Source organism: Enhydra lutris, unplaced genomic scaffold (assembly GCF_002288905.1).
Source record: "Enhydra lutris kenyoni isolate GAN:26980312 unplaced genomic scaffold, ASM228890v2 scaffoldscaffold9, whole genome shotgun sequence".
Taxonomy (NCBI): Eukaryota; Metazoa; Chordata; class Mammalia; order Carnivora; family Mustelidae; genus Enhydra; species Enhydra lutris.
Genome location: NW_019154093.1, coordinates 16546677 through 16616075, shown reverse-complemented (window position 1 = coordinate 16616075; position 69399 = coordinate 16546677). Strand labels below are relative to the sequence as shown.

General features: G+C 50.6%; 3 protein-coding genes across 9 annotated transcripts in view; all 3 read left to right on the top strand.

Moving 5' to 3' along the window:
• LOC111143091 (MOB kinase activator 3C) overlaps positions 1-1413 on the top strand; it is an 8546-nt gene extending 7133 nt beyond the window's left edge. For all 3 annotated transcript variants that reach the window (XM_022496558.1, XM_022496560.1, XM_022496559.1), the window contains exon 4: positions 1-1413. This exon is cut by the window's left edge and continues 465 nt beyond it. The gene's annotated coding sequence lies outside the window, so the exon portion shown is untranslated.
• A 13427-nt stretch (positions 1414-14840) lies between these two features.
• On the top strand, positions 14841-47035 carry LOC111142997 (MAP kinase interacting serine/threonine kinase 1). Of its 5 annotated transcripts, none has more exons than XM_022496385.1 (13): positions 14923-15008; positions 20499-20553; positions 23821-23922; positions 26034-26131; positions 29084-29163; positions 30719-30792; positions 33548-33652; positions 36820-36875; positions 40616-40711; positions 42415-42609; positions 43286-43450; positions 44429-44472; positions 45706-47035. In XM_022496385.1, the coding sequence occupies exons 3-13, from the start codon at positions 23823-23825 to the stop codon at positions 45938-45940; spliced, it is 1248 nt and encodes a 415-aa protein (XP_022352093.1). In that variant the 5' UTR covers positions 14923-15008; positions 20499-20553; positions 23821-23822; the 3' UTR covers positions 45941-47035. The 5 variants fall into 5 exon arrangements, with proteins under 5 accessions (XP_022352092.1, XP_022352093.1, XP_022352089.1 ...); XM_022496381.1 differs by lacking the exon at positions 14923-15008 and adding an exon at positions 21544-21650 and having other exon boundaries at positions 20502-20553; XM_022496384.1 differs by lacking the exon at positions 20499-20553 and having other exon boundaries at positions 14841-15008.
• Positions 47036-53198: 6163 nt separating this feature from the next.
• Positions 53199-56161, top strand: LOC111142793 (kinocilin). Its single transcript, XM_022496102.1, has 3 exons — positions 53199-53349; positions 55189-55263; positions 56082-56161. Exons 1-3 carry the CDS (start codon positions 53199-53201, stop codon positions 56159-56161), a joined length of 306 nt encoding a protein of 101 aa, XP_022351810.1.
• Positions 56162-69399: the final 13238 nt, after the last annotated feature.

The following is a 69399-nucleotide window of genomic DNA, read 5'->3' as shown; positions in this document are numbered from 1 at the left end:
TAAGAGCCAGCTGCCTTAGACCTTCCCTGGCACATACTAGACCTTCCATAAATGTGAGGTAAGTAGAAGAATGGAGGGAAGGAGGGGTTAGGACCACCAGACAGTGACCACTATGCAAGTGATGGCAGGTCAGTGGTCTGACCATGTGTGTGAGTGCACAAAATATGACTGTAGATGTAGCTCTTTATTTGAACCTTCAGGCTACCAGCTTCCATAAGCATGAGTTCTGGGGAGCTGTGGGGATATAAGAAAGGAGTTCTGCCCTGAGTACCTAAACCCTTGGCCCACCACAGACACAGGTTCTGATCTGCTTAGCCAGAGATGCCCAGGAACTGTCATTTTACTCATCCCTTTACCTCCAGGAAAGCCTGATTATAGACAGCCTCCAGAGGGCTGGGGATGATCCCTTATGCCTACATAGGTCCTCTGGTCCTTAAATTGGGAACCATACACTCCATTCTAGCTCCCAGAATCTGTAGACTTGGCTCTCGGAATCTGAAGCCCAGTGCAAGATAATCCCCTAGCCCAAGGAGCTAGAGGAACTTGAATTCGGAAACCCTGGAGACTTGTATCCCATCCTTGGACAGGGAAGATGTATTGCTAGCGAATGGACTCCTCCAGGCTTGGAAAGCCCCCTATCCTGCAAGGACCTGCCTCCTGCCTGAGCCATCCCTGAGACATTCCAGCTGGTTGGACAGCTTTCCACAGAGAACATGGGATGTTCATTTGACACTCCATTACTCCATACCGCTGTGCCCAGCCCTGTGCCCAGACCCACCAGACTCTACTACACTGGGAGGCCAGCATGGAGAGCCAGAAAGGGCCTGGGGATCATCCAATCTCACAGAATCATCTCTTTACATAGGAGGAAGCTGAAACCAGGAGGAAGGGAGAGAGAAACTATCCAAGACCTCCCTGTGAGGCTTTTGTGGAGCTGGAGTAGAAACCCCAGGTCCTGACTCCCACCCCAGGGCTTGCAGATTGCTACATAGGGAAATGAACTGCATGTGGAAAGAGAGTTTGACAGCCCTCTCTAGAGCACAACTGTTCCTGCTTTGAGCAAGGATTTCTAGTGATGTCAGAGTGCCCCACTGCCCGTTGGGTCTGCTGGGGCTGTATGCTGAGCCAAGCCTCCAAAATTAACCCCTCTCTGTGGCCCAGCAGCTGCCTGATCTCTGAGGAAGCAGATGGGGCTCCTGGGCCGGCCAGCTGACCCCACACTGCTGCCTCTGGAGAAGTTCCAGAGGCAAACACCGACCCAGCAACTTCACCAGAGGCTCTGGGGTAGGGTGGGGTCCAGGGATCAGAGATTCCCTTGGGGAGGACTGTGGATTGGAATATGGGTTCCAGGCTGTGGCCAGTGCTGACTGCAGAGGGGGTGGGGAGACGGGAAATCTATTTTTGTGAAACAGAGGGAAGAGTTTATTATTGTTATTTTTGGTAAAATAAAGGAGGCAAACTAAAGCGGCCCTGGTGGGAAGCTGTGTGGTCTGGATGCCACATGGCTCCTGGGCAGGCTGAGAAGGGAACTGGGCCAGAATGGAGAAGGGAGGGTTTTTGTTTGTTTGTTTGTTTGTTTTTAAATTTTTTTTTTATTTTCAGCATAACAGTATTCCTTGTTTTTGCACCACACCCAGTGCTCCATGCAATCCGTGCCCTCTCTAATACCCACCACCTCGTTCCCCCAACCTCCCACCCCCCACCCCTTCAAAACCCTCAGATTGTTTTTCAGAGTCCATAGTCTCTCATGGTTCACCTCCCCTTCCAATTTCCCCCAACTCCCCAACTCTGAGAAGGGAGGGTTTTTTGTCCTGACATCCCAGGCCATGGGGAGGGCTGGCTGGTGTGGTCATGTCTGGCCTAGCTCTCTAGGGTGGAGATACAAATGTTTTCCCAGGACTCTGGGAATTCTGGACCCAGAATTTCTGGCCTCGTTTAGGAGTAGGGAGGGCTGGCCCTTGCTTCGTGGAATTCAGTCTCTTGGGAGTCTTTCCTTGTTTTAGCTCAGGTTCCCTGGCATGGCTGTTCTCACACTGAGTCCTTAGTCTGTGTGGTTTATTGGAGCAAATGGGTCAAGGGACAGAGCAGAAATACAGTCCTAACCCTAATCACAGCAAGGGAAGCCTTTCTCAAGAAAAGGCTGTTTGTTGGGTGCTGGTTAGAGCTCAAAGTGAGGGTGGTAAGACATGGGCTGACTTCTGAGCTTATTCCTCAGGAGACTTCTGAGCCCCTTAGCACAGGTCTTGCTGTGATTCCACTGTCCCTCACCCACCAGCTGCCCAGACAAGAGTCAGCAATGGGCCACCTAGAGCTCTTTCCTCTCCCTATGAGGGAAATAGGCTGGCTGTGTGCAGTGGCTCTCCTGGGAAGTAGAGTCCAGTCCCAGTCTGTTTCATGACCAGGTGTGGAAGTGAGGGACTGATTGACCTCTGAGCTCCTTCATTACTCACAGTCTGTGGATCATTCACAGTCATAAGAGTAATAGCTAACACTCCTTATGTATCGGGCACAGCTCTAAATGCTTGACGTGTCATAGCTTACCAAATCAGGTCTGTCTTTGGCTAGCTGCCTGGTTCCCTTCCTGGTGCCCAGTATCCGTGCTTTCACTGCTTTAGAATCTGGAAAGTCCTCCACTCTGCCCTTCTTTATTCTGGCTTACCAGAGGAGGCCCCGCCTACCATCCTAAAAGGCGGCCCTGCTTGCACACCTCCTGTGCCAGGTCACCATTACCTCCTGAATGGCTGGACAGCTCAGACTCAAAGTTCAGGCTCTGCATTCATAGTTGTTTTGGAATATACTGTGGCAGGGAAGGTAAATTTATCTCAGAAGCATGTGACCAAGTCCTGCACTTAAGGTGGGAATGTCTGACTACATCAGGAAGACATCACAAAATTGCTTTGAGAAATTCAGAGCAAGATGCTCGGAGAAGACTAGACAGAGGTGGAGAAAAAGGAGGATACACGAATAGAGAGTTGGGCTTCAGTAAGCCAGAGGAAAGCAGGCATTTCCCCTACCCCATAGGGCAAAACTTAGCAGGAGAGGGTCCTGTGAGAGGCAGTGTGTTGGAGGGAGAGGGCCAGTTTGGTTGGGCAGCCACAGCAGAAGGCTTTGTTTTCCTGTTTGTTCAAGATCCATAAACGTATTTAGAGCAGGGAATGAGGTGGAAGCAAGGCACTCTTCCCATTTTGGGGTAGAGCATCTACCTTTGAGTAAAGGATCTGCCATCCTTGGCCCTGATGAACACTGTAGCTGCTTTGAGGTTTCCTGCTGCCATTCCCACTGTCCCACCCCCAGAAGCTGTATGCAGTGCATGGTGAAAGGAGCCACTGAATCAGTGGAGGTCCACCTGCTTTGGGGGAGCCCTCCTGGAGCCCTTCCTTCTCTGAATCCTCCAGAGCCCTCATCTAGTATTAACTGAACTATGTACTTAGAGACATAGCAGTTTGAAGAACCTGGACTGAAACATAGGCCTGAGAGACTCAGGACCAGCTGGCTATTTCGATATTCAGGGAACAGAGAGAAATAGGCCAGCATAGCCACCGAAGACATGAAGCTTGAGTGTGCCTAGAAGGTGATGGGTGGGAGAGGTCAGGATATACAGGGGCCTTTGGATTGGACTGAGGGATTCTCTAAGTGATCAGCACAGAAGCTTGGGAGAAGGCCCCCTCTCCAACCTTCACCCAGACTGAGAAATGTAGCAAATTCCTGAATGTTCTCTCAGGTTCCAGACTCCCTTCCATCACACAGATGAGACTACTGAGGAAAGGAACAAAGCTTTATCAGGATGGTGGAATGGAAGTCAGGGGCTCTATCAGCAGTGCTCACCAAACCCACATAACAATCCTGAGACAGACAGGGAAGGGATATTTACTTCCATTTCACCAAGGAGAAAACACTCTCAAGAGTCAGCACCTGAATTAAACCCAAGTCAGCACTCTCATTCCCTCATTACACTTGCAGCCTGGGGGAGCGGTGGGGGTGCTGATTGAAATACTAATTTAAAAGCAGTTGGTTTTCTCCAAGAAATTAACTTTTAAGTGTTCGATTTTGAACTACTGGGGGTAACGCTTTGCTCAAGAAAACTCTTACGGTGAAATGACAGGTACACAAACATCTGAGGAAATTTTACAGAATTAGCCCCCGTTTTAGAAAAGACTGGCAGCATTTCCCCATATGCAAAAGGCACTTTAAAACTTCCATCCTGGCACACGGAAGCTCTCGGAAGCTCTCGGTAAATGGTAATTACACCTGCCGCTGCTTGGCTGCCCCCAGCCCGGCGCTTCCCCGACCTCCCGACCTTCACTAGAAAAAAAAAAATAACAACGTCAAGAGGAGCTAAGTCCCACCCCCCGCCCCAGCAATCTTCCCGCCCCTCTCTAGCACTTCTTCCCAGTTTACTTAGCTCGCCCCCACCCTTTGGCGGGGCGTAGCCATTAGGGCGCATGCGCAGCTCCTCCCCTCTCTGGTCGGGCCCGCTCCTTGGGTCTAGTACCGCCTCTTCCGCGTTCTCGGAGCGACCTGCAGATGGGTGCGCGCGACCGGTCCCGCGGCTGAGGTAAAGGCGACACAGCGAGGTATCCCTCCGAGCGAAATGGGGCGGGGGTCTGTGAACGAGTCCGTGTGCCCGGGACAGGGCAGTTAGGGCCTTCAGAGTGGCCCGAGGTCACGATCCGAGCGTGCTGCGGAGGGACCATGGAAGGGGACGCTTCTTTAGGGCTCTCCTCAGGGACCCCGTCTGTGACCTGGCGAGGTTCCGTCCGTGGCGAGCTCAGGGGCTCAGCTGGTGCCTGGGGTGAGGATTAGGTCGTGACAGGTGTCCGACGTCGGAGCTCCGTCGGTGGCCAGTTTGAAATCAGTCCCTAACACACCGTATGGCTGGCTCAAGGCTCAAGAGTCCAACATCACGAATAGATTTTCACGTGAGGAGTTTACATCTGTGTACACTGCCTTATTTTAAAGTTAACTGTTTTCATCCCAAAGCTCTTGACATGTGTGGGTTCGCTGTACAGTGAGGAGAGATGATGCCTGGTGTATTCTCTTTTTAGGGAGTTTCCAGGCTACCCGTCAGATGGTCAGTGGCAGATGAGAGGCCAGCTCAGGTGACACGAATGAAATGTTGGAAGTGCTTGACTTTGGGGTAGGTAGTCCTGGGTTCAGATCTCACCTCTGCCACTTCCTAATTGTGTGTCCTTAGTCATTTCCCCTCTCAGAGCTTTGGTTTGTCTTGGATAAAAGGGACACAGTAAGGTCATTGTAAAGGTTGACTAGGATTACATGTGTCACCTAGTATGGCACCCATCACAGAATGGGTGCTGAAGACATGGCAGCTGTGATTTCTTCGAACTAGGTCATTTTGGTTAGGAGTACTTTAGAGAGGTCCCTGGGGAAGAGTTGAGGTGACCTAAGTCCTGAAGCCTCCTTGGGCTTTATAGGTGGAACTGACCTTGCAGGATGGGAAGGGAACTAATGCTTGTTGAACATGGCTCATGTGCCAAGCCCTGCACTGGGCCATGGATGTGTATTGTTGCACTGGATCCTCAGCCCTCGGCCTGGTGCTTTCAGTCTTACTACCCTTTGCTTTAGCCTTTCTAAAAAGGACGAGGCTGGAAGTGATGTAAAGAGGAGACCAAGGGATTGGGTTTTCATATGGAGCTGAACCAGCTGGAGACTTTGGTGTCCTCTTCCCCAGTTTCTCCCATCTCAGCTCTTCCCTTTTTGTGACCCCAGAGTTAATTGGGTTCTTGACTTTGGGAAACCTGTTACTCTAGTATCTAGCAGACTTTGGTGGTTTGAAGGCCTGGTAAGAGAGCACCTCTCAACCTTAGACTGCATGAAGCTGAACCTTGGCAGAGAGAAGCTCTGTGAACAGGACCTGTGGATTCCAGACCATGCTTAGAAGTATAGGTGGTCTCCTGCTATGTGGTCCCATAGTAATCTGGCCCCTTTTGCATCCTTTTCATGGGTGCCCATGTGATCTTCCTCAAACAATGGTCTTCATCATGTTTTGTCTCTGCTCAGAAGCCTTGGCAGGCTTTCTTGCCTACTGTATAGAGTCTGGACTCCTCAGCCACATAGAGGAGTTCCCCCATAATCTGTTCCCAAACATCAATCCTGCCTTGCTTCCCTTTGTTCTCCCAAATCTACACCCTGTGCCTCAGTCAAAATAGCTAGTTTTTGTTCCTTAAACACTCCCTACATGTTCCTTTGCTTGCACTCTCTTCCTTACATTCCCTCTTCCTCCTAGTCTTTCAAGGTCAGTGTCTCATGTGACCTTCTCAGGGAAGCTTCTCTGATCTTGCGTGGATTAGTTGCCCTCCTTCCCATCTTCGGTAGCAGGGGCTGAACTTCAAATATAGCTCTGATTACTATCTACTTTGGGGTATGTCTCCCCATGTGTATTCTGAGTACACTGGTAGTAAGGGACCATGTCTATTTCATCCCTCCTCTTCCTGGCACATAGTAGGCCTTTGCAGTGTTTGTGGTTGAATGAGTCATTAACATTTTTTATTTACTCACTTTGGTCTTTGTTTTATGAGCTTTCAAGTTCAGAGTGGGCCTTTGTGTTTTTCCTTCTCTTTGTGCCTAAGGAGAGCCCTAGTTTAGGTTGATGATGCCCTGATTTCCGGCATCAAAGGCAAGAAAGTGCAGGAATTCTGTACAAGGCAAGATTTTTCATTGCTATTATTGTTCTCTTGGCTTTGCTGTGAGTTTTGTTAGAAGGAAGGCAGTGCTCTGTTCAAAGACCTGAACTGAGTGTGATACAGTTCATGCAGGGGAAAACTCACAGGTGGTTTATTAATCTATTGTTCTGCCTTTGGCCTTGGCCTTGGGGCTGGTCCTTCTCATTTGGGAACCTGCAACTACAAATTCACATTTTTCCTTGCCTTTCCGTTCCACAGCTTCTGTGGAACAGAAGGCTCTTTGATGATCATAGGAAAATACACATTGTTGATAGTAGAAGGAGCTTGGGAACCATCTGGTTCTACCTCTGATTTTACAGATGGGGAGAGGTCCCAAGAGAGGAGGAACTTGATTAAGACTGCACAAGGAATCAGTCAGTGGTGGAGATAGTACTAGAATAAAAGTGAGATAGTACTACAAGTGAAAGTCCTGACTCTTTTTTTCGGTTCACTACCTTTTATTTATTTATTTATTTAAAGATTTTATTTATTTATTTGACAGACAGAGATCACAAGGAGGCAGAGAGGCAGGCAGAGAGAGAGGGGGAAGCAGACTCCCTGCGGAGCAGAGAGCCCAATGCGGGGCTCAATCCCAGGACCCTGAGATCATGACCTGAGCTGAAGGCAGAGGCTTAACCCACTGAGCCACCCAGGCGCCCCAATCCACCACCTTCTAAATATCATATCTAACATTGATTGAGCACTTATTATATGGCAGATACTGTTTCCGTGCTTTATATCTAACACCTTAAAACTCTGTTTATAGACTTGGAAACTGAGGCAGATAGAAATCATTCAGATTTACTTTCTGATTCCATAATTCTGATTTTTAATATGGTGGAAATGGCAGCCATCTCCTCACCAGTGGATGGAACAGTTCTCCAAAGAGCTTGCTCCCAGATTGTGCTACCTCTGTGAATGAGAGCTGTCCTCCTGGCGATGTTCCCCCTGTAACCTGGGGACATGTCTTGAGAGGAATCCAGAGTGCTTTGAAAGAACTGACAAAAAAAATGAAGGAAGCCTATGAGTATTCGTTTATCATGTTTATCAAGTCAGTTATACTGTATAGTAAATACAGTTTTAGAATAAACGTAGTCCAGGATCTTTCTGTAAAGATTCCCAGTCAAGGGTGGCGAGACTGAATTCAATAAACACATACTGAGCTCTTGTTAAGTACAAAACCCTGGTATTGAGAAATATACACAGAGGAAAATAACACATTTCCTGCGCTCCAATAAGTAATTGTCTTCTCAGAGCCTTCTCCCTCCAGTGTAGTTGGAAAGATAGAGAATCACATAAATAACTGAAATCAGACTGACTGTGGTAAATGTAGTAAGGAATGTAAACAAAGTGGGAGTTTGGGAAAAGGAGAAATCAATCCCAACATGACCAAAGGGAGTCTAGAAAAGGATTCCTGAAGGTGGAAATTTATGCTGGGCTTTGGAAGAAGTTCATTCCTATGCGAAGCTGCAATTTGAGCAGTAGTTTAGAAGTGGAAAGGAGCAGGTGTTTTGTGTGTGTGTGTGTGTGTGTGTGTGTGTGTGTGTGTGTGTGTGTGTGTGTATAGGAGAGGAATGGACTTGGTAAGGAGAGGAAATAAGCTGAAATGGTAGATTGTGGCCAAAATGTCGAGGGGAGTTGGGAAGAAAACATTAACATTTATTGAGGGTCTGCTCTGCACTGTGGCTTGCAATATGTTAAATGCTTTACACATTATGATTTATTTAATCTTCACAATCCTACAATATGGGGATATTTATCCCTGATTTAAAGATGAAGAAGCCAGACCTCAGCAAGATTAAAGTGACTTACCCAAGGTCAGGTAGCGAGTAAATGGCAGAACTTGGTCCAAACTTAGAAGTGTTGGATTTCAAAGACCTGTGTTCTTTGCATTATGCTGCAAGCCTCCTAATACCATCACTAGGGCTCTGTTTACTCTGGCTGCATAATGGAGGCTAGTCTGGAGCAAAGAAGGTCCCAGAAGGAGGACATCAGCGAGGAGGCTGTTGGAATAGTCCAGTTCAGGCTTAAACTATGAATCACCAGCCTAACATGGAAGCTGCTTGGTCCAGGTCTGCTTGATTGATTTAATGTGTGAGTATTTCTGGCAGCTGCTATAGCACCATCAACCAAGTGCATTGGCATCCTTTGCTATTAGAATCTCAGAATCAGTTTACAGAGGCTGCTGGCATCCTTGTGTTTCAGCCATAGGTTCTAATGTGAGATTAGCAGCTCATCACAGAAATGTCTGGGGAGGGAACCCACTTGGCAGATACCATTCCTTCATTTTCTCACCCTCAGATTCAGCAAGAATCTATAATGGAGGAAAGAGGTCCCCACTCAAGACTTACAGGCTTACTAGGCTGCTTCATTCAAGTCCTCATTCTGCTCATTATCATCTGTGAGTTCTTGATCTCAGCTTCTTTGTCTGTAATATTGGGTCTATATGGGTTCACTTCTGAGATCTCTTCTCTTGCTAATGTCATGTGGTGCTTTGCTCTTCCTGGCTTGGGGTGGTGTAAGGAAGTGGCCAGGAATATGCACCTGGATTCTGAGAGATTAGGCTTTAAATTCCAGCCTCTCATTCTTCTGGATTCACAGTAGCTAGGTTATATAAAGATCCAGAATTGGACTGGCTAGGTTTGTGTCCTGGCTCTATCACTTGCTAGCTGTGTGGCTGGGGCAAGTTATTTAACCTTCCTGGTTTTCAGTTTCTTCATCTATAAAATGGGGATACAGGTATTACCTACTGCATAGCATTGTTATGAGGATTGAGATAACTTAACGTCAAATACTTAGCACAGTGCCCACCACATAGTAGGTGCTTAATGAATGTTAGCTTTAATAGTAATCATATTAACAATTATTATTAATGTCCCATTAGCTATTGTTTCTATCGAAGGTATATTTATTTGGGTGGTTTTCCCTACTGTCTTACTCTGACATCGCTGCCTTCTCTTGCCTTCCATTGCTTCATCAGGAAACTTTGAAATAATACATTGTTCTATCACAGAACTGCAAAGTGTAACGTGACAGAAAGTGCCTACAGGAGAAGGGTCAGTTAAAAGTCAGTGGCTCATTAGAAAATCTTACCTGACTTGTGTTTTCACCCACCTCTCTCCACAGTAAACAGGAACAGAGCAGCATACTTACTCCCTTTTGCACAGCCTTCAACAAAAGTGCTAAGTGAGCTTCAATTCACTTGCCAAAAAGTACGATAACAGTATCTCTGGAAAAGTGGTACCTAATTTGGTTCTTCTTTCTCTCCAGCTTAAAACCCTCTGACCTTAACTTAAGCCATTTCTTCTTGTTCCATTTTCCTTGAATATGGAAAATTTCCTTCTGATTATAAAGGCAGGATGAGATCAAGATTTTCTCATGAGAACCTTTTGTGTACTTAAAGCCAGAATCGAGTTAGGCCTCCTCTTCTCTTCTCCAGACTAAGCAGCCTTAGTTTCTTTTACCTCACTCTTAAAACCTATTCTCCGTGGCTTGGATCACATTGGTCATGCTTCTTTTCTTTCTTTTCAGTTTTCCTACTTCCTGGCAGTGACCCAGACTGCTTAGTCTGCTCGTAAGAGTCCAGCTAAAACAATATAAGGGAAGAATAACTTCAGGTGTTTTCATTCATGCATTAACATTTATTGAGTATTTGCCTCATGCCAGGCTCTGTGCTAGGTGTAAGTACCCAGAGAGGAATCAGACATAGTCTTCACCCTGTCCCCAGATCACAGGCTAAGGGGAGATGTGCAATCACATGTGACAGATGCTGTGATTGGACTATGCACAAGTGTGGAGAGCTGGGAATTGTTGAAGGCAATTAGGTAGAAACAGATCATCCATTCTGCCTGGACTGTAGGTCGGGATTTCTGTAGAGGAATGGCAGGACCTAATGCAGGAGGGGTAATCTGGGGCAAGGTTGTGAGCCCCTGAGTGACAGCACAGAGGCCTGGTTATTCCAGTGGAGTGGACCACCATTAGAAGTGTTGGAGCAGGGAAGTGACAGGCTCAAATTTGACTTGTGAACCAAGGACAGATACCACAAGCCTGAATCTTATCTGCCCTTCATGGATGTTTTCATATTACTTAAAAATAATATGACGGATTCCTTGTTTTTTAATAGGCCTTTTTTCTCTAAGACTTCTATAGAGAAACTAGTTCTTGAACTCTGGGAAAATTTCATTCCATATATACGTAGTAAGTTTAGAAGAAATGAGGGAATTGGTTGCCCCATCCATCTTAGACCCAGTGGCACGCCACTGTGTGTAGGTGTGGTCTGGCCTCATTCATCCTTTCCCAGCCCTATCCCAGGAAGACCTCCAGGAGGGAAGGGGGGGCTCCAGGGCTTATTGGGGTATTTGGTAAGCAATGCTGAGAAGATGCAGGCAGTGTGAGAGTCAGAAGTTCTTTCTGAGGAGGAAAAGAGACCCAGGAATTTGAAATGGTGCCAGAAGGAATCAGGGCCAACCAGGCACTTAGAATCCTGGGTCATGAATCTGAAAATCTTCATATTCTCTCTCTCTGCCTTTGTACTTTGCTGTCAGTTTATTCCTTCTGGCTGCCCAGAAGTTGTGGTTTACAGAGCATGTTCTAGGGCCTTAGCTGATCTGGGGAAGCCATATCTCAAGCTAGAGTCATAATTGCTATTTATTGAGTGCCTACTCTATGCCAGCCATTGTGCCCTGAACTTGAAATACATTAGCTCACTTAATTCTCACAACAACCTTACAGCATCGGTGTTCTTGCCTCCATTTTATAGATGATGACAGTAAAGCAGAGAAGTTAAGTATTATGTCCAAGACAACTTATTAGTGAATGGGAAGCCTGGAACCTGATTCTAGGCCCTCATGGCTCAAAAGCCCGTGTACTTTGTACCTCCGCAGCTCTTGAGTAGTTCTAAACAGCAGAATAACACAAAATCCATAAATAAATTCTGAAGGTTGTTTTTACCGTAGACTTGCTAGAGGTGGGAGCAAACGGAGGTGTGTTTGTGTGCATGTGTGCCTTGTGGGGAGGGAAGGAATGGAGTTGGTGAAGAGGGGAAATAAGCTGGGTTGACAAACATGGCCTATAGGCTGTATCTGACTCATCATCTGTTTTGTATGGACTGCAAGCTAAGAATACGTATTACATTTCTAAATGGGTGGGGGAAAAATTCAAGAGAAGATTAATATCTGTGATGGGAGGATTATCTAAAACCCAAATGCTAGCAGTGCCTGGGTGGCTCATTTGGTTAAGTGTCCAAGTCTTGGTTTCAGCTGAGGTCATGATCTCAGGGTCCTGAGACTGAGCCCCTCATTGAGCTGCATGCTCACCAGGGAGTCTGCTTGAGATCCTCTCCCTCTCTGTCTGCCACTCCCCCACCCCCTGCTCCTGTGTTTACTCTCTTTTTTCTCTCAAATAAATAAATAAATAGATTGAATAAAGGGGCACCTGTGTGGCTCAGTCTGTTAAGCATCCGACTCTTGATTTTGGCTCAGGTCATGATCTCAGGGTTGTGGGATCAAGCCCTGTGGTTGGGCTCTGTACTCAGTGCGGAGTCTGCTTGTCCCTCTCCCTCTGTTCCTCACCCCACTCACACTCGCTCTCTCTCTTTGTCTCTCTGCCTCTAAAGCAAATAAATAAAATATTTAAAAAGAAAGACAAAGAAAGAAAATCCAAATTAGCCTTTATAGAAACATAGTCACAATCATTTATTTACATATTGTCTATGGCTGCTTTCATTCTACAAAATTAAGGCAAAATTAAGTAGTCACAATAGAGATCATGCAACATAGAGAAAGCCTGAAATATTTACGATCAGGCTATTTGTGGAAAAAAAAAATTGGCCAACTCTTACTATAGGCAATAAGATGGAACCTCTGGCAAGACTAAAGGCAGAGTTGTAGTTCAAAGGTGTTCCAGGTAGTCCCTGGAAATGTGGCCTTAAGGAGAGGGAGTGTAACTTGAGTTTCTCTGCGCCCTAGAAATAGTTTCATTGGGCCACAGAGATTTGTTGGGGAATAAAAAGCACGATAGGAAGAATAGTTATGTATGCTAACATTCTCTATTGAACAATAAAGAAATATTTTATGGATGAAATAATGTAGTCAGATATTTCCTAGAGCCCTTCTTGAGCTAGATACTATGTTAGATACTAGACAAACATGAAAAAGATCCATCCCTGCCTTTGAGGATCTTATGGCCTAGTGGGCGAGCCATGTATGTGTGTGAATACCCAGCTCTGTGTATTATCATAGCGTGCCATGGATGTGATGAAATGCTGGGTGAAATAGAAAAAGGTTAGAGACTGCTGTAATTTGTGGGATCACTTTCAGTAATTCCTGAGGAACCCGGAAGGATGAAATAGGTGTTCTTTTCAAGAGGCAGCATACCAGGCTGAGGGAAAACCTGAGCATGTGAGCATTTGGGATGACGAGGTTAGAGGAGAAAGAGATAGTGGAAATGATTCAAATGATCTGTGGCTGGGCAGCTGGCAGGGTGGCAGAATCTGATAGAGAAGAAGGGAAAGGAGGAAGGATGGGGGTTGGGATAAGTCAAGTTTGGGACACATGATTTGAGATCCTGGTGAAACATATCCGGCTTCCAGTTAGAAGACCATTTTAGAAATGTTAGCACAATTATGTTAGCACATAATTCAGATTTTTTTTTCAAGATTTTATTCATTCATTTGAGAGAGAGAGCACGAGAGGGAGGAGAGGCAGGGGGAGAGAGACAAGCAGATTGCCCACTGAGCATGGAGCCCCCACACACAACACAGGGCTCCATCCCAGGACCCTGAAATCATGACCTGACCTGATCTGCAGTTAGACGCTTAACTGATTGAGCCACCCAGGTGCCCCAGAACTCAGATTTAAACTGCATGCTCAGGGACGCCTGGGTGGCTCAGTTGGTTGAGCGGCTGCCTTCGGCTCGGGTCATGATCCCAGCGTCTTGGGATCGAGTCCCGCATCGGGCTCCTTGCTCTGTGGGGATCCTGCTTCTCCCTCTGACACTCTGTCTGCCTGTGCTCTCTCTCTCTCTGACAAATAAATAAATAAAATCTTTTTTAAAAAATAAATTAATTAATTAATTAAAAAAATAAATAAACTGCATGCTCAGAGCTTTTCCACTGGGGAAGAGGGGAAATAGATACTCATTTTGTAGAGAAATTGGCAAATCAGCTTTGACATATGATAGCCAGAGTTGCAAGATTGAAAATCGCCGTAGACATATAGAAGATTAAATTATCACATGGAAAACTAGCAATAATTATGCATTGGGCTTAAAACCTTTTTCATGGTTATACCACCTGCTGCTCTCAGCATCTACTCTATCTTTCTGGCTCTGTTGCCTCCTGCCTATGAGACCTGGACCTGGCCACTAAGAGATTGAGCCAGAGTTCATTCATCTTTAAAATCATGGGTGACAGGGGCGCCTGGGTGGCTCAGTCAGTTAAGCATCTGCCTTTGGCTCAGGTCATGATCCTAGGGTCCTGGGATCGAGCCCCACATCGAGCTCCCTCCTCAGTGAGGAGGCTGTTTCTCCCTCTCTCCTTTTGCCCCTCCACCTGCTTATGCACATGCGCCTGTGCATGCACTCTCTCAAATAAAATCTTTAAAAAAAATAGAGTAAAGGGGCTGCCTGGGTGGCTCAGTGGGTTAGGCCTCTGCCTTCAGCTCAGGTCCTGATCTCAGGGTTCTGGGATCAAGTCCCACATCAGGCTTTCTGCTAGGCAGGGAGCCTGCCTCCTCCTCTCTCTCTCTCTTTCTCTACTTGTGATCTCTCTCTCTGTCAAATAAATAAAATCTTAAAAAAAAAAATAGAATAAAAACATGGATGACAGAGAAGTGTCAGATTTTACCTTCCGCAGGACACTCCTCAGTGAACAGAGCTGTCCAGATCTGTCCTCCAGGTCCACGTCTGGACTCCCACAGCGGAAAGAGAATCTGAAAACTTCTACTCAGACCCTCATTACATCTTCAAATGCTTAGTGTCAGCATTTTCAAATGCTCAAGTGCCTGATTTTAAAGATGGGAAATCTGTGATGGTCTTGTATATATCTACTTACTGGTGTGATGCATAGGCTGGGGGACATGTAGGGTGTGCTTTATTTTCACTGCTCATTTTAAAGAAGTTAGATTTTTATATCTTTTCTATTTCTGCTTTTTTAAGATTTTCATGAAGCCAGAGGAAGCAAAAGCCGGTCAGGAAGTGAAGAATGCCTGCTACCTCCAGAGACTGTTGAAACATTTCCTGTAGCTGGAAGACAGCAGCCCTCCAACAGGAGCATTATTTCATTATTTCATTTCAGTTTACAGAGGATTTACTTCTCAGAAGTTGGGCAAGGTAAGATTGGATGCACATTTTGCTTAAGCTTTTAGGTTGCTTTGGGTTGAAGTTATCTGATACTTCAGAGGAAAGGGTGGGTAGGAGATTTCGGTGTTCAGTGAGCAGCTGGGATTAGCTGAGCTCTCTGGCGTGCCTAAGACAGTTACGTAGTAAGGACGAGCACATTTCTACCAGAATACAATGGCAGAGAAGGTCAAAGGGAGATTGTGCAGTCAGTAAAACATATTTATTTACTTGTAATTATTGAAAGTAAAACAATTGTGCCATAAATAACAAAATCAAACACAACAGAGGTATGAAAAGTATAATTCTATACCCCCCCAAGTTTCATTCTCCCAAAGTAACCGTTGTTAATAATGGCTTGAGATGTATCTTTCCAGGTTTTTGTTTTTCTTTTTAACTTGCCGTATTTGTGATTGCCGTATTTGTGACATATACAGTGCTCTTTTGAAGTGTTCTTAAATGCCTGTGGCTCTTATCATGCCTGGCAGGTTAGAAATAATGCCTTAGTTGGAGATGGGGTCGAATGACGGTTGGGCGAGGATGGTTTGAGTCTGATCTGTGAGCTTTTATACTCCTTGGCTACTGTGTGTCACCCTTCTTCACCTGAGGCTTCCCAGCGACACACCATCTTCCCCGCTCCCCATTCCCAACCAGCTCCCCTTCCTGAATTCTCCCCTTCCTTAATGGTGCCAGTGCTCTTCTGGTTACCTGACTTTAGTTCATAAAAATATATTGAGGTCCCCCTCTGTGCTGGCTCTCTGCTGGGCAGAGGGGACAGAGAGATAAGAGGCCCCGTCCCTTCCTTCAAAGAGGTTGGGCATCTCTGACTCTTCCACCATCTCCAGTCCCTCGGCAAGACTAATGCCAGTTCCACTAGTTCCACCTCCAAGATTTCATCCCACCACCTCTTTCTCTTCCTTCCCATCCCTGCCTTAGTTACAGGCCTTCCTTGCCTTCCTGCCAGCTGCAGTAGCCTCTCCTTGCTCTCCCAGTCCCCAGCCAGCCTCCAGTTGCTTCTGCACATCGCAGCCAGTTTCACCGCCCAGTCCCGCCCCACTGCTTAGAGCAGTGATTCACAAGTGGGCTATGCGGACCTTGGGGGTCCTGGAAACCTTTTCAGGGTATCTACCAAGTCAAAACTATTTTTGTAACAGCACTAAAATGTTACTTGTTTTTGTAGAGCAACAGTGCGTAGAACTGCTGGAACTTTAGCATGAATCAAGGCAGTGGCCGGATTGAACTGTCCTTGCAGTCATGGTATTCCTCTTTGCTACATCTCAGGGTTTTGTTTTTGTTTTGTTTTTGTCTTTAAAGAATGTCCTGGGGCGCCTGGGTGGCTTAGTCCTTAAGGGTCTGCCTTCAGCTCAGGTCATGAGCCCAGGGTCCTGGGATCAAGCCCCACATCGGGCTCCCTGCTCAGCGGGAAGCCTGCTTCTCTCTCTCCCACTCCCCCTACTTCTGTTCCCTTTCTAGCTGTGTCTCTCTCTGTCAAATAAATAAATAAAATCTTAAAAAAATAAATTTTAAAAATTAAAAAAATAAAAAAAGAATATGCTGATGGAGCAGTAAAATTGCTAATTTAAATTAATGTCAACCTTCGAGTACACATCTTTTTAATATTCTGTGTGACAAAGTGAAAAGGCTTATAGAGCACTTGTGTGCATGCCAAAGTATGGTGGTTGTCTCAGAGAAAAGCATTTGCAGGATTGTTTGAATGACGAGCTGAACTAGCCACCCTTCATTTTTACTTGGAAGAATGACTGAGGCCTGGTGAGGCTGCGGAGCAGCTGGGGATCAGACGTTGGAGGGCCTTGTGGTCACATTAATAAGCTTGGGTGATCTGACTTCAGCCTGCCTTTTTCAGCTTTTTATTCTGTCCTCTTGCTCACACAAATACAGTCCTTCCCTCTCGCTTACTCTTTGTAAAGCACACACTTCCTTTACCCGCTCCATCCTTCCTCTGATCATTCCTTCTGCCAGGAGATGCCGGTGACAGCTTTGAAGGCTTCTGTGATCCCAGAATCAGAATGGAGGAAGAAGATGGGCCTAACTCCAGACCTTTTCCCTCTGGAAATCTTGGTGTCCCAGCCTTGTTTGAGGCCTGTTGTGACTCACCGCCCTACTGGCACCCTAGTGGGCCTCAGACTGCCCACTCTCCCCGAAGTTGAGTGAGATGCCGCAGTCTGCCTAACGCTGACCAGCCTCACTACACACAGGACTCTTGGGAAAAACCTGTGAAATAGCCTAGCCCCTCGGAATCACTCACAGACTGGCCTTTGAGTGAACTGATTGCACAGGTGGCTCCTTTCAGCCATCGTGCCTTAAATATGAGTAGCTTCTGTTTGAGTATACTTTTTCCTTGACCTTGGCCCCTATGTAGTAATGATACCATCAGAAATGACATCAACCAACTAATACGTCAGAGAGAAGAAGAATGTAGGCTTGTGCTTGATACCAGAACTGCCACGAAATCATGTGGTTGGACTAGTTTGTAGCTCATCCTCCGTAATATGCCAAAACGCAAAATACTGTTATCTCCAAGTAAGACAAAGAAACTTCTGTTTAATCAGATTTCAGATTAATATAATAATGGTAATGTGGTGATAATGCCTTTGTATTTGTGTCAGCTAGAGCACACGCAGAAAGTGCCCACACAGAAAATGATGTTCTTCAGCCTGGTGAGAGAATCAATATCTCATTCACAGTGCCTCAGTAGGGAAGCTCTGTGCTAAAGGTTCTAAATAAAAGCATTCTTGTTGGTTCCTGGCTAACTCTGACTGGGCTACCCCTCCTGCCTTCCAGCATGAATAGCTCAATAGAATATTAATAATATTAGATATATGAAATAATATTAAATATACTACTAGTAACATAATAGTTAAAGGCTTGAATTTTAAGCCAGTCTCTCTCAATTTAAATCCTAGCTCTGCCACTTACTAGCTGTGTGACTCCGGGGCAAATTAATTACTTAATTTCTCTGTACCTCAATTTCCTCATCTGTAAGATGTAGATAATAATTATTCTTATCTCCTAGAGTTGTGAAGATGAAAGGAGTTAGGACATGTAAAATGTGTTTGTGAAATGCTTAGGACCTTTTGCCTGGCATCTGGTGAGCATGGTGTGGGTATGCGTACTGTAGCTGGTAGCACTGCGCCTATTAGTACTACTCCTTCAGAGAAGTCAGTGTCGGGGCTCTGTCTTCCCAGGCCCCTCCTGATTGCTGCCTCCTTGACCTCCCATTTCTGTCTTGGCTCTTCCTTAAGAGTGTATGCCCTCTTTCTTTCCTTTTATCAGTTCTCCATCATTTGAGGGCCTCCACCAGCTGGTGACTGAGGAGGCAACACCACACAGATAGTTGTACTCCTCAGCTTGTCGTCACCACTGTTCCTTCTCTAGAAAGCCTTTGTGACTGAGGGAAATAAATCTTACACGTTGGGAAGAGGAGGGAACCATGGACTTTGAAAAGAACTCTCGAGTACTCGGAAGAGGAACATGAACTACATTTGCTGAGCTGAGTTAACCAGCAAAGTCATGTTCTTAGAGGGAAAGCGATCATCTTGGGTATCACATTCCAGATGCTGGAGCTACTCAGTTCTCTGTAGGCTCCACCAAAACATGGAGAACAGATCTGCTGCTTTTGGGGGCAGTGTGGCTCCTAAGACTCTGGAGAAGTGACAGTTCTTTCAGAGGTGGGCCTAGGGGTCACCTGTGGGGAGAACAGTGGATGAAGGGTACTTACCTGTTGGAAATAGCTGTTGCTGTTGCGGGCCCACCAGGTGAGACTCCTCGGCCCCCACCTCAACAGCTCTGGGAATTCTCCCCAATTCACACTGACCAGCCATGCCTGCTCTCTTCAGCCTTAGCACATGCTCTTTCTCTGTCCTTCTCCCCAGGCCCCACCCTGGCCAGTTCCCTCATCCTTCAGATGGCAGCTTAGCTGTCCCTTCCTCTGGTTACTAAACTGAATTTGATGCCTGTCTTCTGCTTCACAGCACCTGGTACTTGCCTGTCACATGGCCCTTGTCCCACTCTACTGAAACTGTTTTATATGTCAGTGGATTTAAATTTCTAAGGGCAGAGAGACTATGTCTTCTCTCATAGTCTTACCATCTAGCACTGGACAATCCATAGGTGCCCAATAAATACAGTATTTGTTGAATGAGTAAGTCATCAGCACTTTCACACCATGTCTTCTTTGACCCTCACCATAGCCTTGTGGTGCAAGCAGCCCAGGCCTCACTCTGACCTCTCTCAGTATATGAAGAAACTGATACTTAGGGAAGCTAAGCAAGCTGCCCGAGCGCACTCCGTGGTGGGAGCCAGGATTTAAACTGGTCTCTTGCAGTCTCATTACATCATTTTGTTTTTTTACAAAGTTTTTCCTTTAAAAAAAATATAGCATTTAAAAAAATAAAAATTAAAAGAGTGTGTGTTGTTTTCCAGGTGCCAATATTCCGGAAACGTTTTTTCCTCACTTATTGTCGAATTTCAGTGCAGAGAAATCTAGATATGATTTTAAATACTCTGTATATAATCAGATTCTGAATTCCAGTGTGTGTTGGAGAAAGAGTATCGTGTATTTTATTGAAAATAAAACTTGGCTAAAATAATAATAACAACATTAAAAAGTAACACATTTCATTGTATAAAATTTGGAAAATGCTGAAAAATGTAAAGCAGAAAATAAAAATCACCCCATCACACAGAGGAAACTACTATAGATTAGAAATGTCCTGGACACGAAAGGCAGCACTGAGATTGAAGCCCAGTTAAACCACTAACTAGATGTTTGGTGTTTGGTAGATTGTTTAACCTCTGAGCCTCAGTTTCCTTGCCTTAAATATAGCAAAATATTTACCTTGTGGGATTATTGTAAGAATTAGAATTATTGTAAGAATTAGAATTACTGTCATGTACATAAAATATGTAGCACGGTGCCTGGCATATGCTAGGCTCTCTTTCAAATTGTTGTAGTATTAACATTTTTGTGTATTTCTGTCTAGTATGTCTACATACCTATGCATACTCATAATTTTTAAGATGCATTCATTATTTTAGAGAGGGAGAGCCAACAAGTAGGGCGGGAGGGGCACAGGGAGAGGGAGAGAGAGAGAATCCCCAGCAAACTCCCCACTGAGTGTGGAGCCCAATGCAGAGCTTGATCTTAAGACCCTGAGGTCATGACCTGAGCTGAAATCAAGAGTTGGACACTTAACCGACGGACCCACCCAGGCGCCCCGTACACATATGTTTTTCCTGCACATTTATATCAAGTATATCATTGGGTCCTCACAGGGTTGCTGGAAGGGGCAGATACTAGTTTAAAACCTGTTCTGTAGATGAGGAGGCTGTGACTCTAAGAAGCAGAGTAACTTGGCATAGCCTTGGTACTATGTCTAGTAATATCTGAGCTGGGACTTTCTCTTTGGTCTCCTGATGCCAAGCTCATGTCCTTTCCCTGTCAACACTGTGCTTCCTCTCCAGCTCCACCTCCACCAGTACACGGATGGTAGACCACCGAGCCCTGACCAAGGGGAAGGTAAGGGCTGGAGGCCGTAGAAGTACTGGGAGCTTCCACACCAGCTGGGGTCTGTTGAAAACTTAAAAGAAGTGCTCGTTCCCGCCTCTGAAATCATAAACACATTGCCCAATCCTGTAGCAGAGACCACGCTTCTGGCTAGGACAAGAACCTTCCAGGCCACAGGGCTCTTTCTGAGGAAGAGTTTGTCAGAGAGCTCATAGAATGGACTAGCCTCACTCTGCACAGTCTGTAGGGCAGAGGTGGACCCGCATTTCTTTCAGTGCGTGCACTTGTTAACCGAAAGGGCCTGGGTGTCAGGCACAACACCTAACACTAAGTATGCGCATCATTTCCTAACATTTCATTTCGGGGCCCATTTTCTGATGGCTGATGTGGATCTGACACTGTACCATGGCTTACAGGAGATGCAGAGATGAACAGGCAACAGTCTGGTCTTTACGAACACTGCAGGGAGAGAGCTCAAGGCCAGATCCCATCAGTGCTCCAAGTAGAACTTCTGGCCGGGTATTCGGGAGCAGAGGAGGAGCACTGTTAGTTCTGTGCAGTAAAGCCATCTGTTTGCCTAGTACCTGATTTCCAGAGTGTTTGTACGAACTGAACTCATTCAGGCGGGTGGAGACTTTGAGGGTGTGGGGAGCAGAGACTTTTGAGCTGGGTTGTAGTGGCTGAGAGGACGTCTCTGGCCAAGGGAAAGAGGTGAGCCAAGGACCAGCGTGATTATGGAGACTTACACCCCAAGGAAACTTCCATCCAATGTTTGCATGCTTAATAAATTAAGGTCCCCCAGACCCTGCCAGTGGACTGTCTGCAATAGAATAGAGATTATAGACAGGCTCCAGGTGGGGAACCTATCAACCTGTTGGTAAGATTATGACACCTCTCCCTCTCCCTCTCCCCTCCCGCCGTGTCAACAGGGAAGTTAAGCATGGTTGTTTTTTGTTTTTTCTTTTTTCACTTCACTGCCGTCCTACATTTTTTTCTTCCTAGTTTCAAAAACAACTCTCCTTCAACAAGTTCTGTTTCCAAGGAAAGTCTTAACCATTTGTCCCTTCTGGCGTGCCCTCTTCCATTGAAATCCATGCAGAATAGACCAGGTACTCTATCTTTTTGTGTGTGAAGCCATAAAATCTAATATTGAGTATGCGGCGGTGCTCAGAGGTATGATTCTTCCACAAGAGGCTCCCTCTGCCCTGCTGTGGTAAAAACCGAGTATAAATTGCCGCTAACAGGGTTTTCTAGCTCGAGTCGTAAGTATGTCTGAGCATCCCCTGTGAATTATAATGCTGCCAGCTCTCTTGCTGCTCCTCCGCATTGCTTGCCTTTTGGCTGTTTTGCTTGTCTTCAGGCCCTCCTCCATCTGAGAGCAGGCAGAGGAAGGAGAAGGAGAAGGGAATCCAAAATTGGTCCGCTCTGCACTTGCCCCTCAGCGCTGATAAGAAAATGGATTGGCCCTGGACTGCACACAGGGAAGGGCAAGAGGGACAGTGAGCCCTCCTCCTCAGCCTGCTGTCCCAGTGGCCAGTACCCCTCCCTGGGCTCCTGAAGAGCCCCCTGAGTTTCATTTCTGTAGAATTTCTCACTGTGTTGGGCAGCTTTTTCCCATTAACTTAGCTTGGTGAGGGCAGATATCGGGTGCCGATATTTAAGTTGGATTCTTTGAATTCATAGTGGGTTGCCACCCCCAGATAGATCTTGTGCTTGAAGCTGTTGGCCAAGTAATATTTTGAGATCCTCTGTGGATTCCTTTTATCCACGTGTTTATCCGTTCTCTAACGTATAATTGAAAAATCTGCTGTCATCAGATCCAGAAATGGGAGGAAGAATGCACCTAAACCGAGCCGTCAGACACTTGGCTGTCTAACCAGGCTTTCTGGATTATAGTGGAAAGTACCACTGTTCTGTGTGCTCTCTCCTAATAGCCGTGTGTACTTGCTCCTGAGAACAATGTAGAGACATGCATCGGCCCTAATCAATCTTCCCGAGCAGACTTGCCATTTTTCTGACCGTGTTCAGCCGGGGTCCTCTGAGAAGAAAGTGGGCCTTTCCCCTCAATGGGCAAAGAGCCAGCTTCCATTTCAAAATCTCTTAGAAAAAAAAAAAAAAAAACCCAACAAGTCAGAGCCTGTGTTTATTGAAGGTTGGTGTAAAAGTCTCTCACACTGAATGCCCCACCAGCACCCGAGTGCCTCTATTTTAGAAGGATGTAAAGGTTTAATCACCCTGGTGGGGATTTAGACCCAGAGACTTCAGAGAAATCTTATTATTTCTAACTGCAGGCAAAGAGTATTAAGGCTCCGCTCTGGATCAGGGGCATGACATGTTCTATAAGTAATTTATCTTTAACAGGAGAAGGCCCTTACTAGAGTGTCTTAGAAACAGTGCCGTGATTGAGTCCTGGTTCCTTGTTCCTCCTTTCTCTTTCCCCCTCTCAGTCTCCTGCTTATTCTTTCCATCCCTACCCTTTCCTGCCTGGCGTGCCCAGTGTCAAAATGTCTGCCTCACAAATCCGCCATTTAACGTGGGGAGCCTCCCTTTAACCTGCTGGCCAGTGAGAGATAATAATGTTTTTGCAGTAAATGACCTCATCCAGCAGCCCAGGGGAGACCTGTCAGCTGTAGACTTCTCAGACTAATGAGTAGACCCTAACTGCATCCTCTCAAATAAGGAGCTAAGGGGAAGGGGAGAGGATGCTCAGAGTTGCATAGGAACTCAGATGTGTGTTCCCAGACATGAAGTAATTTAGGGCCATCCTCAAAGGCGTCCCCTGTCCTATTGTACCCCCAGGGGCAACTCCACTGAAGGCCTGTAAATTCCTGCGCACATCCTCTCGGATGTCACTGAGCATATGATTTCATTTGCTTGGGCCCCTCCCAAGCTCACGCCCTTGCTTAGCTCCCTTGGCCCTGCCTTTCTGGCGCTGAGGCAGGAGGATGTCACAGGTGGGATTCGGCTTGTGGATTCATTGTTTTTGTTGGGAACTACAGTTTGACTGGTGGCAGATCTAAATCCACGTGCTAATGAGCTTGGTTAAAGTAGGTTCTGCTATCCTCTTTTAATCTAGCCTGTCTGTCTGAGTTCCTTTCCACAGTTAATGATCTCCAATAATGGCTTTGCCTTTAGTTTTGCCTCCTGGGTCAAACAAATCAATAGTCCTCACAGATATTTAAAAACCATCAGTGTAAAGCTCCTGGGTCCCCCTGCTTCTGGGTGAACTTATGCCTTGATCAGTATAGTGATATTTCCCTTACATCTCTTTTCTCCCAGAGATGGGCAGCAGTGAACCCCTTCCCATTGCAGAGGGTGACAAGAGGAAAAAGAAGAAGCGGAAGGCCCGGGCCACTGACTCCTTACCAGGGAAGTTTGAAGGTTGGTCACACGACTCCTCAGATCTGGGCCTGTGGCTTCCCGAGCATGGGAGGAGCATCCAGATAGCCCACAGGTCTAGCTCTGATCGTGTGTATCTGAGAGTCAGCTTGTGCTGATCTGTGTGAGGAGGGTGAAAGGTGGGATGACAGAGCTCTCAGATGGTGCGGTCTGAATGGTTTCAGCACCTGTTCGGGGATTAGAAAGACCGATCCATCAGACTTGTATATGGAGTGAGATTGCTAGGTGCATTTCGGCCCTCATCTGATGTGCTCTTTGCCCTGACTGTTCCTGGAGGGGCTGCTGAGAGGTAGAACGACCTTGTAAAAGGATGAGAGAACACCAAGGCCACAGCTCCAAGTGAAAGTTAAATCTTCTAGAAACAGAGGATTTGACTTCGAGAAATCACAGCTACTTGTGCTGTATGAGTTTGACTCCACTTTAAGAGTGCATGCTGTGTTCAGGGGATACGATGTTGGATCATCAAAGATTTTGAACACTGTGGGAGGCACCAGCTCAGCGCTGGTCCTGTCATCGCTGGGCATGCGATGGCATGAAGTGACTCATCACACACTTCTCCAAGGGACTGAAAGCGTCAGTAGCTACTCCAGGAGTGACGCGCCCCCTTCACCTATGGTGTTTCTTTCACTGTGAGACCTAAAAGAGCGTCCCCTCATGGTCCCTCTTTGCAACATCGCAGACAGACTAGTGAATCAGTTGTTTTGTACAGTGGTTCTAGTAACAAGCCCTTTATGAATCAGAGATATTGGGCTTCCAACCACCAACCTATCCTGAGGTGCACAAAAGGCTAATACCAAAGTGTCCATTGCCAGAGACGCATGTCATTTAAAACACTTAGAAACAACAGTGTGCACGCTTATAAACAGCTGCGGGACCCAAGAAGGTAATTAGAGTAGGGTTTGTCTCTTTGTTTGTCTTTAACTTAAACAGTAGATATATGTGTAAAGGGGTGGGATGGAGGGATGGACAAAAGTCTCCAGATCTTCAGAGGAGTTTCCAAATCAACAGGCCTTGCTCTTTCTGTGAACATGAGAGTATTTCCTGTTATTCGTGGGTGGCTTGTGCAATTATGGGCCTTCACGCTAGGAGTGATAAAATCTAATTTCATGGTTTAAAAGTGTTTTGCTCACCCTGTGGGTTTAAATGCTGGGCTGCCTCAAGAGGGAAGAACTGAAGAGTGGAGGTCAGGGGAGGAAGAGGTCAGCTTGACAGAGACCATGATGGAGCTGTGGCTTCCTTTGAAAGGGGCTCGAAGAGTCTGTGCCATTTGTGAGCTTGGGCAGGTCACCTAAATGTTCTTTCACCCCAGCCTATTACTCTGTGAGAACCACCCTGAGTCAGCACCCTAAAAACCTCAAGGCATCTGTTTGCATCCTACTTCTGTCTCCTATTTCCTGTGACTGACTTCTGGAAACTTCTCAGAAACCTCCAGTCACTTCTGTGTGTAGTACACAGTGAAACAGTGCTTCGTTCCCCTTTGTATCACCAGTGCCAAGCACAGCTGGGCACAGAGCAGGTGCTCCACAAATGAGTCATGATGTCCATTGAAATCACACTCCTTCTGTGATGATCCCTTAGTTTCCCTACACAGATTTAACCTTTCCTTCCCTCTGCTGTTTTGTTTTGTTTTGTTTTGTTTTTTTGTCCTGTGTCTTGTCCTTTTATGATAGTACTTACTACTGCCTGGTTTATTCTGGGGTCACTAGTCTGCATGTCTGTCTTCCCTACCTGACTGTGACCGTCAAAGGGCAGGAACTATATTTTATTCCTCATTCTGTCCCTATTATGAATTTAATATGTTGTGTGGCACATAGTAGGTGCTCGGGACACGTGGGCCAAATTAAAACTCTTCCACTGACCTCATCTCTAAAATGAAGAACAGGATGCCTTTGATGTGTTCTAGTTGTTGAGAAACTTGAGTCCTGCGATGGCGGGAAGAGTTAATGGTCTTCCTTGTCACTGAGCGCTGCAGAGTCACCGTGTATGCCCTCGCTGTTGCACCAGGGAGGCTGAGTGATAGAAGCTCTTCTTTCCATCTGAGCTTGCAAAGGCATGACTTACCTTGTTATTCCTGTCACCCATTTCACCTCTAGATATGTACAAGCTGACCTCTGAATTGCTTGGAGAAGGAGCCTATGCCAAAGTTCAAGGTGCTGTGAGCCTGCAGAATGGCAAAGAGTATGCGGTCAAAGTGAGTGTCTCCTCTGGATGCCAGACTTAACTTCGCACGCAGTCACTCCTAGCTGGCCTAAGCTAGATACGCTTCATAGTATGCAATATGGCAACTCAGTAAAAATGAGGACTCCGAAGCTGGACTCACTGGATTCAACTCTTTGTTTCTCTTTTTACTTGCTGTGTAACATTGGGCAAGTTACTTAACACTTCTGTCCTTCAGTTTCCTTCCCTGTAAAATGGGTATAATCATAGAAGCTTTAGAGCATTGACATAGGGATAGAATATATGTAAAGTGCTTAGAACCATACCTGGCTGATAGTAAGCTGCTGTGTCTTATTCTGAAAAATGGAGTAAACTTCAGGGAGTAGACAACCAGATTTGGAATGAGAAGGCATACCCACATCTCTGTTTTACCAAACTACTACCTGACTTTGGGCAAGTTGCTAAATCTCCTTAAGCCTCAGTTGCCACATCTCTAAAATGAGGATAACAATACCTAGCTTTCCTATTTCAGGGGAGTGGTTATGAAGATGAAAATAAAAATGAACTGGTAGAAGTAGAAACACTACCAGTTACACAATGCTGTAAAGTGATGTATGGTATCATAATGAGGGCTGAGTATCAGCTTTGGAGCAGGAGAGGTGGCTCCTTGTGGCATGACCTCGCAGTGGCTCACTCTCCCTGTCTGTGCTTCTGTTTGCCAGCTCCACACGGAGGAAGAGATGGATCTGGAGCACTGGTTCTCAAAGTGTGGTTCCTGCACCAGCAGCATCAGCATTGCCTGGGAACTTGTCAGAAGTATGAATTATCTGGCCCTATCCCAGACCTACTGAGTCAGAAACCAGAGATGGGCCCAGCAATATGATTTTAGCCAGATCTCCAAGTGGTTCTGACGCTTGCTGAAGCTGGAGAAGCCCTGATGTGGGGCTGCTTTACGTTCAGCATGGATCAGAATCATCTAGACGGCTAATAGCACAGAGACCCAGTTTTCTTGATAGAGGGTAGGGCCTGGGTCTTTGTGTTTTTACCTCGTTCGCCAGTGATTCTTACACCCACCAAAGTTTGGGAATCACTGATCTAGAAACAAGGTCTCATTAAATCCAAGGAAGCAAGTCAAATGTATTTCATATCTACCTGAGCCCTCAGGTCTAAGCACTGCCTCATACAGGCAAGCCCAGCCAAAGTAGCTCCTGAAAGAAGTGTTTCTTCTTTTAACCAACTGGCCATAGTCCCAGCTATGGATTAATAAAGGAGAATACTTCTGCTAAGTCACATTCCCTTTTTTGCTGGAGTTTTGCTTCATATGGTAACAAAAAGTACTACCTCAATTCCTTTTTGGAAACTTGAGTATAAATTACAAGTAATTTTTTAAAAATATGCTTAAGTGTAGTAATAAGCTACAAATATCAGTTGATTTTCAAAGGTTTGGGGACATTTATACATCTGTCCAGACCTATTTCTTCAGGTTTGGATCATAAGAGGAAAACCTGGCCCTCTGTGCCCCTGGGCATTTTTGGTGCAAACACAAACCCTGGCTTTGTAATTCTTTGATTTGAGCAATTCAGCCCACATCTCATATCTCTCCTGTCCTTTGGAAGCTCCCTAAAAACGGGCTACTTCACTCAGCATGCCCTCACAATATTTTATTTTATTAGGCCTTCCCTATAGGCATCCAAATGATGAATCCTAGAGTCTCAGGGTTAAAATGGAACTTCAGGATGGTCCTGAATTTCTTCCAAATCTCCTCAAATAATTGTCCCTGTTCTGCTCCCCGACCTCTGATAGCAGGAGTCCATTACTTATGCAGAGAAAATAATGCCGTTGCTGAAGAGCTTGCCTGCTAGAAGGTTCTTCCTGACTTTGATCTGAAATGCTAGGTAAATGAACAAGTTAGAGATCTTCTGTGCCCCGGCTCTACACTTCTCAGACTGCTTAGAATGTGGGCCCACCGTGGTTTACTCCCAGACATGGAATTGTATAGAAAATTAGACCTGGTCATGGGCGTTTATGCTGCAACACATGGGAGTGGTTTGAAGTATTCTACACAGCAGTCTGGGAACAAAGGAGAAGGGTGTTATCCTCTGTGCCGCCCACTCCGCACGTGGGGCCATAAGGCAGAGCCAGCTCTGCAGAACACTTGCCGCCAGACTCTACTCGCAATGGTCTGGGGCTGTTGATGGGTCCGTGGAGATGTACAGAGTTAGCCAGTCCTTGCTTAAACCACCTGCTCATCTGTTGGCTCACCCATGCCTTCAGTTCCTGCTTGCCAAGCATCTCCAGGTATATACATGGGAGACAATGTCTCTAGGTTGTCTGAAAGAAGCTGGATGGAACATAGATAGAGGTAGGATAGCGAGGGCTTTGAAGGCAGCGCTGGGCTTGGATGCCAACCCTGTCACCACTTATCAAGCTGTGGGCAAAATGTTTGACCTCTTCCTGTCTTTCGGGATTATGTTGTTAAGAACCGAGACTGTGTATCTGACTTACTTAGTACAGTGCCTGCCAAAGGGCGCGTTCTCGGCAGAGCTGCTGGGGTGGGGTCTGAGCCGGGTACTGGAGCTCTAGTTCCTCTCTGCTGCCTCCTCCAGCCCCACTGCTCTTCCTCCCGCCCTGGAAGATCCTTCGGTGGGGGTTGTAAATCTCACCCTTACAACAGGAAGAAATGCCCTTGAGGTGGGAGCCAGGTAGAGGTAGTTCTGTGTCTTCTTGCTGGCTGCCTCGGTGTCCCCATAGACTTCCACAGCATTTGCTTAGCCAGAGTCAAAATAGGCCTCAGCCAGGCTGGACAGCCTCCGGTCGGTCTCCTGTGCTGCTGGCGGAGTCACAGCGCCTGTGTCACCAAGGTCTATTCCACATTTGTGCTTGAAACCAGACGTGGGCTGAATTGGGCCTTGCATTTGCCCAGAGGGCTCCTGCCGAGAGGTGTTTCAAGGTCAGGTGGGTATAACAGATTTTATTCTTTCCACAGATCATCGAAAAACAAGCAGGGCACAGCCGGAGTCGGGTATTTCGAGAGGTAGAGACGCTCTATCAGTGTCAAGGAAACAAGTGAGTGCAGTCTTGGGTTACTTGCTGCTTCTCTTGGGGGGATGCTTAGCTGCAGAAGAGGTCATTTCTCACCACCTCCGACCCCAGCATTTAGCTCACGTGCCTTGGCCACAACGGTAGGGGATTCCTTCTGTCTTTCCATGTTTAAGAGAGTGGGGAGAGGAGATGCAGCTGCAGCCTTTGCTTCTGTTCAGGCTGAAGTATTGTGAATAACAACCCAGGCAAATTGGAAGAGTGAGCCCTCTGAATGAGGGGCTGGGAGAAGATGGGGTTCCCTCCTTCAAGTGCCCTGGGGAACAAGGCTGACTGAGGGTTACCCAGTACACACTGTTCGGGCCCAGCTTTTGTGACTAGATGAGGACAGTGTGAGCTAGCACGGGTACTGGCTGTGTCCCGCACCCAGCATGTTAGTGGATGTGCAGCCACCACTCAGGCTCCGGAAGCCCGCTCCAGTACTCTGCAGGCCCACTAGGCCGAGGTGGCCTCCCGCCCCTCCTCAGCCGCCTCACCACCAGCTCCAAATGAGTGGTTCTCCCGCGGTGGCTTTAAATCAGGGTCACCTCTAAGACTCTGCTTCCCCCTCTGCCTCCCTACACAGCAGGGTCAGCGGGGAGCCAGCGGCCAGATATTGATGGCTTTGTCATTAAGCTTGGAGGATGGGGGCTGCTGTTGATTTAACTCCGGGCTGCCTCCACAATCTTCTTTCAAATCAGGCCATTTTAGTCATCTTATTTGGACGCCTTCACACTAGTAAAAGCCTGGCGTCTCCCAAAGTGGTCAGCATTTTTTTATGAGGGACAGATTTTTATTTTCAGCCCTGCAGCTTCTGAGTTGAGCATCAGAGCCTCTACTTGGTTTATTTCGTTCTTTAAAAGAAAAAAAAACCCCAACACCTCCGATATCCAGGCCGGTGGCTTCCCTCCTGAGTTACAAGACGACCTTGTTGGCAGAGCACGGTAATGCTCAGGCAGACAGAGAGTGCTCACCGGGGAAGGCCACAAGTGCTACGGCGGCCGGGAATGTGGCCGTTTCATTAAGCAGCGCTTAGCAGTTAGGGTCTAGCGTGCCCACGTTAGGCCCCAAGTCTATTTGACAGATGTTTCCATTTTCTCCAGGCAATGTAAATACTGCCCCGTGATTTATGGGCAAGAGGGAGGGCAAGTAATTATTTGCTGCTTGCCTCCAGGACACACACCTACTATTCAGTGTTATTAGCCGCAATTGCTTCCAGTCGGCTGCAGATTTTATTCAGTTTAATGTGACCGGGACTTTTTTATAACTCTACCTAGTGGGTTTTAGGGTTGGGGTTTGACAGCACAGACTTGGTGAAAACTCCAGAGACTGAACATTATGGAAAGATAAGGTGACCTGAGTCTTGCTAACACCATTGGCTACTTCTCAGACATGGGTTTTTAATAAGCATTCTGATTTCAGGTTGATTTCTGCCCTGCTACAGGGCATTGTATATTTTTTTCATTGTATATTTGTAAGTGGGCTTTAATATATAATACCATTTCCCTTTTTTTCCCTTTCCTCCTATTTTTTCCTATTTAAGGAACATTTTGGAGCTGATTGAGTTCTTTGAAGATGACACAAGGTTTTACTTGGTCTTTGAGAAATTGCAAGGAGGTACTTACTGTTGAGTATGTGTTTGGACTTCTGATTAAGACTCAGGGTGGTGATCATCCATCATGAATCCCAGAGACTTCTAAAATGAGTCAAGCTAATAAAAAGGATGAAGGACTTAAAACTGCCCTTGATTTGGGAGAAGGGAGGCCGGAGGGAAAGATGATAATTAGCATTTTGCAGAACCTAGAATGTCACCTGTGTGGGCATTCTATAAATGCCTTCTCCCTGTAGTAGGACTCATATAGATACATTTAGTCATCAATTTATTAATCCATTGTTTTGACCTGTTCACTGTTTAAATTAATTATGGGGTAGAAGCTCTTGCATACATTATGAGGTCCAGAAAGGCTCACCAGAGCAAAGGAGGGTCCCATGGCTTAGGACATAGACCCAGGATAGAGAGGAGGTCTGAGGATTTGTGTCCTTCGGATGGAAAGATGCCACTCTTGACTGTCACCACTACTGCTGTCACGCACACACGTGACCACTGGAACGGGTACTGAAGTTGTTTTCCTGACGCAGAGAAGGGGCTAAACAGCCCTTGCTCTCACCGTCACTCACCCAGCCCAAGGATAGATTTGCAGGGTGCAGGTTAGAGAGGATATCCGGAGCTGAGTGGAGGGCCACATGGAAGGGTTTGGTGGCTAAGGGAGCATGCTCTAGAAACCAGCAAAGCTGGGTTTAAGTGTAGCTCCATCCCTTTCTAGTTGTGTGACCTTGGGCAAGTCATATAACATTTCTAAACAGTGTTCTCATCTATAAAATAGGGATCATGACAGCACCTACCTTTTTCGATAGCTCTGAAGATTCAGTGAGATCATTTAGATGAAATGCTTGGCACAGTGCCCCGTGGGCACTAAGGGTTCAATAAGTGTCAGCTATTAGTATTATTAAAACTATTGGGTATGCCGAAGGCTATCTTAGAAGTAGGTAGCATATTACTGTCTATCTGCCCTTTTAATAAATTTGGAAGCAAGAGACTCACTACAGTAAAGCAAATGTGAGACCTAGCCAGGAGCCGGTTATCTGGGAATGATCCCTAGCATGCTGGGATCCTTTCATTGTTTAATCTGGCAAGTGAAAGATCTGTCATCCCTTCCCCATGCCAAAAACCAGCAATAAGTAAATTTGTGCCATTTTTTAAAAAGATTTATTTATTTGAGAGAGAGAGAGCGCGGGGAAGGGGCAGAGGGAGAAAGACAAACTCAAGTAGACTCCCAGCTGAAAACAGAGCTCCATCTCATAACCCTGAGATCATGACCTGAGCCGAAATCAGGAGTCGGACATTCAACCGACTGAGCGCAGGTGCCCCTGTGCCATTTTTAAGATGCAGAAACGAGGGCCCCTGGGTGGCTCAGTGGGTTAAGCCTCTGCCTTTTTCCTGGGATCACGCACCGCATCGGACTTTCTGCTCAGCAGGGAGCCTGCTTCCTCCTTTCTCTCTCTCTGCCTGCCTCTCTGCCTACTTGTGATCTCTCTCTCTGTGTCAAATAAATAAATAAAATCTTAAAAAAAAAAAAAAGATGCAGAAATGAGCCCTTCAGCCCAGAAATACTGACTTCCAGTTGTGAGCACAGAGCGCATGGAGCCAGGCCATGTGCTCATGCCTGTGCCATAAGTTCATGCCCCTGCCCTGCCACCACCAAGACGTTACATTTAAAATGCTGGGGGTTGTCTGTAAACGTATTGCTTAGAGTGCAGCCCTGCTGAGGCCAGAGCCACTGCAGTAGGTAAGGAGACTGTGGTTGGCTTAGTGCAGCCCGTGCCCCAGCAGCCAGACCACATGTCCAGCTGAGGGGTAGTCTGTACAGGTTCAAGGCCAGACTCACTGGGCTTAAGTCCCGATGCCTCCACTCACTGGTGTGTCATCTTGAGCAAGTTGCTGATCCATTCTTGACTTCAGGTTCCCCATCTATAGAACAGGGATAACTATTTTGTACAGTTGTGGTGAGGCTAAGATAACCTATTTGAAGATTATTGCATAGTGTCTGGCACATAGTCACTACTCCATAAATGTTAGCCGTTGCTAACAGAATAATACTATTATTAGTAAGAAATAGGAAAGTCAGAGGGAAAGCACTTTTCCCCCTTTTTCTAGACTTTCCTAGACCTTTACATATCTGTTGAAGGCGTGGCACCTCTGTTTGAAGGCTTGTGCTCTTGTTTGGATCTGAGATCAGAACCAAAAGAGGAAGTGTTCCTGTGGTGAGGCCCCTGCCCAAACCTTATGTGGATTCACTTTAATTCTTTCTTACTTCAAAAGTCAAATCTGCCTCAATGACACTAATATTTTTGGTCGTGCATATAGTTGTTTTTTCTCCCTTCTCCTTTTCTCATCGTGGGTAGGTACAGAAGATGACAGTCCAGTTCTGTTCAGTCCAGTTTTTTTTTAATATTTTATTTACTTATTTGATGTTGCGAGATAGTGAGAGAGAACACAAGCAAGGGGAGTGGCAGACAGAGAGGAAGGGAGAAGCAGTCTCCCTGCTGAGGGAGAAGCCCAATGTGGTACTCGATCCCAGGACCCTCAGATCATGACCTGAGCTGAAGGCAGACACTTAACCAACTGAGCCACCCAGGTGCCCCATATTCATTCCAGTTTTGTGCTGGCACCTCGTTTGTGCCAGGTACTGCACTTGGTGCTGAATGAATAAGGCTCCATCCCCACCCCAAACTTGAGCAGACTTGACCTCTGAGAAGTTAGGCTTCCTAAGGCCTGAAAAGACCATACCTGTGTGTCTCCTCTCCTCCCCAGGTTCCATCCTGGCCCATATCCAGAAGCAGAAGCACTTCAATGAGCGAGAAGCCAGCCGAGTGGTGCGGGATGTGGCCACTGCCCTTGACTTCCTGCACACCAAAGGTGAACCAAGCCTTTGTCTTGGTGATTGGGTTGGAACAGCCAGCCTCAGGGGACTGATGGAGAGGGGCAGGCCAGGCAGAGAGCCAGGCCAGGAGCTGGTGTACCTGGCAGCCCCACCCATGAGGGTGAGCAAGCAAGCCAGGATGGCCCTGGGCTTCCCATGTGGATGGTGGGCAGATGTGGCAGTCTTAAGAAGGGCAGGGACAGGGGAGAAAGAGCAGGGGGGAAAAAGAGTACATTTCATGATGAATAAGATGAGTGAGTGTGTGAGTATGGGTGATCTCCTTCTCCTGTCCTAGGAGGATGCAAGCCTCATCATAATACTATTCTGGTGTAAATATTTGGGTGTTACTTCTTCTAGGTTTTTGTTTTTGTTTTTAACTCAGGACCCCTGATCAAGACCTGAGCTGAGATCAAGAGTGGGACACTTTAACCAACTGAGCCACCATGGCACCCCCTTTCTAGTCTTTTAAAATATGTCGCCTGTATCTTTCTCTTTCAAAATCAGCATGATAGTATATATCTAGTTTTGTATCTTGTTCACGATAAATGGAAAAATGCATTTTTCTACTAACGTGGTTAAGTTTGAGGTGTCTGTTGAACATCATGATGGTAGATTGCAGGCTGCTGTTGTCCGATTTACGCTCAGTTTACAAGGCCCTTATCTAGGACTGATTGTTTAAGAATTTTTATAGTGAATTAAATCTTTTTACAAATTGTTTTTGTCTTTCCAAAAATATATCTGATGGTTACCTTTTTAAAACGTGCCTTACAGCAGTGCCATGGAAAAATGAATTCTGGTGTTACCTTTTCATCAGCTGTGTGTTCTCTTGGTAGTAATGTCTACCCCCAGAGTTAGGGTGAAAAGAGAGAGAATTATGTCATCAGCGGCAGTTAGTGCTGCTCTGGTTCATGTGCAGCACTGTCCTCACTCACTTGTGGAGCCGTGTAGGCCTCTGGATGAATTGTGTGTGTATAACACAGTTGGGGCATAGGGCCCGGCACATAAAAGCTCTGCAGGAGTGTTCCTTCCTTCCTCCGCCCTGATCCCCCCACCAAACAGGAAGCATTTTCATTCCTAGTATTAATACTCTTAAAATAAAGCCTTCTGTCTGGTGAGGGGTGGGGGTGGATTGAATAGTTGGTGACTTAGCTCTGCTCCCTTCCACATTGTGGATATTGGCCGGCCACATAGGTTGTGAGCGCTCCAGACCACTTGCAGGCATGGTGGGCACACATCTTGCCTTGGGCCAGCAGCGCAGTGCACACTGGGGGAGGGGGGCACGTGTGTGGGGAGCTCAGCCTCGCTGGTCCTACGTTGTTTCCTCCTGCTGCTGAAGGGACACCTGCACGCTGACAGTGGCCATGCTGGGCGCCTGACTTGCACATGGGACGAAAGTTCCTAGAAGGGGTGTCTGTACTTTCCCCAGCATGATGAATAGCACTAGTTCTGTTTCTGAAAGCCAGGATGCATGTAGGTAACACCTGCTTGACAAAGATTTACAACTGTTCCCCGAGCTGCCTCTGCAGATTGCAAAACTGGGTCACACTTTTTGCAAGACCCATACCTTAGAGGGGGGCAGAGGCAGTTTTGTTTTTTATTTATTTATTTTGTAGAAGGCGGACTAAAGGGAACAGAGCTGGTGTGTGTGTTAGGAGTTCTGAAGTGCTTGCCAGCATCTGGCCAACCAGGTGCCTCTGTGACTTGAAGTTGGGATGAAAAACAATTTCTAGCTGAACTTCACAGTTTTCTAAATAACTTCACACTGGGAAGATGGATTGGGCAGGAATGGGTCAGCCTGGAAACAAGTTCCACACTTTTAAATACTGGACACGCTGCAGCTTAACCTCTGGGAAATGAAGCAGAGCAGCTCGATGGCCGGTGTGCTCGCGGAGGCAGGCCCATTATCCCGGCATGGCGCTCAGTTCTCAGGCTGGGGGACGACTGGGCCATCAGCACCTATTTGGAGAGCAAGGCTCCATGTGTGGCTCATGATCCTTCTGTGGGAGCACTTGCTGTAATGGAAAATATCTTTCACTTTTAGTGCAGCAGGCTGCAGCCTGACTCAATTTGTACAGCCTGGACTGAGTTGCTCTGGGTTCTTACTCAGTTAGGTGACTGATGAAGTTACTTAGCCTGCTGGAGCTCAGGTTTTCCCTCCCTGGCGAAGTGCCTCCTGGCGGGGAATCGGAGGGAGGCCTGAGAAGTTGGTCATCGAGGGAGTTTTAGGAAAGCAGGTTCTGCTTTTCCCTGTGACTCCATGAAAATTCTGCTACTTTGTAGGACTTCTGAGCACTAGCTGTTTGGTTCTTGCTCAACCTTCCGGCCCCTCTGTCCCTGCACTGTGCATTCTGCAGGAGGCAAGAGGGATGGAGTGCCAGTGTCCACCACACTTTATGAGTTGGTTCTCTGTCCCTGTCTTTGGTCAGAAGGTGGTCCCCCCCCCCCCACCCCGCAGGGGCCTTCTTGGCCAGGTTACCAGCTTTTAACCCCTCATGGAGTAGGCTGCCGTCTGCAGGCTCCTTTAGGAGGTCTGGTCAGAATGCAGGGGAGGGAGGTGTCTCTTAAGAACAGCACCCTGGAGCCAAAGCATTCCTTGCTGTGCTTCCGACAGGACTGTCTTGGAAATGCAGAGCAGGTGCGAAGGGGATCGGACAAACTTTGGAAGATTTGTTAACTAACGCTTGGTCCTCTGAACATGCAGGGAGTCCCACCTAGGGAATCATTTTTTTTCTAAGTGGGCCACACAAGAAGAAACGAGGTAGAGCAGCTTCAATCCCCTGGGATGCTCTTAAACAAGGCACTGATTATTTCTGCATTGCAGTTCCAAGCATGGCCTTTGGCAGGGCTCTTGGCTCTGTTTCATATTAGGCTTCTTATTCTTGGTTGTCACTGCCGTGCTGAAAGGCCAGCTAGCTGGGATTCATTTAGCCCCCTTCTTATTCCTGCCTGCCTTGTAAACTTCGGCTTCAAAAGAACTTGCAGATCTACTGTGCTTTTGGTTCGTCTCTGGTTACTTCTGCCTCCTGCAGCTCGTTGATTTTTTAATGTACCATAATTGGGAATTAATCTGCGAACAACAGCATTTGGAAAAAATTAATTGTGTGTGGAATGTTTGATAATTATGTGCGTATGTTAACCATTTCTTTGCTCTCTGTCATTTCAGGCATCGCTCACCGCGATCTGAAGCCAGAAAATATATTGTGTGAGTCTCCAGAAAAGGTACTTAAGGCTGACTTGTTGGGGTACACAGTTCACACCGAGGTGGAGAAGCCACGTCTACTTTCAGTTAGGTCGTTAGCAGCTCTCCCAGCTGCAGGTACCAACCTGCCCTGATTATTATGGACACGTGAGAATGTCAGACCAAACGTGTAGTGTTTCCGCATTCCAAATTGGGTTAATCCCTGTCTCTTCTTTGCTCTTTATCAACAGTGTGATTGGCTTACACCTAAGAGTTTGTAAAATACATGAGGACTGCACAAAATGAATGTTTTCTAGCCCAGTGCACCTGTCTATTGAGCAGTTGGTGTGAGTCATAGACAACAACTCAGTCTTCTGTGAAGTGAATCTTTGCCTAAAAAAGATGTATATGCTATGGTATATATGCCAGCTGGTGCCTAGCACTTGACATAATAATTAGGAAGCAAGTTCCTGGAAAGGGTTTCTTGTTTCCATTTTTATTTCCAAAGGTGCCCATTAAAAAGCAAACATGGATACTGGGTGTTAAATAGATGCAACCTACTGTAAACTTTACCTTAGCCTCCTACTAAATGGAAGTGTCCGTACTTCCATAAGCATGTAAGAATTTGACAAGCTCTCTGTTTGTTTGGAGGGTTTGAGGCCGTGGTGGGTCTGCTGGCTGTGTGTGTATGTACACGGGCACGTGTGTATGAACACACCCTGTCCGTCTGAATTAAGGGACAGCCCATAAATAGAAACGGCTGCAAATGAATGTGTCAGCTGCTCCTTACAGCTCTTTTGTGGGGAGTAGTAATTCATTAGCTCAAATAAGATCTTGTGACTTCCTGTCAGTGGCTCTGGCATAAGACTTTATAATTTGTCACCATTATCATTATGATTATTAATAATAATTATAGTTAACATTTCTTGAGTGCTTACATTGTGCCAGGCACTTAGACTTATTTTATTAAGTATTTATAAAATCCCATGAGGTAGGTCCTATTACTGTTCTCATTGTATGGATGACAGAAGTGAAGCTCAGGTAGATTATGAAGCCTGCCCAAAGGCCCTCAGCTGGTAAGTAGTGGGGTACAAATTAAAACTAACGTAGTCTGATGCCAGCACCCCGCAGACGCTCTGATCTTCTCTCTTGCCTCCGGTTCACAAGATGCTTTTATGGCTTTTGTCCTTTCATTTGATCTTATTGGCTCAGGTTTACTGCCCCTTTTCTGTGGTTGAAAAACTAAAACTAAGAGCAACCAAGCATCAAAAGACATTATCCAGGAAATGGAAAGATAAGCCACAGAATGGGAGAAAGTACTTATACTTTCAAAGCATATATCTGATAGAGGTTTAATATCCAAAATATAAAGAACTTCTAAAACTCAACATCAAAAAGATAACCCAGTTTTAAAAATGGGCAAAGTGGGGGCTCCTGGGTGGCTCAGTGGGTTAAGCCTCTGCCTTCGGCCCAGGTCATGATCTCAGGGTCCTGGGATCGAGCCCCGCATCAGGCTCTCTGCTTGGCGGGGAGCCTGCTTCCCCCCTCTCTCTGCCTGCCTCTCTGCCTACTTGTCTCTCTCTCTCTCTCTGTCCAATAAAAGTAAATCTTAAAAAAAAAAAAAAAAAAAAAAATGGGCAAAGTGGGTGCCTGGGTGGCTCAGTCATTAAGCTCATGTCATGTCATGACCCCAGGGTCCTGGGATTGAGCCCCACATCGGGGGTCCCTGCTCAGCGGGAAGCCTGCTTCTCTCTCTCCCACTCCTACTGCTTGTGTTCCCTCTCTTGCTGTGTCTCTTTCTGTCAAATAAATAAATAAAATCTTTAAAAAAAAAAAAAATGGGCAATGAACTTGAATAGACATTTCCCCAAAAAAAGTATACAAATGACCAATAGCATATGAGAAGATGTTCAACATCCTTGGTCATTAGGGAAATTGTTGATCAAAACCATCATTAGGGGCACCTGGGTGGCTGAGTTGGTTAAGCATCTGCCTTTTGGCTCAAGTCATGATCCCAGGGTCCTGGGATTAAGTCCTACATTGGGCTCCCTGCTTCTCCCTCTGCCCCTCCCCCTGCTCATGCTCTCTCTCTCTCTTTCTCTCTCTGCCTCTCTCTCAAATAAATTAATAAAATCTTAAAAAAAATCATTAGACACCCCCTCACAGCTGCTAGGATGGTTAGAATTATAAAAAGAAGAAAAAACTAGAGAAGAGCAAATGCTGATGAGGCTGTGGAGAAATTGGAGTCCACTGCCGGTGGGGACTGGAAATGATGTGGCCGCAGTGGAGCAGTGTGGCAGCTCCTCACCTAGCTAAACAGGATTACCATACCACTCAGCAGTTCCACACCTATGTATATACCCAAAAGAATTGAAAACAGAGGCTTGAACTTGAACATCAGTGTTCATGGAAGCATTATTCACAACAGTGCCCATCAGCAGGTAAATGGATAGACAAAATGTGGTCCCCCCATACAATGAAATATATGAAATATTGTTATATGAAATATATATATAATGTATATATTATATATAAATATATATATTATATGAAATATATATAATATGAAATATTGTTCAGCCACACAACAGTTGGAAGTTCTGATCCATGCTACACCATGGACGAAACTTGAAAACAGCATGCTCAGTGAAATAAGCCAGACACAAAAAGCCAGATACTGCGTGATTCCACTTAATGAAACATCTAAAATGGCCAAATTCTTACAGATGGCAAATAGATGAAATGTTACTGGGGAGAGGGGAGAATGGGGAGTTTCTACCTCATGGTTTCCTTTTGGGATGACGGAAGAGTTTTAGAAACAGATACGGGGGATGGTTGTAATTAGTGCCACAGAATTATAGATTCAAAAATGACTAAAGTGGATTATTTTATGTTATATATGCTTTATCACAATTAAAAAAGAGACTAAGTGAAAAAGAAGGGTATAAGAGAGAGAAGGAGGAGGAAGGGAGAGGGGAAGAAAGGAAGGAAAGGAAGTTGAAACATGGTCGGCTTCCCCAGCAGGGCTGTGGTTGAGCTGGGACTCCCATAACCAGCATGTTTGAGGGGCTCACTGTGCTGCTTCCACCACGCAGGCTGTTCTCTGGCAGGCACGCGAGGTACCCTCCCACTCGGCTCCAGAGATGACTCATGCTGTCTGTGGTTTCAGGGGCAATATCCAGTTTGGGTGACTAGCCCTCCCAGGTTGCTGGGGCCCAGGATACACAGCTTTCAATGCTGCAACCAACAAAGTCCCAAGCAAGCAAAGATGAGTTGGTCACCCCAAGCCACCTGAGGTGGTGCCCCCCACTGAATGGGCCACCAGGAGTCTTTCAGGAATACATACTTCTCTGATTCTGCAGCCTACACCGTCATTTGTCATTTGTGGGCAAAAGTTCCATAGGTTTGCTGCTCATTTTACTAAGTGCACAGCGGTCTGACACCATGTAGCATGCACATTTTCTCTTAGGAAGTGAGGAGAGAGTGTGGGGTAGAGGACACCTTAGGGTAAATCCTCAGGTGATTTCTAGTTAACCCAAAGAGAGTAAACATGACGTGGCAGATAAAGCTGGGCTTTGGCATGGCAGCCATAGAATGAGAGCGTGCGAGAGAGTGTGTGTGTGTGTGCGTGCGTGTGTGTGCACACACGCATGAGCAAGAGCCATTGAGTGAGAGGGGAAGGAGTGAGGGATGGTGAGTGACTGTGTCACACTCACATTGGTCTCCTCTTGCCCTTGGGTTTCTTATATTTGTAACCTTTGCTTTTTGTTGTCCTTTTCAGGTGTCTCCAGTGAAAATCTGTGACTTTGACTTGGGCAGCGGGGTGAAATTGAACAACTCCTGCACCCCCATAACCACACCAGAGCTGACCACTCCAGTATGTATGGCTGAGCCCCCCGTACCACCTCCTTCAGGGCTCCTGTGCTCTTGTAGTACCCCCAACCCAAGGCTGGAGTCCAGAACAGAGAGCTAAGGAAGGAAAACCGAGGGTTTCTGCCTGAGTTGTCATATGGCCCCTGCTTTGTGAGCCACCCTCCCCGTCAGTGCTTAGTTGCTAATGAAACTGACATGAGAGCTTTTTGTTCAAGGCAGGTCCTCTGCCAGTAATGAGACAAATTGTATTTGTGGGACAGGCTGAGCCCTGACTCCTGACCCAGGTAAAGACAGACAATATCCCAGGCCAGCCCTTTGCGTGTGAGCACACAACAGCTCTGAGTCCCGCCCTCCCTGGCGGCGTCTCAACGCATCACCCTGTGATGGAGAGGGGGAGTGTAGTCTCTCTGTGGCCAGAACTGAGAGGTCCCAGCTCTCTACGTGTAGGATCACTTGCCTAAGTTATCCTGTTGCTTCCTTCACTTCGTATTTCATGCCCAGATGTGCAGCTGGGAGCTGTTCTTCCTAAGATAGCTCTTGCACATACCCGATGTACTATAATTATTATGAATCTTTTGACATTTGCATGCTTCATAAGTGAATTTTCCTAATAACCTTTTTTAAAACATGCATTTCAGTATGCTCATGTCTTATTCTAATTGACATTATTAGAAATGTTTCTGTATTAGCTTCTATTACACTGAGGTACCTTGTTCTCAAAGTCATTAACTCTAATTGCCAATAACACGGAAAATGTCCTTTCTCCACTTCCTGTCTTCCCATCTAATTAGTTGTGTATGTTGGGGGCCAGGGAGGTATCTCTTGGCAAGCCTGCAATAAGGATGATGGGAGCAAAAAGAATTTGTTTTGTTTTTATCAGCATCTTCTATGCAAGGATGGAAGGAAAAGTCCTGAATGTACTGGGTTTACCACTGGTGTGCTGGAACCAGATCCCTGCCCCCTCCTCATCCTTGGTTTTCCCATCTATAAATGGGAGAAGCAGGGAGATTGCATTTGTTCTAAGAGCTCTTCCAGGTTGGACGGACTCTTAATTCTGAGTCCTTATACCTCTTTTACTTCCTTAAACCTTATACCTCCAAGCTGGCAGAGAAGCTTGGCAGGACTTCACTTTTAAGAACTCCTTCTCTTTTGGGGGCACCTGGGTTGCTCAGTCAGTTAAGCATCCAACTCTTGATCTCGGCCCGGATCTTAATCTCAGGGTTGTGAATTCAAGCCCCGTGTCGGGCATGGAGCCTACTTACGATTTAAAAAAAGAAAGAAAAAAAAGAACTCCTTGCTTTTGGGATTAGATGTCCACAGAGCCCTTCCCAGAGCCGTGCCCCTGGTCCGTTGAAGCCCCCCTGTACATGAAGTGAATGCAGAGAGCTGAGGCAGAGATTCCTGCAGCTCCTTGACCTGGAGCCTACTGGAGAAGGGCCTGGAAAGATAGGAAGGTGACCTGGAACTGGTCATGTGGACCGTGGGGAACGCTAGGACTCCGTTTACAAACACTCAGTTAGCCCAGCTTCTCGAAGTGCATTGGTGGTATCAGGCGAACCCTCTGGCCGGCTTTCCTGGCAACTCCTTGCTCTGCAGCCCCATGCTGCTCAAGTGCCATCATCACATTCTGCTCTTAGCCAGCTCCTCTCCCTGTGACTAAGCCTCTCCCTTCTCTGCCATTTCCTCTCCCAACCTTGGCCCCCACAGTGTGGTTCTGCAGAGTACATGGCCCCGGAGGTGGTGGAGGTCTTCAGGGATGAGGCCACCTTTTATGACAAGCGCTGTGACCTGTGGAGCCTGGGCGTGGTCCTCTACATCATGCTGAGCGGCTACCCCCCCTTCGTAGGTCACTGTGGGACTGATTGTGGCTGGGACCGGGGAGAGGTCTGCAGGGTGTGCCAGGTGAGTGCAGCTTGGGGACCCGCTGCACAGGGCCTGCCGGCGTTGGCGGGGGTTGGGGGGCAGGAATGGTCAGTGTGCTTGGGGGGATGCCCAACAAGACGGCTGGGGCTGTTTCTGCTCCAGAAGAGGGTCCCTAATGCCCCTTCCCCCTTCTGTCCAAAGGCTGACGACAGGCTGAGAGACAGGCTTAGCTGGGAGTTTAGGGGAGAGTTGTTAGAGCGGAGCCTACAAATTTGAGTCTTGCCCAAGAAATCCAAGTAGGGGTGGCCACACCAGCCAAGACAAGGAGGTGTGAGACAGCTGCATGGGTACAAGGAAGAGGAGTAGAAGTGTAAGGTTGGCGGTAGGGGCAGCTGAAACCTTACAGGATGCCAGGGGCCCATTTGTGGGGCCCCCGTGTAAAGGGCTGAGGAACTGGGGCTGTGTTCCCTAGTTGGCATTTGCCACGAGTCACCCACCCTCCAAGTAGCGCAGCCATCCCTGCCCGACAGGCATCCTGTGTGGTCTGATGACTGAGCAGGGAGTGGGGAGCTGGGGAGGTCCCTGGCCTCTGGCATCCCCGAGCCATGAGCTACAGCTCCAGCTGAAAACAAGGGGACCCAGGGTGACCAAATCAATGGCAGGTACATTCTGCTTATTCCGTGGTAGTGTGGCAGGAGGAATCTTCTTTACCTAGAACAAGCTGTTTGAGAGCATCCAGGAAGGCAAGTATGAGTTTCCTGACAAGGACTGGGCACACATCTCCAGCGAGGCCAAAGACCTCATCTCTAAGCTCCTGGTTCGAGATGCAAAGCAGAGACTGAGTGCTGCCCAAGTTCTGCAGCACCCCTGGGTGCAGGGGGTGAGTAACCCGGGGAGGGGCGGCAGTCCACCTCCCCAGGCCTGTAGCGTGGCAGGGAGGAAGCTTTTAGAGTAGCAAGTACTAGACAGCAGCCCAGGGGGCTGACCTCAGCTGGAGGGAGACCAGCTTCAGTTCCTGCCCATGTAGAGTGAACTGACTATTGACGTAGCCCCTGAAGGATCCCCTTATGGGTCATAGACTTGGCGCTAACCTTGTCCTAGGACTAGGCTTCTAACTAACCCATGCTGCTCAGGAATGAACAGAGGCCTCTGCGGGATTTGGCACATGCATCCTACCATTGGCAGAGGCACACAGGCTTGGAAGCAGCCTGGTATTGGCATTTGGGGCCTGTGTCATTCGTCTGCCGGGCCCTAGCCAGCCTCAGTGGCCCTTCCAGTGGAAGGAAGCAAACATTGCCAGCCCCATGTTACAGTGGGGGACCCAATCTAGAAACCTCTGAGTGGCTGATTGCTAGCTGCCCAAGAGCTGCTAACTTTACTGAGCACCTACCCCATGCCAGACTCTGGGGATACTGGGATGATTAAGACCCAATCCCTGTCTTCTTACTCTAATGGGGAGAGGGAGACAAGGCAGTAAATTATGGGATAGTGTAACAAAAGCTTATCAAAAGTGCTAGGGGCATAAAAGGATGAGATTCCACCTCTGCTTGGACAGGGGTAGGGAGGTGGCAGGGGTGGGAGAATGAATGCTTCTCAGAAGTGACCCTCAAGCTGGGTCTAAGAGGATAAAGAAGACTTTGCCAGGCAAAGGGAGTGAGTCTCCTGGCAGAGTCAGCTGGGCTCAAACTGTCCTTTCTTGCTCTCTCCTTGGAGGGTCTGACCCTGCAGGCAAGCTTGGCCAAGTATCTGTGCTGGGCCAGGAATCTCTAGTAGCCTACCCACTCTGCACTGGTGTGGGTCGGGCAGGTCCTAAAGAAGGGAGCATTGCTTACCGCCACATCTGTCCTTCCCATTCTAGAAAGCTCCAGAAAGGGGACTCCCCACGCCGCAAGTCCTCCAGAGGTAAATGCTCCAACCACACCTGATGCCCTTCTTTCTTTGGCTTTGACTTTCCCTCAAACTCTCAGCCACACTGGGGTGGAGGTGGGGATAGGGAGCCTAACTCTAGGCTCAGGTGTCGTCCTCCTGAAAGGGCCCCCCAGCCTGCCTTCTTAGCACGGCCCCTCCTCTCCCCTCCTGCTCCTTCAAGGCCCCTCAGGTGCTCTTTGCAGGAGAAAAAAACTGTTTCCATATCTGCTTGCATCTAACTAGAAATCACCATTTATAGCCCAAAGACCTTATCTGTAGGTTATTCACCCCAAGGTTCCTTCCTGCTGCTGCGGGTTGGTGTCTGTGGCAGGAGGGGTCGCTGTGAGGCAGCTGGACCAATTTTCCCGTCACCCCTAGACAGTAATAGTAATGGCTGCTCTATAGTAAATGTATACTACGTGCTAGATCTGGTGCTAAGGGCTTTACAGAGCTTCTATTCATACTCTTTATGATCAATTTAAAAGAGAGGTGTTCCTATTACCCCATTTTATGGACGAGAAAACCCAAGAATAGAGAGATTGAAGTTTCTCCCTCAGGGCTGCACAGTTGCCTTGGGGAGTTGGACTTTGAACCTGTATCTGTTTGACTCTAGTGCCTTTTAACACTAGACCATACTCCTGGTAGCACTGCCCTATTCCCAGAGGACCGAGGTACCACACAGTGGGAACCCTGCCAGGGGGCCACCTCATGACGGGGTGCTGGGAAGTCTTACGTATCTGTAGTCGCCACTGGGGTGAGCCGGAGTGCTGCTGCCCAGGGCAGCCCTACCTGACTCTCTAGATCCACCCTACGAGATATTTTTGGCAGACCGCAGTGCCTGCTGTATGCTTGCCCTGGGCTGGGCCCCAGGGATACAGACGCAAAGGCACAGCCCTTGCTCCTGGAGCTCCCTGCCCTGATGGGAGAAGGGGATACATGGGTGGGCGCTTCATGTGCCCGGCCCTTTGGGAGAGCTGGGTGCAGAGCATGGGAGTGCGGAGGGGGTGCTCTGAATAGAAGGGGGCATTTGTCCCAACTCCTAAGTCCAAGGACTGTAGTTGAGGCTAAAAGCCATTCCAGCCTCAGTGAAATCAGATTCCAAACCTGGGCAAGAACGACTTCCCTGGGGGAGCAGCCCAGAAAAAGCCTCCAGGGTCTGGGAGCGGGCTGGCCAAGCCAGGGTGCTGAGCCCCGCTTCCCTCTGCTCTGTGCTACCCGCCCCTATAGAAATAGCAGCACGATGGACCTGACACTCTTCGCGGCCGAGGCCATCGCCCTCAACCGCCAGCTTTCTCAGCGTGAGGAAGACGAGCTGGCAGAGGAGTCTGAGTCCTTGGTTGAGGGCCTCTGCTCTGTGAGGCTTTCCCCACCCTGCAAGTCACGCCTGGCCCGCCGGAGGGCCTTGGCCCAGGCAGGCCGCAGCGGTGACCCAGACCCGTGCCCAACTCCAGCCGCACTCTGACCCGCCCCAGCCATGGTTTCCCCAACCACGGCCTGCCCAGGAGTGACCAGAGTCTGCAGAGTAAGCCGAGGAAGCTGCTGTGTGGCTCCATCCTGTCAAAGGCCCTGAGGTTCCCACCCAACCTCCTATCTCCCCAGAGTCCTCAAGGAAAAAGCTCCATCCAAAGGGGTTGTCTTTGAAAAGGAAAGCAATCACTTGTCACTTTGCATAATCGCCCCCGGCAGGGACATCTCTCCACTGGGCTCCTGCCCACCTGCTCACCCGCCTGCAGATCCAGGATCCTGCCTGCTCTCCCAGGCCACGGCCAGTGGCGGCAGCGGCTGGGGCTGTGGCCCTCAGGGAGCCAGCCTTGAAAAGTGGAGGTTGACAGAGGCTCGTTCCTCTCTCTGCACTGTCACCCCCCCACACCCCACCCCTTCCTCTGTCCTCCGGATGTCCTCCCCTGGGCTGAGCAAAGCCATCCACTCAATTCCAGAAAGGGCAGGGAGCCTTCTGCATTCAGAAGGCCAGATCAGTCTTCCAGTCTGCAGCGCAGGAGAAGCGCAGAATCTTTGCCCGGACCGAAAAGTGTCCCTCATTCATCATCCTCTTCCTTGTTGGGATTGCTGCTGAAGTCCGTATTAATTCGTTTTTTAAAAAAAAAATGTTTGTTTTTTTAACCATGCACTTCCAGCAACTATGGGACTTCACACTCCCACTGCAAGCCGGTGGATTTTCCAGAACATGTCATGGCTTGCTCTTCCTTGAATGACCATGCATGTGAAAGGTTTTATTCCGCTGTTTCCTATTATTCTAACTGGTTTTAAGCTGTTAAGGTGACCAGTGACTCAGAGGCTGTGTCTGCTGGAGGGCAGCACCAGTCCAGGGCAATTAGAAGGGGCTCCGTGCCTGATGGGGACCCAGACCGCGGGCAGCCCTGGGTCCGAGCCAAGAGCCGCCTGGAGCCAGAGAGCCTGAAGGCGCATCTGGCCTCCAGGAAGCTGAGTGCCCAGCTGCCTAGAGAACATGGGTCTGTACAAGTCAGACGGACACTTACACAACACGACAGTGCTATTACACGATGTGCTTGTTTTAATAAAACTGTTTTAAATTCTAGCTGTTGTCTTTCTGGTGGTCCTTTCTTCCCCTGTAAACCTGAGAGGGAGATGGGCCTTCTGGAGAGGGGCCGAGTGTAGCCCCGTGGGGAGAAGGTGCCCCTCATCGGGACCGTCTAAATCTAGCCCCTCGTTGGATCAAAACAAGGTGAAGGAGAGATCATTGCTTTTCTTTTTTAGGGGAGGGAATGAAGTTCATCAACATTTGTCAGTCTCCTATTCTGTGGCAGGACCCAGAGATGAGTGAGAAACAGCCTCTGTCCTGTAGGGTCTCCCCATCAGGTGGAAGACCGACATCAGCAACCATCACACAAACCGGCTTCAAAAAAATGCCTTAGTAGGTGTGTCCTGTGCCCAGGCCAGCCACGCGCCCAAGCAGGAACGAAGGTCCGCTCTGTCCAGAGCAGCACTAAGCCTTTCTTGAGGATCCGTTGTGTTCCCAGGACTTACCAGAGCCAGAACAAAGAAAAATGGTGCCTCACAGCCACAGCTGTCATGTTCATCGTGCAAAGGGCTTCCATGTGTTTTGTCCCCTGTCACCCTCAGAACTACACTGGTGAGGGCTGGGGTGGGACGGGGGAAGTTCCCAAGGAGGAGCAGGAGGGAGGTCTGAGGACCAAGGCAGTGGAAGAGGTGCTGCTGGCAGCTTCTCTGGGGAGAGGGGAGGTGGGGTCAGGGGCTCCTCACTCTAGGAGCCATCCTGAGGCATCAAAGCCTCTGTATTGACGCTGACATCCTTTCTGTTGACAGTCTTCCCTTTGCAGCAACTGATAGGTCCCCCAGTGATAGGTCCGTGATCAAAGGAGAGAGACTGATACAAAGCGAAGGTCAAGCAAAGCTTTATTTCGCGCCAAGCATCGAGAATCAAACCAACCGTTCAGGGCCGCCTCTTACAGAGAGGGCGGACCCCTCCCTGCCTTACAGACTGACTTTTATAGAGCAAAGGCCATGTGGTTGGGCCTGGCCACACACAGGTGGCCAATGAGATTGTAACACACAGAGAAAACTGCACAGTCGTGCTAGGTCACATGCGGGTGGCCAATTGAATTACAATTCACCCCATAGTAGCTATTTGAACTAGCCTATCACCTTGGTCAGAATTGGCGCCCAAAAGGCACCCAAAAGGCGGGGTCCACACTCCCTGGTGGCTAGGGAAACAGTATGCGTGCCCCACTGATTGGATGTTTCCACCTGACCCAACTCATCCCTGCATTCGGCCTCACACCCCTTGTTCTCCCTGGAGGGGAATGAGCTGGAAGAAACAGGCCTGCAGATTCTAAGCCTTTTGGCCCAAAGCCTCCCAGTCCCTGGGGACTTGGAACCAGGGTATGAGTTTAGTCCTCCGGGTTGGCCAGCTGAAAGGTGATTTCCAGGGTCTTCCTGGACCAAGTGTCCCCACCCAGTTCTGGGTGCAGCTCCAGCTGGCTCTCAGGCCTCTGTGCCTTTGCTCAGGCGGCCCACCTCTACCATTCCACCTCCCCACCCCGGTCCACCTGGCAAGGCCCCTGTCATCCTTCATGGCTCTGCCTTAGTGCTCCAGTGTCTCCTCTGGGTTTGTTAGCATCGTCATGCACTAAGCAACAGCTGCTGGTGGAGAAATGTCCAGGCGTTATCTTGCTTAGTTTCTGTAGCCATCCCGGGAGGTAAGTCACCCCACTTAGAAGAACTGAGCAGAGAAAAGAGAGAAAAACCCTGATGTACAGGTAGGAAGACAGAACTGGGATTCTTCCCAGAGACACTCGGGACCCAGAGCTAGGCAGCCTGGCTTCAGATCCCAGCTCTGCCACGTAACTAGCTTTGAGCCCTGGGCAAGTTAGTCAGTGTCTGAGAGTGGCAGTTTCTTCAACCCAAAATCGGGGATACTAGTGCTTACTTTATGGTCCTGTTGTGAAATTACGGATTAATAAACGGGGAGAGGTTAGAGCAATTCCAGGCACACACAGCCAGTGCGCCATCGAGGGTTGGCTATGGCTGGTCCTTCTCACTCCTGTCTCCTCAGGGCGCAATCCCTCTACCCGGAGCCAGTGAGAGAGACAAGTTTCCCCCCCTTTCCTTCACTTGTGCGGGTGGAGATAGGTCTAGACTTTCCAGATGGGCCTGGCCTCCAGCCCTTTGTGGGGTTCGGCTGCTGCCTGGTTGCTCTGCCCCTCTGAGCAGAGGTCTCTGTCCCCAAGAGGCAGCCATAGTGCCAGGGGCAGAGTCTGCGTTTAGGGATCAGGGGTCCTGGGTTCTAGTCCCTCTGCCACTCTTCACTGGGTGATCTTGGGAAGTCCCCGACCCTTTTTGAGGCCATGGGCCTGGCTCTGCTAGGCAGGGGGAGGTCTGGCAGACACACTGAGGGAGGGAGGCTCTGGGGCCCGGAACTGTGATGGCCAGTCCCCTGGCTCTAGGGCTCAGGTGTGGGCTGGTCTCAGCCAGCCGGCACATCCTAGATCTCAGGCCTCCTGCCTCAAACCCAGTTAGCAGGACTCCTGTCTGACCCCTGTCTGGGGGCCTGGGCACAGGCGCCAAGTCTTTCTCCCTCCAGATGTCTATCTGCCTGAGCTCTTGGGAGCCCCTTCTCCCTCCTGGCTGAATGCCTCTCACCAGACCCCGCTCCTAAACAGCAGGGCCCTGGTCCTGTGCCAGCTACTCCAGCCGCTTAGGTCTGGAGGGGACGAGGAGCCAGGTCCCCCCTCAGCTGGCACTCTTGTTGCCATGGTAGCGGTTGCCTTGGAAGCCACTTCCCTGAGTTCAGCTTCTGAACAGTCTGGGAAAGCTGCCCGTCCCCCAGGGGCCCGGTGCATTAATCACGCTCTTTTCCAGGGTCCTCACCCCACAAGGAAAATAAACAGAACTAAACCACGCTGAGGCCTTTTCGCCCAGTCTTCCTTCCCACCCCATGCCAGCCTCGGACTCAGCACTTCTGGGAAGGAAAGAGCATAGGCAGGCACTCCAGCCCGGGCCTCTCCGGGAAACAGATTTTGAGGCAGAACTCAGCTGTGACCTGTGGCCCACCCGCTGCCCACCCACCACCCCGAGTCCAGAGGCCTAGGGGACCCAGGCTTCAGCAAGGAGGGCCCCAAGGCTTGTGAGGTGGGGGACAGGTGGGGCGATCGGCCTCTAGTAACTCGGGCTTCCATCTTCTTACCTATTATAGGAAGCACATCATCCAAGGACAAACTTGTATTTTCTTTTTCACAGATGAAATAGCCTGTATCAAGGAAAGAATAACCAAGCCGCCTCCTCTACATTCCAGTCAGCAGGACAGCAGGCATCACAAAGGTTTCAAGCAGCCTTTAATGACACTCCCCTGTCATGGGAAAAGATGTGAAGGCCTTGACTGAACACAAGGTCTCCCTCTGATGGTGGGGTTGCCAATTTCTCCCACCTCAAATAGGACAAGTCAGAAATCCAGGGACAGAGAAATGCTAGGGGACTTCCCAGCTGAGCACGGAATCTGGACACTGAGGTTCTAGCAAGAACTCTGGGGCCATCCTACCACTCCCCACGTCTCAGTTTCCCCATCTGTTCTCTAAAGGAACTTGGATGGGTTTGTCCTTCTGTGGTCTTGTAACTGATCATGGTTTACTGTGTCTCTCCTCCATATTTCCTCCTCTGACTGCGGGCCCTGAGGGATTTACAATGTCAAAAAACAAAACAAAAAAGAAAACCCTCTAATTTAGAACTTGGTCTTGTTTTTAGAGGTTAGAGTGCTCTTCTGGGATCTGGAGCTCACAATGCACAGGCCTCCCTGACTCCAGCCTCTGCCATCTCCATCCCCCTCCACCAGATGGGCAAAGTGTGGTTCAGGAGGTGAGTGGCTGGCCCAAGTCCCACAGTGTGAGGCGCCCTGTCCTGCTGACAGTGTGGGGGCCACCTTCAGCCTCACACCCCGCCCAGCCAGAGTTATGCAAACACTTAATGGGGGTGAGGGGGTTGAGATTCCTAAAGCTCAACATCTCAGGAACCCATTTTCCTAGACAATTATTTTGACAGCTCCTTCTAAAACTAGTCAGTGGGAGAGCAGTTATGTGTGACAGAGACATGGGCTGTCATTTGATACCTAATTAGAGGAATAATCAGATCTCATCCCGGAGAGAGGCACAGGGGACGTTGGCAGCAGCCCCTGGAGCTGGGGAATGCCCACCTCCAGGGGCTTCTTCTTATGGGGGCCAGGAACACAGCCAGGGGGGCCCACTGGTGCTCTGCAGTCACCCCTCCTCTCCACATACCTTTGAGTTCACACGTCTTTGCCCAGGCCCCTCTCCAGCCTCCTTGTGGTGCCTTCCCTTCACTAAAGCTCAGTCTGGTGACCTTGGCCTTCTCAGTTCCCCACCCCCACCCCCACCCAAAGAATGCCCCTTGTTAGAGATGGAGGTCCCATGGTGCCCACGGCCCTCCTCTGTGGTGACCTGAGCTGGTCATGCAGGTCCAGGCCCTCCCTGAGCTCTGCCTTATGTTCAGGCAGAACACAGAGAAACTCACTCCCTGAACCAACCCTTGTGGGGCTGGTGATCTACAGAGGAAACAGAGAACAAGGGCAGGTGGTGGGGACATGGGAGCAGCGGTAGGCAGCCCACCCACTCAGGCACCATCAGGAATGCCTTTACAGAGCTGGGGCTGGCCGAGTAGGGTCCTGCAGGACGAAGAGGCATTCCCCAGACAGCGGGGGCTAAGCAGACACTCAGCAGAAGGGCAGCAGCAGAAAAGGGGAGGAACGAGGGGCAGGGGGTCGCTGTGGAGGCGGAGGACTGTGACCTGGCTCTGTTGGGTAGCAGACATTGTGGGGAGACCGAGGCATGCAAACAGAGACCAGTGGAGCTAGTGATGGGACCCTGGGAATAGTGCCCAGGTGCCTAGGTGCAGGCATAGGACCAGGTCCAGATTTGGGGATCAGGGAGGCCCTGATGCATCAAGAGCCCTAGAAGAGCTGGGTCTGGGGGTGGGAAAGGGCAGGGCTGGGCTACCACTGCCTAGCCTTGACCTGGGGGGTCCTGCAAGTAGGTCAGACAGGCTGGGCAGAGGAAGTCAGGAGGTACTAGCCCTGTCCCAGTTAGCTGACCCTGGCCACTGGCACCCAGTCCCTGCCAATCCTTCTCCCCATATTTGTTTTCCTCCTACCCCATTCTCCACACCACTCTGCTCCCTGCTTTTCCTTCTCAGCCCCCCACCAAGGATCCCAGGAGGGCTGAGAGGGCTCACTCTCCCGGCCTACTGGCAATTAAGAGGGTAGATACCAAGCCTACCTGAGGAGAAGGAGGTCCCCTGAGATCAGCCTCAAACCAGGACCCCTCAACCCTGCTCCCCCTAAGAGACCAGAGGTTGACAGGCTGGGGGGAGGGGCGAGGGGAGAGCAGGAACTCAGAGGAATACCTCTTTCTCTCCTCCCGTGCCAGTCACCATTCCTGTCTCTTGAGCCTCCTCCAGGTCCCCTCCCATGCCTGCCTCTGAGTCCCTGAGTAGAAGCCCCATGTGCCAAACGGCAGATGGGCGCAGAGGGTGCCCTGAGCATGTAGCCAGGGAGTCCCCTCACATCCCTGGCTGCTAAGCTCCACGTGAAGCCACCAGTCTATCCTGCCCCCTCAGGAAGCAGCAGCAGAACCTGGGCTGAGGGCCCCAGTGGGCCTCTGGGGCCCGAGGCAGCTCACATTGCAGCTCACATCGCAACCTCATGAATAACGCAGGGCCTCCCAGCTGCCCGCGTCTCCGAGGTCCCCTGCACCGACCGCCTCCACTGCTTTAAACTTTCATAGGCCAAGGCCCAGTGGCAGCAGAGCCAGCTCCAGGAGGCCAGGGCCCGATGTCCTGGGCAGGGGAGCTCAGGCAAAGCTCTCCTAATAGGAAGATAACAGGGGGGACCTGGTGGGCCAGGCCTGGCTCTCCAGGACATTGACAGTCAAGGCAGGAGGTGATCAGGCCAGAGTCTCAAGAAGGGCCTCCAGATTCAGGGGCCTTCACGGTAGTAGGAGTAGGCTGGTGTGACCTGGCAGGGATCCTAGGTCAAGGCGCAGCTGGGGGCCCCCAGGAGAGCTGTGAGATAGGGTTACCAGGGCTGAATCCTCCTGCCCAATTCCCACTCTGAAGGGGGAACACCCACAAAGACACATCCAAAAGGACCGAGACTTCCAGGGCTTTCCTGGGGACAGGCCCACCGGCTGCAGACAGTACCTGAGCAGACCTGCATGGACATCCCCATCAGCAGCAGAGACTTCCGCTGCCTACAGCTGGCCTGCGTGGGCCTCGGCCTGGTGGCCGGCAGCATCATCATCGGCGTGTCTGTGTCCAAAGCTGCAGCTGCCGTGGGTGGCATCTTTATTGGCGCCGCCGGTCTGGGTGAGCAGGTGCTGGGCATGGGGAGGCGAGCAGGGGTGCGGTCAGGTGAACGAGAAATGGAAGGAAGGGCTGGTTCAGCAGGAATTGTCTGGGGAGGATGGAGGCTAGAGGTGTGAGCAAGGCAGCTACTGGGGTACGGGGAAGCAGAGGAGGCTTGCGGTGACATTCCTTCTGCCGGGAATAAGGACACTGTGGAGAAGGGTTGCCGCAGTTCTCTTCGGCTGCTCCTCCTCTGGCCCTTTAGTTCCAAGCCCTGGGCTCTTGGGGTTTTGGTGGAATTCATCAACCAGCTGGGGGTGGGTTGACCGCAGGGCAGTTAAAAGAGGACAGAGGTCCCAGTGGGACACTCTCTGACCCAAGGTAAGATCCAACTCAAAGGGTTACCTTTTCTTTCCTGGTATACCTTGGCAGGGCATCTGTCTGTGTATCCAGGCATCAGTCCATCTGTCTGTCTGGGCCAGTCCCACTGCTATCCCCATAATGATGTTGAGTACCATTCCTTTCCCCACTCCCCTGGGGTAAAAGCAGAGCCAGAAGCAGCAGACTGGTTGGTTCTTGGCATCTGTACCTGCAAACTCTTTCCAAGGCCACAGACACTTGGTCTGGGGATGAAATGGGGTGGGCCAAGCACAGTCCACTGTTCTGCTAAGCCCTCCCCAGGTCTGGGTGGGAAGGAGCCTGCTCAGGAGCTCCCAGCCCTGCCTTAGGGGAAGGTGGGGCAAAGGCAGTTGGTGGAGGGGATGTCCCCTGGACCCATTTCCAGCCCACTGAGAAGGACAGAAGCGAACCATGCTAATCACTGGGGCGGGCTGGAGCCAGGAGCGTGGGCCTTCACAGCCTGGAGCCCCTTCCCCAGATAGGCACCACTCCCTGCCCCCCTTCTAGGGCTGGGTGTTGGGGAGCCGCCCCCTCCCAATACTCACACGCTCACATTGATGCACCCATAGTCCCAACCTGCACTCCCATGCTCCTCCCATGCACACCGGTATCCCCTCAAGAAAGCACTCCCAGGTGCACAGCCTGCCCACAGCTTCACGCAGCCGGCACTAAGCAGTCCCCTTGCCCATCACAGAACCCCTCTGTGTCTCTTTTCTCAGGGCTTCTCATCTTGGCCTACCCACTCCTCAAGGCTCGGTTCAGCCTGGACCACATTCTGCCTACCATAGGTAAGTCCTCTACCAGCCCCCAGCAGAGCCCGCTTCCGAGGACCACTGGTGAGACCTACTGTGTAGAAGTCCGTGGCCCACTCTGGGGTGGAGCCCAGCCCCTGTGTGTGACTGCTCCTGGGTGTGGGCACGTGCACGCATGCGTGGTGTGGGTGTGTTGGTGTTGCCATGACTACCATGCAGCAGACTCCAGCCTGTTGCTGCAAATACTCTTCAATCAGCTCAGAGCACCCAGAACTCCCGTCTCCCCCCGAGAGAGTTTCTAACTCCCCCAGAGCCTCCAAGGTCTCCAGATAAGCCCATTTCATACCTTGAGCCCCATAAACACCCTCTACCACCCCTAAGACCTCAGGACCCTTTATAGCTCCTTAACTCATCTCTGCCCCCCACACGTTACCATCTCCATCAGTCCTGGGGGGTTTACATAGTCCTAGTTCTCCCCATGATGCGCACCTCCTTAAAAAGTCTGCCATCTTTCCTTTCAAGGACCCGTTTCTTCGAACTCCACTCCTAAATCAGCCCAGATCATGTGGGAGACCTCCAGGAATGTGGCTGAGCAGAAACAGCAGCAGGGATGGAAATGAGACAGCAGGAAGGACTTCCCTTCTCAAAGCAGGACTTGATCTGACAATGGCTTAGTAACCAGGGTCCTTGGGGCGGTCTTATTCCACAGGGAGCCTGAGAATCCACCCCCACCCAGGGCCAGACCATGGCGAGGGAAGATCCAGTGCCAATGGCAATAAAGAGGGTAAGTTAAAAAAAATTCCAGAGTCCATCTTCCGTCTTTGCTCTCTGGCTGAGCAGCTCTGTGGGACCCTGGAAAAAGCCTTGAGAGACACACAGGAGAGATGTCCCCAGTTACTGGGAGCCAGCAGATCAGGCAGTTCTCCCATGTGTTTGGTCAAAACCCTTCTTGCTCCAAGCTGAGCTGGGCTCCTCTTGTTTGACCTCAGGCCTTCTCCATCATGCCCAACATGGACACTGGGAGCCTCTCTAGGTCCCATGTCCCAGTTCATGTTTTCACTCTCTTCTCCAATGATGGAATCCAACTCTCAGAGCTGGTACCTGAAACGAAACATCTTCCTCCTCTCCCATCTCCACACACCAGAAAATTCTAGGGCAGGAGTTTCTCAAAGATGGCACCAGCCTACAGCGGCCACCCACCAGTGGTAGGACGCCTAATGCCAGCATAAGGTCCCCTTCCAGACCCTGCTCCAAACACTTTACATGTATTAGTTTGTTCCATTCTCAAAACAACCCTATGAGGGAGAGACTATAATTAGGCCCACTTTATATGTGGACCAACTGAGGCATAGGGAGATTAAGTAAGGCAACCAGAAAGTGGTTGGGCCCGACCTGAAACCAGATACTCGGTCCCAGAGTCCTCTCTCTAACCACGCCCCACCATGCTGCTGTCCTCTTGAAGGGCCATTCTGATCATCTCTGCCTCTTTAAGTTCAGCTGAAACTGTCCCCTGGGACTCCCCTCTCTCCCCATTGGTCCCTCTGGGTTGCTCTGCCCCAGAGTCGGTCTACTCAGGCAGCCCTGTCCTGGTCTGTCCCCCAGGAGCCCGCAGCAGCCTGTCCACGGTGAGCAGAACACTGGAAAAGCTGAAGCCAGGGGGGCGGGGGACTGGGGAGGGCTGAGGCAGGGGCTGAGGGTCTACACCCTGCCCGCCCTCCCTCCCTCCCTCCCTCCCTTCCTCCGTGCCTGCCTGCCTGCCTGCTACCTGGCTCTCACAGCCCTCCTGGGTCCAAACCAGAAGTAAACTGGGCCCTGGAGACACCAGCCCCACATTCGCCTGGGCAAAGCTCTTGCAGATGGATTCCACGCAGCCCGCCAGCAGGGCCTGAAGCGAGGCACCGCTGAACGTTCTACAGAGGGCCCTTGTGTCAGGCTTTTGCCCTGGATTTTCTCTCTGGACTGCAGCTCAGCAACCTCCCCTTTTTTGATCTACTGACTAGTTTCTCTGGAATTTGGGGCCAGAGATCCCTCAGTCCCTTGCTCCAGGCTGGCCACAGAAATGAATCACAGACCCACAGCAACCACAGATGGGATCCCTCAGCCCTTAAGGCCTGGCCCTGGGCCTGTAGAGCTCACTGGCTAGATAGAGGGTCTGGACCAGATTCTTTCAGGTTCTCAAAAACTCTGGGCAACTCCTCAGGGACAGGCTCTTGGCAGCAGCAAAGCAGACAGGAGCATGGCCCCGCCATGACACAGGGTCCCAGTGAGGCACCAACCTAGAGGCTTCCAGGAGGCACTGGCTCCTGGGCTGAGTCCTGACCTGACACTCTTGTATGTGACTCCATCCTTCAACGCTTTTGGTGATCTAACTCCAGACAAGACCTCCAGCCTTCTCGTTTGTCCCCCACCCTCTCACGGCTCCTGAACAATCTCAAACATTCCAGCCTCAAAGCTTTGTCTTGTGTTCTGGAGGCCTCCCATTTTTCTCTGCCTATCAAAAGCCCCCACCTCCCGGGTCTGGGTTGCTCAATTAAGTGTCTGCCTTCAGCTCAGGTCATGATCCCAGGGTTCTGGGACTGAGTCCCACATCAGGCTCCTTGATCAGCAGGGAGGCTACTTGTCTCTTTGCCTGCAGCTCACCCTGCTTGTGCTCTCTCTCTCTCTCTCCCTCTTTGTCAAATAAATAAACTCTTTTTAAAAAAATGTTAGTGGCTTAAATTTAATGGAAAAACAATCCCCAGTCTTTCCCTGGAGAGCCACGTCAAGGCCAACGTACCCACCGGGTTTGGGGTGAGGAGGACCTACCCAGGTGTGCATGGACGCTTGCAGATGTGGCTGCGCCTTCTCACGGCTCTTTGCTCCCCGACACCCTCGGGTTGGAGCACAGACTGACCTCCACAGAGCCATTTGCTCCATGCGGCCTCTGTCCTGGTTTCTGAGCAGGTGGACAAGCTGGGAAGAGTCTCATTCTTGCAGGACCAATGCAGATAACTCCTCCTCTCAGAAGCCTCCCCTGACCTCTCCGTGCTTGCCCAGCTCCAGGGTTTCCATCCATCACAACCCTCACCACTCTGAGTGGTCCCTGTCTTCGTCCTCCTCTTGAGAGCCTCGCCCAGAGGAGCAGGCCCACGGGTACCCAGCAAATGTCACAAAACCAAACCAAAAGTGGCAGAGACCACATCATTGTACAGATGGGAAAGCTGAGGCCCACCAGAGAAAGGGACGCCTCAAGTCCTCCGGTGAGAGGTTGGACCTCCAGGCCTTGTATCCAGTGTTCTTCTCTCTCCCCACCCGAGCCTCTACCCACTGCTGGACTCTGCATGGGGACCAACCGGCTGGCCATGGTGTGACAGGCCTCCACTCATAAATACTGGCCCATCATGGAGCCTGTGGTTCCTCCAGCCTCAGAGAAGTCCCCCTTCCTGCACTTCCCTCCTTTCCACTTCCCCCCTGCCTGCTCCCTCAACAGCATTATCATCAGTATAACCCAGGCCTGGGGGCCCCTCCTTGATCAGCAAAGAAACCCTTCCTCCTGCCCATCTTTGAACCTCACCTGAAGCGTCCCAGAACAATGACCAAGGTTGGAAGGAGTGGAAATGAGGGAAGTGGAGCCTGAGCTGTGGGGAGGAGGAGGGTGGCACCCCCTGACCCACCACCAAACCCTTCCCCAACATGATCTCCCCAATGCAAGGCTTTGGTATCTTTGATGCCGGGCAGAGCCCGACACAGAGCTGTGTAGGGGATCAGAGCAGAATAACCTAAGGCATGAATGCATAAAAGGCAAGGGCTATGTCCACTGGGGAAGAACTAGGCAGGGGCCCTTGAAACCGGACCCCTGAGATCTCCTTTCCCCCAGTCTAACTGAATGTCCAGATCCATCCTCCCAAGCGTCTCTCCACCCCAATCCCCCCGCCCCTCAACCTGGTCACAGGAGTGGCCCATGTGGAGCTCATGCCCCTCCCCACCCAAGCTTTGGATGGTAAGTTTGGGCCAAGTGGGCAGGATGGTGTGGGAGGTCATGTTAGGGGGGAAGTGCTCTCTTTCCTCTGAGCAGCTCTGGAACCCTCCAATATTTCCGCACAGAGTGAGCATGGGCAGGGACAGCTCATGGAACCCAGCTCTCCCAGCAGTCTGTTCAATAAATGAAATCAGTTCTGTCCCGCAGCCCTGTTCTGACCTCAATTGCAGCTATGCCCGGCTGGCCCCATGAGGTGGACAGAAAGCCAGTCCTCAAGGAAAAAAGTTGGGGAATGCAGACCTGGACACTGGATCTGACCTGCTGCGGTTTGGGAAGTTTAGGAAGTCTTCCCGAGGGAAGTAATGTCCCAGCTGCATGGTGAAGGTCGATCTGGAGTTAGCCAGATGAAGGCAAAGTCAACCATGGCTCAGAGAACACACTGAAGTGGAGAGTGAGTGGTCCAGGCAGCCCCTTAGAGGTCACAGCCCTGCTGGCCAATCGAAAGGACTGACCAGGCAGGGGCTGGAGTCTAGGGATGACACATCCCGCCTCTGCATCCCCTACAGCCCCCGGGCATGGGGTGAGGGGCAAGAGGCTGCGGGGCCTTGCACCTCCTTGTCCTCCTCTGCAGCCAAAAGAGGAGGCAGGGCCCTCTTCGCAGGGAGGTTGCCCAGCACAGGGTTCGCATCAGGAAGGGTTTTTGAATGAATAAGCAAACGAATGAAGGCAGACACTGGAGGAGATGCTCTTCCGGCTGAACACCTCCAGGTTCTAGAAATCAGTGCCTCAGTCTCCTACCGAGTCCTCCCTCCCCACCCCTCACCCCCCAATAGGTCCTTACAGACCCCACTGGGAGACAGTGTCGCCTCCTGGAAGGGGATCGTGGCCACACCCCATTCTGGGGGGCGGGGGATTGGTGGGCGGCGATTGGGGAAGGGTGGCTGAAATCAAGCCCCTTCCCCCAGAAGCCTCCCTGCCCTCAAGAGCTCCACCCCCGCCCCCTCCAGGGAAGGTGGGGGAATCCGTCAGGGGCTGCAGACGGAACGATGCCACCTACGTCCCTCGCTCCAGAGTGGGAACGTCTCTAACCCAGGTCCCCCAAAGTCCGGGCTGGAGATCGCGGGGGTGCTGGGAGCTCAGTGCAAGGTGCTAGATGCCGCCGAACTAGAGGAGGGAAGGGGAGGGGGCGGTGCTGAGCGAGAGAGGGGAAGACACTCCGTGAGAACACCGCTGAGCCCGGCGCGGAGGGGTTCAGCGGCCGGCCGCAGCGACGCGGTGGAGGGGCGCCCGGAACCCGCCGCCCGCGGCCTCTAGGGGCCCGGCAGCCTGGGCCTGCGCCCCCTACCCCTGGCGCCCACACGTTCGTCCCCGGCCCCCCATCCCCAGCCTGGGGGATCCTGCCCTCCTGCTGGCCTGGGCTGCTCGGACAAGCGTCCGTCCCACCGTCTCAGGCAAGTGAAAGCCCTACGAGTTGTGGGAGGTGGGAGGGGGCCAAGGGGATGAGACCAGCAGGAGAGGGCTGCCAGGACAGGGCTGCCAGGACGGGTGTTTTTAGGGAATGGAGGACAAGCTCCATCCAGCCTGAAACCCCAGCAGAACGGAATAGTGCCCAAACAAGAGGTCAGGGACCTGTAGCCCAGGACTGGATTTTCCGAAAATAGATGAGAAAGCCATAGAGAGAAACAGGAGAAGGGGACATACAGCATGCCGTGGCTACCTTGGGCCCCCTCTGCTTGACCCTGATCCCTCCCTGCTCTATAACTCAGCCAGAATCTGCCCCAGGACCTACCTCCAGTCGCTGCTCCGTGGACAGCCATCCCCTCCAAGGCCCAGAGTGATCAGGGAGTCAGAGAGAAGTAGACAGAGTCACTTCAAGATCAGGATCCAGGAGAAACCAGGAAGGCAGGACACCCCTGTGACCAACTCCTCTCTTCCCCATTTGTCTAACCAACATACTCCACTGTGACCGTAGCAGCACACAAGGGGGACAATGCTGGTCCTCCAGGAAAAGCGCTGGAGGACACAGGCCGGGGCACCTGACTTGACCTGCTGACCCCGGGAGTTAGGGAAGGCTTTCTGGGGGAAGTGAAGTCTTGGGGGCACTCTGAGGGTTGAGCTGGAGTTAGCCAGGTGAAGGGAAAGCCAGCCTCGTTTCAGGCACAGGGGACAGAATGTCCATCTGACCACACCTGCTGAGTTCAGCTCCACTAGAGCACCTGGAAGAAGCTAGCCCAGAGGCAATAGTGAGGAGCCCAGGAAGGGTGCAGCCGGCTGGGAGAAATGGAGGAGGGGAGTGGGTGAGGAAGCAGGGAGACTGAAGAGGAAGGGATGGATTCCAGAGACACTCAAGAGGAGAGAATCTGCAGGGACTGGCGATAGATTGGGTTGGAAACGCGTGGAGAAAAGCCTGGGGGAAGAGGAAGAGGGAGGGTGAAGCCTAGGTGTCTGGCTGGGAGTCTGGGCTTTGTGGCAGAAGATGAAGTTTAAGGAGCCTGTTTCGAAGAGGAAGGGAATGCTTCCAGAAGGGAGGGATCAGCAGGGCCAAAGTTGTGGAGAGGGCAGGTTAGCTAAGGACTGAACCTCGTCTGCTAATTTCAGCAACGAGGAGAGAGCAGTGTGATGGGACAGAAACCAGACCAGAGTGGAATGAGTCTTGTGGGGGTAAAGTGTAGACAGGTAGGGAGTACAGACAGAGCTCTGAGTAAGGGAAAGGGAGTGGAGGTAGATGTGGGGTTGAAGGGGGGTCTGGACTGGAGGGTCATGAGTGTCTCCAGGAGGAGGTGCGGTCACAGTGGGGGGGCTGATGAGCACTGACTGGGTGGAGGGAGGGTCCCCAGGAGGCTTGAAGCCCTGAGTGGTGCCAGAGATGCGCCGGCGGGTGGTTTTCTTCTCATCCACTTGCCTTAGCAGTTTGGGCAGAGCCTTGGAGGAAGCAGAAAGCCCCACTGAGGCCAGGTGGAGGCTCTGCTGGATGGCTTCGACAGAAGGACCAAGGAACTAAGGACAAAGGCAGAAGCTGCAAGACAAGGTAAATTGTGAGGGAGTCATGGAAGTCAGGTAGTGTGCAGAAGGAAGTGGAGGCCCGAGACTTGCGGCAGGGATGCCGAGAGCTCCAGGACTGCCCCAGATCTGAGAGCAGTCAGAGCAGGAGGCAGTACAGTGTCATGGCCAAGAGCACGGGTTTGGAAGCCGCACCGCCTAGGTGTGAATCCCAGATCTTCCCACCATGTCTATGACCCTGGGCAAGTGATGCAACCTCTCGGAGCCTCTGTGTCTCCATCTGAAACAGTGGTGGTGAAAGCATCTGCCCATAGACATTCAGGGCGCTGATCTGAGATGACACAGAACATACACAAAGGGCTTCAAAGAGTGTACAGCACACAGTAGGTGCTGTCCAGCTGTTTCTCTAGTGGTAGCCGTGAGGGTATAGTCAAGGGTAGGATGGCTGGGTTTCTCAGAGCTGGAATGGCTCATGGTGCTGACAGGGGTGATGAGACCCTGGGTGGGGGTACGGGGATGAGGGAGAGGGTCGCTGAGATGGAATGGAGGAATTGGGCCCTGGAGATGAGAAGCCAACAAAGAGGGCACAGGATGGGGCAGTTGTGTCAAGGATGCCGAAGTCTCTCGGAGCTGGGGGGGAGGACTTGGGCTGGAGGGCAGGAAGGCCACCTCCACACCAGGCAGCCGGCAGTCCTTCCCCCTACCTCTCCCACTAGCTCCAGGCAGCGGAGTTGCATGGAGGGGAGGCAGAGGCCCAGACTGAGGCTGGAGATCCAAATCTGGCCACAGACATGGCCCCTGCTGGGGGCTGTGGCACAAACAGTCTGGTGGGCAAGTCAGTGAGCACCGGGGCAGGCGAGGAGAGCGGGAGGCGTAGGGCCGCCAGGAGTGCCTCGCCTGCCTCAGTGCAGACTTGGTCCGATAACTGCAGAGCTGGGATCCCTGCAGAGTGTAGGGTCCCTGGGGCCCCTCAGCTATGCAGGAGGCTGGATCCTGTGAGGCGGGCAGAGATCATCTAGGCCAGACTCCTGCTTTCCCAAGAGCAAACCTGAGCCCCAGGGAGGGGACCTTCAAGTCGCTTGCCTGTTGCAAGCATGGGGACCCACTGTAAAGGGGAGGGTGCCATCAGGACAGCTAGAATGGAACCCCCATTACCCCTAGCATAGGCTCCAGCTCTGCTTATCACCAAATTGCCCCCCCCTACACACACACACACACACACACACACACACACACACACGCACACACACACTCCCAGGGGAAGAGAACTCCGGAGCCCCTCTACTGGACAGCAGCTCATTTCCACTGGACAGGCAGGCAACCAAGAGAGTGTCTGTGTGCTGGCTTGTGTCTACAGCTCTCAGGATGTGCGACCTCTGTGTTTGTGTTTCTGAGTATGTCTGCTCACTGAGCGTGTGTGTGTATGTGTGTGCACGCGCATGCACACACGCGTGTGCCCACGCACTCAGGGATTAGGATGATGGGACCCAGGGGTCAGATACGGGAGCCGGGAAGCCACACCTTCAGACCTCCCCCTCAAGCCTCAGTTCCAGCTTGGGGAATGTGTGAGGGGGCAGGGAGTTCCTGGGGGATTGACTGGGGTAGGGGTGGCAGCAGCTCTTTGGGCTCTGGGGAGGCAGAATTGAGCCTGCAGAAGCTGAGAGCATCCGGGCTAGTGAAGAAACCAGCACTGAGTAATGGAGGTGTGGGAGGCTCCCCGAGGACAGGGAGAGGTTTGGGGGTAGAGAGTATGCTAGAAATGTTGGGGGCCTGGGAGTTGGCCGAGACTTTCAGGGACTGAGGGGGAACAGAAGGGCTAAGTTTAAGGGGAACAGAGGGGGTCACAGTGAGGAGTAAAGAGCCAGACTGAGCAAACAAGGGACTCGATCCCACCTGGAGGAGAGCGGCTGGGACTAGCAGCTACTGCCTGGCCTGAAGCCCCAACCCCTTCGTCCAGAAGCTCCTGAGCACTTGGAGCAGGAACCTGGGGTTGGGCGGCCTGGCTGCTGCCCCTGGTCAAGCAGCTCGTGTCACAGGACACAGACCTCCCAGATCCATGAGCTGGGCGGGGGGTGGGGGGTGGCCAGCAGACCTGAGGGGGCTTCAGGCAGAGACTCCCTTTTCCAGGGGCTCTCACCTCCCCCTTCTGAAGACCACCCTCCTTTGGCCCCAAGCTTGTTGACAATTAGCTGGATAGTAACACTCAATTACTACATTTTTTTATCAAACATCTCTATACCCTCCTGTAAGCAGAAATTCTGGTATAGGGGGAACATGGGCTTTTCAGCCTGATGGATCCGGGTTTGAACCCCAGCTTTAACTTGTTACAACTGAGTAAACCAGGGAAAGCTCCTTCCCCTCTGTGAGCCTTGGTTTCCTCCCAATGTCCTGGGTTCGGGACCACAGCAGCTCACACGGTTGTAGTGAAGATTCCCAGTATTAGCAGAGGGAACGTGCTCAGCACAGAGTCACTAGAGAGTGACCAGAACCCCTGGGCAGCCGGTAGCTTCTCAGGGGGAGTGACTTAATCCCAACCCAAAACAAAAAACAGCCATATCACAGATCAATGGACCATTTTTCAGGAACCTTTTGATATTTTGACAGTAATTTCTGAAAAGCTTCCCATTTTCACCTCCATAACCACCCTAGTTGCGTGAGACAGCAGGTTAAGTTCAGAGAACAACCCGGTTAAACCTTCCCCTGCATTCTGACAGCTGAGGTCAGGAAAGGGGCACAACCCTCCCAAGTTGCCCACCCAAACCAAAGTCAAGAGTCTTGGTCATCTGAGGCTTGGCCTCTAGTGTCTGCCTCTGCCCCAAAGTGCTTCTGGTCTGGACTCCCAAACAGAGACCACAAGGCCCCTCCTGCCAGAGGCAGGACAGCAGGGAGGGTGACTCCTAGATCAGGGTCATGGGCAGCTGAATCACAGTGGTCAGGGTCCTTCCTGGGCAAGGAAAGCATGGTTCTGGTCTGGCATGGGCCACGGACTCCTTCCCTAAGCTTTCTCATTCCAAGCCTCAGTTTCCCCCATCCCTAGAAGAAGGGATTGAACTAGGTGATTTCTACCAGCTCAGCAGCCTGGAGTCCTCACTAAAGCAAAGGTCTCTTCGAATCCCAGCAACTTAAGTTTCGGAGCAATGACCTTCCCTCCGGCTCAGGCAGTGAGGTCAAGGGCTGGACTTGGGATGAAGTAGAAAGACTTGAAGGATTCGGGAAAGCAAGAGCATCATCTCAAAGGTTCCTGCTTCTGAAGTTAAATTCGGAGACCCAAAAAGAACAGCATCAGTGACACCCCACCACAGAGCCACCCAGAACACCTGCCACAAAACAGTACCCCACAGCGCTGGAGGGCCACAGTCCCCCAGAGGGAGACAGTGGTCCAAACTGAATAGCGACAGCTCAGCGTCCCCACCCTTTGCATCGCAGATCCCAGCCAACCAGGGTCAAGATACCCGCTGGCCAGGAGCCCTTTCTCTGCCTGGGGTGGGGACTCTGGGGGTAGTTAACTTTCCAGAGTCAACTCGGCCTCCCAGGAGCAGCTAAGAATCCTTCCTTGGCATTTAGCCCTTGGAAGCTCAAGCCCCTGTTAGTGCTTGTGTTGCACTGAGTGTGTTAAGCTAAGGAAGGAGGAAAGTGAGTTCACCTTTCTGGAGAGACCCACACAACGTGCGGGTCCCCTCCTCTGCCGTTGACCCTGGAGCAGTGTCCGTGCTGATTGCAGGAGCTTATCTACAGAGCCTGAGGAGAGTTTGAACCCTGGGCTCCAGCAACTCCGGCTCCCAGAGCATTCCCCCCAGCATTTAGCAAACCCAGCCGAGGCTAGGCTGAGAGCTCAGGTTGCAGGGCCCTGGGAACACCAGGTTTCAAGTCCTGACACCACCACGGCCACTCAAAGGTCTTGGGTGAATTTAGTTAATCTTTTTGTGCTTCAGTGTCCTTCTCTATAGAATGGGGTTATAATACTGATACCTAATCTCATCCTGTAAAAACTAAACTAGCTGTTACTGCAAACACAGAGGCCAGGCAGAGAGAGGCTGTCCGGATTGAGGAGGGTGTGATCCCTCCCTGGCACTAGCCTTGGCTTTCACTCACCCAGTCTCAGATTCTCTCCAGCCCCACGGTGTGCAGGCCTTGAACGTGCAGGAAGGACAATTCAGGTCTTAGCTCTGGTTCTGTTCCACAACTCCCTCTGACCAGCCTCCCCAGATCCGAGACCTTTCAGCCCCCTTCTCTGGCAACCTCCACAGTGACAACGTGGCTATCATTTACTGAACTCTCACTATGTTCTGGGCCCAGTGGTAAGCATCTGATTCAGCTGAAAGCATGTAATTCTCACTACAGCCTGAGAGGTAGGCTGTGTTACAGGAGTTAACACTGACACACAGAGAGGCCGCTGGTCCAGGTCTGGTCAGCTGCTCACCTGGCATGCTCTGCTCCCAGCTGGGGTAGCACTATCCCATTACTCCCCTCCCATCCCCACTCAGAGCCCTTTTCTGACATTTTATCACAGTCCTGACACAACTCCATAGCTACGATCTCAGCCTTTGAGGGCCTTTATATCTGTGATATCATGTTCTAGAACAGAATTCTCAAAGAAGTCATGAATCTCTAGATTCTAATTACATTACCCTTGCTTCTGCATGCACTCCCAGAATTCTAGAATCCAGTGATAGATCCCAGACCCAGATACAACTAGAGAATCCTAGAGAAGAATTCTGACACCCAGTGATTGGGCTTTCAAGTCTAGGTTCAATAGTAGAATCCTGGGGGTGGGATGGGCATAGGGTTGGAATCTCATAGAAAGCCCAGTCTAAGAAGAAGGATCTGGGGTCTGCTCCAGCATCTGTGGAGACTGGCCCTTCTCACTAGGCATCTGAAACATCAGGGCTCCTCAGTCTCACATGGTCACTCCAGGACTTCATCTGATGGTCAGGAAAGCTAATGTCACAGTTGTGCCTAGCCTAGCAGAGCCTAGGGCGAGGACTCCCAGGCCAGGTGTCAAGGTCATTAGGTCCTGGTCCTGGTCCTGGCTCTTGGGTAAATTGCTAGACCTCTCTGGGCTTCAGTTTCCTTATCTGGACAAGGAGGGGCTCGAGCAGATGATTTCTAAGGCTTCTTCCACTTGGGAGATGGAGGAAGTTGTCCAAATTCCAGGAGCTGACATCTGCCCTCTCATTAGGACTACAGGTCATGATGATTACCATTTGATGAGCACCTAGGCACATGCAGGAAGGCTTCCTGGAGGAGAGGGGGTGGAGGGGCTGTGTCAGTCTGGAGGACTAGAGAGAGGTCGGCCACCAGAGCCTCAGGGGTCTGAGTGGGGAAACGATGGGTTGTGTTTCCGAGGCAGAAGCCAGGGGTTTGGCCAAGATGACCGCTGCCCTCCCCGGCACCCAACCGAGAGTGGTGGAAGCCGAGTGCCCCGCTGACCGTCCCTCCCGCTCTGTAACCGCAGGACGACGACGGTGAGCTCGCACACGCCATGCAGGCCGGGCCAGGCCCACGGCAGGACGGGGCCTGATGGGTGCCTCGCGTCCCCAGGCCCATGCCGCCCCCAGAGAAGAGCCGAGGACCCGCCGCCCGGCCGCCCGCGGGCCGCGCTCCAGGCCGCCTGGCGGGCCTGCCGTCGCCAGCGCTGCTGTGCGCCTGCGGCCTGTGCGTGCTGCTGGCGGGCGTGAACGTGACGCTGGTGGGCGCCTTGGCCTCCTTCCCGCACCGGAGCAACGCGCCGCTCGTGGTGGGGCCGGCGCTGCTGGCGCTGGCCCTCGGCTGCTTCGCCGCCTGCTGCGTGTGTAGCCGCCGGGGCCCCGCGCTCCGTCCGCGCTCGGCGGCGACCTCGGGCTCGGGCCGGGGCGGCGGCGGCGGCGGCGGCGGGCCGGTGGCGCTGGAGATGGAGAGCAGCGAGCGCACCGCGCAGGACACCACGGCCGTGCAGCTCAGCCCTGCCGCCTCGGCCGCGTCCTCGGGCCGCTCCAGCCCCGGCCCCTTCGCGCTGGACGCCCCCGCGCCCGCAGCAGTCTACGCGCCGCGCACCGAAGGCGTCCAACTCAACCTGCCCCGGGAGCGCGTAGCCCCCTAGCGGAGCGCGTGCCGGGCCCGACTCCCAGTCTGGGCTCCCTCCCTTGGTGCCACTTAAGGAAAGAGAGGACTGGGAGAGAGGAAGGAAGAGAAGAAGAAGAAAAGTGAAATTTTTCTGTATGGGTCCGATGCTGGACACAGATGGCCGCATCTGTCCCATGTCTGGAACTTCTGGAGGGGAGAACGACAGTGAAGAGGCACACTCACAAAAGGAGGGAGCAATGCCTTGGCCCTTTAAGTGGGGTCGACTGGGCCCTACTTTAACCCACTCCCCAGACTCGATGAAATAGGCCCCTGGACCTTCCATCCCCACCCGCCGCTGCCACCACCCATGGCACGTGGGCACTGTGAATGGAGCCACTCTGAGAGGGGACGAACTCCCAGCAAGGCCCCTGACCCCAAGGGGTGGGAGGAAGCAGGGCCAGAGAAGAATGTCAGCCTGGGCTGTCTGCTCTCCCCTCACACTGTGAAAGGCCACCAGCTTCCCCTTCTGCTCCTCCCTGCTTTCCTTGTCTCTGCCCCCAACATGATCTTTTGGGAATAAGGGGCAGGGGCCCTGATTTGAGCTAGGATAGTCTCCTAAGGCAGAGCGAGGTTGAACATCTGACTGGTAGAGCAGGGGGAGCTGGGGGTGAAGCATGGACAGGGGTGAATGATGAGCAGGCTGGGCGCCTCCAAGCAGGAGGGCCTCAGTGTGGTCTGCACTGTGCCATCCCGACATCCCTCACTCTTCAATAAAGCACTTTTTTGGAGTCAAGTGCCTTGTGATGGCGTGGCCCGGAGGGAGGGGCTGACTGCGGAGTTTTTGGGTGGGCACCCTTGACTCTGGGGCCCTCCCAGCCAAGCGCTTCATCTGCCTTGCACCAGCCCCTCCTGGATGCCTGGAAGGGGACCCCAAGGGAACAGAGTATGTAACTGGGAACATCCGTGGGAACAGGCATGAGAGATTGGGGCCTGGATGAATATGAGTGTGTCTGTTCTCGGGGTTGCCTGGCTACGTGTGTGAGATGGGGAGTGTGGGAGTAACACTGTCTGACATCATCCATGAATGTGAGAGTGCGTGTGGGTGTGTGTGGTGGTGGTGAAGGGGTGAGTCACCAGTGAGAAGGGTGAGAGAAGGGATCCCTGGTGCCATGCAAAGCCTAGAGCTTTCTCCCAGCCTGCCTGTGCTCCACCCAGGTGGGCCAGGGCATCTGGTAGAGGGAAGGAGGCTGCCTCACAAGAAGAAGCAAGGTTCCTAGGGCCTGAGGCTGGGGAGGTACTGCAGTGCTGGGCCAGCCCCTCTGCTCACCGCTCACCGCAGGGACCCAGAAGAGACAGGCCCTGTGATGGTGGTGCACTGCTCTCCCAGCTCTAACTCGCTGTCCATCCACCTTTGGCTTCATCAGCCTCCCTTTTTCTTTCCAGGGTGGGCTCTCCTGATCTTCAGTCCTGGTCTGGGACTTCCCACCAGCCCTTGGAAGGGCTGACCCCCTCTCTGCCGCCGAACACACCCTTCATCTGACCCCTTCCCTGCCTCTGCCTCTCCTGCCATCTCCCCCGCCCACTGACCTGGAGAAGAGGGAATCTATCTCCATAGGTGCTAAGCAGGTCATCTCTATTAATTCACAGGGATCGATGGGCCCTAACCTCTGAAGCACCCAGCCCCTGGAGCTGATGACCTTTCCTCGGAGCACTTCCCCACCCCCACAGTGTGTGTGTGCGTGCGCGCATGCGCGCGCGCGTGCCCGCGCACACACGCATGCATGCAAGGAAGGCCGCCTGCCCAGGCTTCAGTCCTGTCTTGTCTCTTCTGGATCACTGGTCTGCAGCCTCAGACGCCACCTGCTGCTGCCTTCCTTGGTAGAACAGGAGGTGAGAGGGGCCACTGCTGATGCTGCCTTG

What these genes read in the sequence shown, in the direction of transcription:
- LOC111142997 (XM_022496381.1), top strand. An exon ending in GCAAAGAGTATGCGGTCAAA is followed by an intron (nt 26,132 to 29,083) that starts GTGAGTGTCTCC and finishes TTCTTTCCACAG; the next exon opens with ATCATCGAAAAACAAGCAGG. An exon ending in TGACTTCCTGCACACCAAAG is followed by an intron (nt 33,653 to 36,819) that starts GTGAACCAAGCC and finishes CTGTCATTTCAG; the next exon opens with GCATCGCTCACCGCGATCTG.
- LOC111142793 (XM_022496102.1), top strand. Translation starts at nt 53,199, where the DNA reads ATGGACATCCCCATCAGCAGCAGAGACTTCCGCTGCCTACAGCTGGCC. An exon ending in TATTGGCGCCGCCGGTCTGG is followed by an intron (nt 53,350 to 55,188) that starts GTGAGCAGGTGC and finishes CTTATTCCACAG; the next exon opens with GGAGCCTGAGAATCCACCCC. An exon ending in TGCCAATGGCAATAAAGAGG is followed by an intron (nt 55,264 to 56,081) that starts GTAAGTTAAAAA and finishes TCTGTCCCCCAG; the next exon opens with GAGCCCGCAGCAGCCTGTCC.